The following is a 72,089-nucleotide window of genomic DNA, read 5'->3' as shown; positions in this document are numbered from 1 at the left end:
GGGATTTATCCCAGTTTACCTTGAGTCCCGAGCAGCTAGTGAAATTTGAAAGAATGGTCAGCGTCTCTCGGAGGGATTGAGCAGGGTCATTCAAGAAAAGAATGAGATCATCTGCATATAAAGCAACTTTCTCATGTATGGATCCCACCTGTATGCCCCTAACCCCATCCGCCTGTCTTAGGACCGACGCAAGTGGTTCCATCACCAAGGCAAATAGAGCCGGTGACAGCAGACAGCCCTGCCTCGTACCTCTTCGAACCGAAAAGGGTGCTGACAGAGCACCGTTAAGTTTTATTTGCGCTGTCTGGTCCTTATACAAAAGATCAATCCACCTACGTAATTCTTCTCCAAAACCCATAACCTCTAGAACCGAGGACATAAAATCAAACGCCTTTTCAATGTCTAGCGCAACCATTACCCTCGTGAAGGACTCAGTGGAAGGTAGCTGAAGATGTGTAAACACTACGTAAATTTATATCTGTTGATTTCCCTGGCATGAAACCAGTCTGGTCTATATTAATCAGGGATGGTAGAATCATCCGCAGTCTGGTCGCTAATATTTTTGTCAAGATCTTGACGTCATAGTTTAGCAAGGAGATCGGCCTATAGGAAGTACAGAGGGATATGTCTTTGCCGGGCTTAGGGATGAGGACTATGTGTGCCTGGTACATAGAGGGGGGCAAGGACATATGTCTTTTACTTTCAGAGAAGACCTTCAACAGTTTTGGTGCAATCAATGAGGCGTACATTCTGTACCACTTACCAGGTAGGCCATCCGATTCCGGTGTTTTGCCACTGGGGAACGAACAAATCGCTGCCTCTATCTCCTCCGTGGTAAAATCTTTGTCTAAAAATTCAAGATCCTCCTGCGATAGAGTGGGTAGGTGTAGGGAATGTAAAAACTCCCTACACCGGTCCTCAGGCCAGCCAGGGACTGCTTCCTATAATTTTTCATAGAAGGATCTGAATTCATCCAAAATTTGCTCAGGAGTAGAGATCACCTGACCATCCGAACCACAGATTTCTGACACCACCGTCTGCATTTTAGAGTCCGCTACTAAATTCGCTAGGAGTTTGCTATTTTTGTCTCCGGACTCAAAGATCCTCCCCGCTAGAGAGTTTAAATCCAGATGTGTGGCCGAAGCAAGATGTAGAGACAATGCTCTTCTTGCTTCAGCTAGCTGGCTGAAGTGATCCAGAGTCGGGGAGTCAGAAAAAGCCTCTGCTGCCTTAGCCTCTTCCTCCTCAAGTGCCTGGACTTGGCAGGACATCTCAGAACGGACTGCTTTGATAGCTGAAATGTATTCTCCCCTGGTGTTGACCTTAAATGCGTCCCAGACTACCTGTGCTGAGGTTGAGTCCTCATTGATCTCCCAGTATTGTTGTAGAGGAGAGACTTCCTCCCCCACCCTCGAGTCCCACAGCCATTTGGGTGCTAAACGCCAACAGTCTCGACTCCTGGTGTCAGACAACCCCAAGGTGATCTCCCGGGGCGCATGATCAGAGAGGCCCACAGGTAAATACGAGGCCCCCCTCACCGCTGCCAGGGCACATGTGTTGCCAAAGACCAGATCGATCCTGGAGCCTGATTTATGAGTGGTGGAGTGAAAGGAGTAAGCCCTAGTGGATTGGTGCTTCCATCTCCAGATCTCAGTGTAATTAAGTGTTTGTGCCCATTGAAGTAGGTAGGGTGAAAACACCCTATTTGGGTTGGACGAGTCCAGGGACAGGTCCAAAATGGAATTAAAGTCTCCAGCTATGTATAGTCTGGAGAATTATAATGTAGCTAAATGCCCATATAACTTGTAAAGGATCCGTTAGTTGAAAGGAGGAGGAACATCTACATTTACTAAAGCATAGACCACTGCTCTGATCTCCAGCAAGAGGATTATGAATCGGCCCTCCTGATCAGTTTGTAGATGGAGAACCTTATATGGAAGGGATTTGTTCAATAAGATGGCCACTCCCCTGGCATAACTGGAGTACATCGCATGAAATGATTGCCGTACCCAGGGTCTACGTAGCGCCAGGATCTTATTCCCCAGGAGATGGGTCTCCTGCAGGAACAAGATATGGGGTCTGTGACTTTTTAGATATTTAAACATTAATGCCCTTTTTACCTTGTCATTAAGACCCAGTACATTCCATGTTATCAATTTTAACTCCATGTAGGCAATAACAATTTATGATACAGTATTATGATAACAAAGTGCGAGGGATCGACCCCCTTGTTACCAAGGGAGAATGCAAAGAGGAAAACAAATTTGACACTGGGCATGGTAAGCATTGACAGAACACATGATGTATAAGCATCAGACAGTGGATATAGAGCATACAAAAAAAAAGAAAAAACAAAAAACAAAACAGTAACCTGTAAACTCCCTACTGACCATGAAGTACCCCTAACAGAGAAAAAAAAAAAGAAAACCAGAACTATGGTCAGTTTGATACCCAAAACCTGAAATCAAAACTCTTAGAACTTCAGACTTCTGTGAAAGTTTCCAGAGTGCGGCAATTCAGTGCCGCTGATGCCTCTTCAATTGGCGTAAAGAAAAACTGTGGGGGGGGTTAGATAATCCAGTGGGTTGTGTCCAACAAGGTAGCTCCGGGGTAGAAGAATGTAGAAGAACTGCATGTCCAGCCCTGAACTAGAAAAATATATTAAAGGTATATTAAACATACCAGCTCCCTGGGTTAGATTGGTCTCCCATCCAAAATAACGGGCAAGTCCTGTGTGGGGGGCTCAGGAGTCAACTAGCAACAACTTTAGGTGATAAAACCCAAGGGGCTATACAACAGACTGATGACCTGACAAAACAACTCCCCAGGCCCGGATCCGAAAGGGAGATAGAATCTTTATGAAAACTATCAGGGAGCAACTTGTAGTGAGGGATAACATCTGGTGCTCACCTCAGGCCATTTAGCCAGTCATCTGCATCAGCAGGAGAGTCAAAGAACCTGACCGAGCCATTGTGAGGGCCACGGAGACGGCTGGGATACAGCATGCTGTATTTAATGTCGTTTTCGCGTAGGCGCTTACGGACATCGTTGAAGGACTTCCTCTTGCGCTGCAGGTCAGCTGAGAAATCCGGAAACAATAGGACTGATGAGTTGCCGTACAGGAGTGAAGGATGTTTGCGAGCTGCTGAAAGGATCCTGTCGCGGTCCCTGAAGTTGAGGAAGCGAACCAAAAAGGGTCGGGGTTTCGCACCAGGGATAATGCGTCCCGTGGGGACAAGGTGGGCACGCTCAACGACATAGGTTGGGGAGATATCCACGAGGCCCAGCAATTTTTTGAAGAATTCTACCGCAAACTCTGCCGGTCGGACACCCTCCTCCCCCTCCGGGAGACCCAGGACTCGAACATTGTTGCGTCTCGCCCTGTTTTCTGCGTCATCGGCTTTAGCGACAAGCAATTGTACTGTGTGCTGCAAGTCCACTATGGTTTTGGAGTGTGTAGCTGTAAGATCTTCAGTGGCAGAGATTCTGGTTTCTGATTCAGTCAGCCTACCCCTGATCTTATCCAGGTCGTTTCTAATGAGATTACATTATTCAGCCAGGCGGTCTATTCTCACCAGCATGGAGGTTTTGCTTTGTTCAATGGTAGCCAGGATCACTGCAGTGCTGTCCTGGGAGGGTGCGTCAGAGAGAGCCGCACTTGGGGAAGCCGCAGGCTCTATGGCTAATTCGGTCAGCAGGACCTGCAGCCTCCCTATGAGAGAAGAGTCAGGCTGTGTAGTTGGTGCAGGAGCCGGGCGGCCTGGTGTGGATGAGTTTTTGGGCCTTTGCTTAGGGCCCATGAATCTGGGGACAAGGGGCTGATAGTATGGAGCAGAGGAATAGTCAGCAATAAGATAGGAGAGGGAGGGGGCCCTTCACAGCCACACAACAGCCAGTCAGTCACTGATATAGTGGTCACCACAGGGGTACTCACCAGGGCAGCGATGCAGCAAAGGCCTCAGGATCCCGGTCTCGACAGAGGGCAGTACTCAGGGCCCAGAGTAGCGGTCAGGAGGGTACTAGGGGTAGGCCGCAGGTATTTAGTCCCAGAAAATCACAGCCCGGAGAGGTGGGTAGTAGTCGCCAGCAGCCCCCCGTAAAACTTGCATATGGTGACAACCCATTGAGGAGGGCCAGCCGAGGGCACTATGCAGGAGAGGCCCAGGCAGCCGGGATGAAGGCAGAGGGGTGATAAGGATACTAGGCCCCAGGTCTCCTCAGTCAGCCCACATAGGCAGTCTCTACTGGCTGACTGAGCCTTTTTTCAGCAAGATGGTGGAGGGATGGTGGGGTGAGTGAGCACAGCAGTGTCCACGCTCCCGATTCCAAATCAGGCCGGCCGCTGCGCTGCTCCGCCGCCTGGCGGTGTAGGAAAGCGCGGTGGGCTTGAGGCTTCACTAGGCTGCACTAGGCTGCGGCCACGACGGGCGATTACAACGACCCCACGGATCATCGGCCTCCGCCAGGCACCCAGAGGGGTAAGCTGGATGATGAGGGGGTCCCCTACCTTTCCACCAGGCCAGGAACAGCTCCCTCCAGCCAGATGAAATACAGGGAGATGGCGGCAGCTGCGGTCGTGGAGGATCGGTGGTTCCCGGAGAGATCACAGGCCCGATCTGTGCAATATAGGGACAGGGAGCAGCAGATGGTGTAGGAGAAACCCACAGGCAGGTTTTCTTGCTGTTTTCCGTGATGCTGTTTTCCGTGATGTCCATGACGACATCACGGAGCTGGTGGATGTTAGAGACCTTGCGCTCCTCCACCTTCTGTTTGAGAATGCCCCACAGATGCTCAATAGGGTTTAGGTCTGGAGACATGTTTTGCCAGTCCATCACCTTTACCCTCAGCTGCAAAGCCGGGAATAAAAAAAAAAAGCCAATGGATGACTGCCGGTACCTGCTGATCGGCGAGGAGGAAGACAGGACAGAGCTCTGCATATGTAAACAATACAGAGCTCTGTCCTGTCAGTGGGGATGTGGCAGTTTTTGTTTCCCTGCAAAGCAGGGAATAAAAAGAGTTACATCCCTTATTAAAAGCACCTCACAGTACACACATAAACACTGGTTAGGCACACATTAAACCGTTTGATCGCCCTAGATGTTAACCCCTTCCCAGCCAGTGTCATTAGTACAGTGACAGCACATATTTTTTTAGCACTGATCAGTGTATTAGTGTCACTGGTTCCCACAAAGTGTCGGTTAGTGTCAGACTGTCCACCATACTATCACAGTCTCGCTATAGGTCACGGATCACCGCTATTACTAGTATTAAAATAAATAAATGAATACAACTTTCAGTATGTATACAATAATATGTAGACGCTATAACGTTTGTATAAACCAATCAATATAAGCCTATTGGGATTTTTATTTTACCAAAAACATGTAGCAGAATATATATTGGCCTGAATGTATGAAGAAATGTGATTTAATATTTTTTTTTATTGGATAAGTTTTATGGCAGAAAGTAAAAATATTATTTGTTTTTAAAATTTTTCGGTCTTCGCTTTGTTCATTTAGAGCGATAAAAAAATAAACCCAGAGGTGATCAAATACCACCAAAATAAAGCTGTATTTGTGGGGAAAAAATGATATAATATAAAAATGCTAGGTAAGCTATATCCTTTTTTTTACAATTATAGCCGGAAAGCTTTTTTATTTATTTTTTTCTCTATCATTATGTCTACAACTTACAGTAGAGCGAAGTTAATTTTAATAAAGCTGTAGATGTAATTTTTAGTAGTATAAATACTTTGATTAATAAAGAGAAATTCTAAAATCATTAAACAGACATTCAACCACGGCTTTTATATTAGAAAATGCCTTTAATAAACTACAGCTTATTACCATATACTTAAACAGTAAATAACATGTTTCATGAATTCACTCTATATTTGTATATAAATTGTGATTGTGTCAGAAAATATTTGTTAAACGACATACCTAGTACATGAGGTGTAAAAAAAAAATGTAAATTCATAAAACCTAAACATTTGATTACATCAAATCTCTTATAAATTGTTTAAAAAATGTGTTTACATGAATTTTACTGGTAAAGAAAGCATTATTTACATAAAGGTCTGTAAAGCTGTGATAATATTGGGGAGATTATTACTTATGCATATCCTTAGTGAGTATTCATCCTCAATAAAGCAAGTATGAATTATTAAGGGTGATTCAGATTGGCTGGGAGAAACACTCTGAATACTCCAGAAATGTTTGGTGATAATGCCAGAAAACCAATGCCTTGATGTTGCATGGAATGATAGGAATTGTTGCTGTCCATTGACTGATGAAACCAAATGAACCGTCTGCTTTTTGATCAAATTGTATTCTGCTACGGAAGTCATTTCTTTATCAACAAGGGATTAGGTACCTGCCAAGATAGATGTCTCTTCAGTAGGTACCTTCTAATTATATGAGACAATTTGACCAATCCAACCAAGGTTTTCTTGATTAACAATTAGCTCCATTTAAAGCACTTAGAGTAAAAAAAGTATATGTGTAAAAAAAAAAACAATCACTGTATTCCTCAGAAATGTAAAAAATACTTCTGCTCTCTTGACTGCTCTTTGATAAACTGCCATACGTTAACATTTTATAGTCCGTAAAATTAAATTAAGGAGGTGGTTGCCTCCACAGGACTAACATTCTGCGGTTTTGCTTCATTAGCAGCTATAGATTGTATGTCTTTACTTTCTTGTATGTCTTTACTTTCTGTGACCTTTTCAAGCTCTGCTTCCACCTCAAACCTTTTCTTGGGTTCTGGAGTGTCTTCAGACCATCTTCCAACTCTGCGAACACCCTTTGCTACTTTTGGAGCATTGCGACATGGATTGTGGTCATAGATAACAAGTTTTAACCCCCGCATGTGCTTTAGACTTGGGAAAAATTGAATACCATTTCTGTCCACATCAATGATTTCCAGGAAAGGCATTTGCAAAAAAACTGGTGGAAATTCAGCAAGGAGAGTTCCTGACATCCAGATACTTTTCAGTTCTCTTAAATTTCCTAGTTCCTTGGGGATGTTGCGGATTGGGTTGCAACCAGCGTGAAGTGTCTTGAGGTGAGGCAGCTCACAGATGACAACAGGCAAATGTGTGAAATAATTGGCCTCAATCCAAAGAGTATGCAAGCTGTTAAGACAACTTAGTTCATTTGGAAGGTCCTTAATATGGTTGTTTCCCAGGTATAATATAGACAGCTGCTTGAGGCTGCATACAACTAGTGGAAGAACTTTAAAGTTGTTAAAGTCCAAGGCTAGAATCTGGAGGTTCTGCAGCAGTTCCAGCTCTGGAGGAAGGTTAGCTAGGTTGTTGTCACTTAGGTACAGCTTGACAAGTTCTGTGAATGCACATACTCTTAGAGGAAATCTCCTAATTTGCATACTGCTCAAGTCCACCATCTTATCTATGGGCATTTCTTCTAGTTCCCCATGGAGGTATTTTTGGCAGCTGTTTGATGGGATAAAGGCAATAATTCCTCTTACCGTGTTGCCCATCTTCCATGTATTTCACAGAAACTTCATGCTCTGAGCCTTCTCTCTCTGTCCCTGAACTATGTTTTGTGAAGGCTGTTAAGAGTGGCATTTCAGTCGTTCCATTACAATACATTGTTTACATGGTAACTGCGATTAATCTCAAGAGTTGTGAAATGTTACTGATAACTGAAGGAGCATCTGGTGATGGGATGGACAGACGTGACTTAAAATAAAATACCTTCCCTTATGTCTGTTTAACTCCTACAAAAGGAAAACTAAACTATTTTCCCGAATCCAAAGAATATACAGTTTCTGGCAAGCATTCATGTGAACAAAAAAAGGAACATGATGTGGTATGCACATTGTAATTTATGAAGATATGTACACTCAGATAATGCACATTAGAAAAGGCAGGATTCATTTTAGCTAAACATTCCAACTTTTAACAGGCCGAAAAAAATCAGATTTAATCTGAAGCTGTTTAAAGTACCTGTCATGAATTAAAAATAACTCACTCAGCTAATGGTTAGATAATTGAATTAAATTGCACACAACCAAACCTACTGATACACATGGGGTTATTCACCAAGAAACCCAAGTGCTCTTGAAGATACATGCATAGAATGCTGCATGTATTTTTTTTTTTTATTCCCATCTATTAACCACTTCAAAGGATTGAGTTATACGTGTCACATTTTCCATCTGTTTTAGTTTTGAATAGTTTACGAGAAATAGGGTGTTTACAATTTAACCCCATGCTTCCCATTGCCTATACTGACTCTGCAAAAGAAGAACCCAACTAAGCCCTATTTTCATCTACACTTGTGCCAAAATATAACCCCTGTAAGATGTCCATCACACGCCTGCTGATTCAGAACTAGAAGTGATTGTGATCAAGCTGATTGCAGAGCTAAAGGTCACATGCAGCAGGGCTGTATCTGACCTTCGAAGATAGACCATTACTTCCACACAGAGAACAGGGACAATTGTGTACAGCATGTTGGCAGGGGACAAACTTTTTTACTCTGGCTGTAGCTGCTTTCTAAAATCCCAGTCACACTTGCAAATGGGGCCATTTTCAATTATCTGTGGGAGACTCGGTGGGGATCCATGTGAATATGTGCAGGCAGGAAGCTCCTTTAAAAGCAATGGGAGCCTGACAGCGCTCGCAGCTACTTACAGCCATTTGTATTTAAAGTGTCACTAAACACACAACAGTAAAATCAGTCTGTATTTGCAGTCAAGCAGGCTTGTTATACTCACTGTGGCATCTAAGGGGTTAAGCGTGTGCATTGTGTAAAAAGGCTGTTTGATCCTGTCTTCTCTGATCCTCCCCTTGTTCCACAGTCCCCAATCCATCTGCTGCTAGTGCAGAGCCTTTGGAGTCACTCTGCACATGCTCAGTTTGATGTGTATTCATAGAGAGTTTTTTTTTTTCTTAGGAGGGTGCATGTGATCGGCACAGGGCCAATCAGCACTGTCCACACAGAGGGTTCGGCGTCATGCAGACTCATAAGACAGTCAGAGGAAAATGAAAACTCCTCCTACAAGCTTTAACCACTTAAGGACTGGAAGGATTTTCCCCCTTAAACCCTTTTATGCCTAAGCCTATTTCTGACATTCTTGCTTACAAGTTAAAATCCGTATATTTTGCTAGAAAATTACTTAGAACCCCCAAACATTATATAACATTTTTTAGCAGAGAATCTAGAGAATAAAATAGCAATCGTTGCAATATTTTATGTCACACTGTATTTTGCGCAGCGGTCTTTCAAACACAATTTTTGGGGAAAAAATACATTTTCATGAATTAAAAAAAAGCTAAACAGTAAAGTTAGCCCAATTTTTTTGTATAATGTGAAAGATGATGTTAGGCCGAGTAAATATATACCTAACATGTAATGCTTTAATATTGCGAACACTCGTGGAATGGCAACAAACTACGGTACCTAAAAATCTCCATAGGCGGCGCTTTAAAAAAATTAACAGTTACCAGGTTAGAGTTACAGAGGAGGTCTAGTACTAGAATTATTGCTCCTGCTCTGACGATCGCGGCGATACCCCACATGTGTGATTTGAACATCGTTTACATATGCGGGTGCGACTTACGTGTGCGTTTTCTTTGCTGCGCGAGCTTGCAGGGACAGGGGCGCTTTTTTTTTCTTCTTGTTTATTTTTATTTTTTTAAATTGTCTCTTTAAAAAAAAAAAAAATTCTGATCACTTTTATTGCTGACACATGGAATGTAAACATCCATTGTGACAGTAATAGGTGGTGACAGGTACTCTTTATGGAGAGATCAGCGATAATTTCCGGCTTCATTCCAGTCTCACTCTAGCCGGCGGACGTGCTAGATCATGGCTCGGGTCTCCCAGTGGGACGGGAGGCCCGGGAAGAGCGTCAGAAGGCGGCAGGAGGGGGGGACGTCCCCTCCCGCTCCTTTGGGATAACAGCCGGGTAGCTTTTAGTCACATCGGTTGATATCCCTGAAGAGCTGTCCGCCCGCTCTAAAAAACGGTACCGGGGTGATGCCTATAGCTGCAGGCATCATTCCGGTATAACCCCTGAAAGCAGAGGCCCCATATGTGCGTACAGTCGGCGCTAAGGGTTAATGACCAGGCCATTTTATGCGATGCGGCACTGCGTCGCTTTAACTGACAATTGTGTGGTCGTGCGACTTTGTACCCAAACAAAATTTATGTCCTTTTTTCCCACAAAAAGAGCTTTCTTTAGTGGTATTTGATCACCTCTGCGGTTTTTTTTTTTTTTTTTTGCGCGATATACAAAAAAAGACCGACAATTTTGAAAAAGAAAAACACTATTTTTTACTTAAAGGGGTTGTAAACCCTCGTGTTTTTTCACCTTAATGCATTCTTCGCCGCTGTATTCTCCCTCTGTTCTTCTTCCGATGTTGACTTGATGCGATCTCCTGGTGTAATGCTGGGTCCGTCGTGTGCAATGACTTATATTGGCACCCGCCGACGTCATCCAGAGGCCCCACCCCTTGTGACATCATAAGAAGGCGGGGCCTATGACAGATTACCATTCTGACTGGGAAGAAGATTGAGATCTTGTGTTCCTGCTAAGCAAGAATAACGATCTGTCTTCATCCAGTCAGAGCAACCCCCACACAGTTAGAAAGCACTCCCTAGGAGCACACTTAACCCTTTGATCGCCCCTGATGTTAACCCCTTCCCTACCAGTGTCATTAAGTGGTTGTATACCCGCACTGAAATAAAAAAAAAAAACCTGTAAGGCAAAGGCATAATGAGCTAGTATTCAGCGCATACTAGCTCATTATGAAATACCCACCCCAGAATAAGGCCTCGGCATCTGATCCCGGTCCACGCCGAGGGAGCTGACATGTTCCCTCTGCATTTCTTCCGGATTCGCGTCTCCGTTGCTGTGAGTGGCCAAAGCTGCGATTACGTCACTCCCGCGCGGGAGTCTTCTTCCCGGCAAGGTCCGGCAGTGTCAGCCGGACCTTCAGCCGCGCCTTCACAGCGCATGTGCTGCTGACGTCAGCGGCTGCATGCAAAGTGAATATCTCCTAAACTGTACAGGTTTAGGAGATATTCATTTTACCTACAGGAAAGCCTTATTATAGGCTTACCTGTAGGTAAAAATAACAAAAAAGGGTATACAACCGCTTCAGTACGGTAACAGTGCATATTTTTAGCACTGATCACTGTATTGGTGTCACTGGTCCCCAAAAAAGTGTCAAAAGTATCAGGTGTCCGAGTTGTCCGCTGCAATGTCGCAGTCCCACTAAAAATCGCTGATCGCCGCCATTACTTGTAAAAAATAAATAAATAAAAATATCCCATCGTTTGTAGATGCTATAACTTTTGCGCAAACCAATCAATATACGCTTATTGGGATTTTTTGGATATGTTTTATAACATATAACATATAAAACATATAATTTTTTTAAACTGTTGCTCTTTTTTTGTTTATAACGCAAAAAATAAAAACTGCAGAGGTGATCAAATGCCACCAAAAGAAAGCTCTATTTGTGGGAAAAGAAGGACATCAATTTTATTTGGGTACAACGTCACCCGACCGCACAATTGTCAGTTAAAATAACGCAGTGCCGTTTCGCAAAAAATGGCCTGGTCATTACGGGGGTAAAACCTTCCTGAGGCTGAAGAGAACCTGTACTGAGGAAATATGTACAACCTTGTTGGTGGCCATTGCTGGCATCTTCTTGTAAAATTGCTAGTTGTTTATTTTCCATGCTGATTCACATGCTTCAATACTTTTTTTCCAGGAACAAGTTTGCTAATCATATGATCTGTATTCACCTGGGTCAGTGACTCAGATTGAAACTGAGATTTACGACACCCTACTACCTCTTATCTTGTAATATAAAACTTAGGGAGAGATGAAAATGAGGTCTCTTAAGTCGCTAGTGAGTGGTTACAAAAGATCATCCAAAGGAGCCACATTTCGGAGAACCGTGAGTGGTTTAAAAGTTTTTACTGTTTGTTCAAGGGCAGCGTTTAACCTACTCTCTGCAGTCAAAGCTTTGACAATGACAAAAGAAGCCATATGATTAATCATTATCAGAAATCAGCTGTTGTGAAGGTCATCATGCCCTTTTGCAGCATTTTGAATAAAAAAGATTTCAAAATGACTGCACTATATAAGTACCTGTAATAAATAAATAATAATAAATAAATAAAATATTACAAAGTAGATCGAAAGTTAAAACAATGAACTCTAAATAAGTACTTGTTACACCTAGGCTCCATGCACACTGGCTTAAAAAAACGTTGCTTCTACAGGAGTTTTGCGTTCTGCCTGTAGAAGCAGATCAATGTTATCCTATGAGTCCATACACATTAGGATGATTACAGGCATATTTTAGGCTCAAAGTTTAGAGGTAGGAAAAAAAAAAACCCTTCTGGTTTTCGTTTCTGATTGTAGTTTTTTTTGGTAGAAAAAAACGCAAAACTCTCCCAAAACTTGCGTAAATTCTGTACAAAAAATGCTGTATATGAGCGTTTTTTACTGCCAGGAGAACTGTCGTTTTTTTTAAGCCCAGTGTACATGGAGTCTAAATGTTGCCAGAATTTCATTATTTAATCTTGTAATGTGCAAAATGTTGTGCAGAAAGAGGGGCACCAAACATAGGTGTGCGCAGCCTATTGCATTAGGGTGTGCACCCCAAAGTTCAAACACACATGCGCGGTAGAGCAGTGGATGGTGTCAGTAGAGCAGTGGATGGTGTCAGTACAGCAGTGCATGGTGTCAGTAGAGCAGTGCATGGTGTCAGTAGAGCAGTGCATGGTGTCAGTAGGCATGAGATTGGTGTCAGTAGTTTTTTGTTTTTATTATTTTATTTTGTTATTAAAAAAAAAAAAAATTAAATAATTGGAACCCCCATGGCAGATGAGGCTACAGAGATTCCCCAGTCCCTTTCTCTGTAGCCTGAGCTGCCATGGGGGTTCAGCAGGGGTATCTGCATTGCACAGGGTGATTAGAGTGCACGCCTATGGCACCAAATATATTACAGTTACCAAGCCCACCTTCAATGTAATCTCTTGCTTCTTTCTTGCACCAAAATATTTATTTTCTATAAATGAGACTTCTGTTCTAGACCCCATTGGGTGGTGCACGGTTACTTTTGTATTTACTCTCTTACATTCATCTGCAGATCACAGGATGTGGTTGATCTGCAGATGATGTCAGTTAAAGCTACCTGAACATTTTTCTTTTATTTATTTATTTATTTCAGGTACTTATATAGCGCTGTCAATTTACGCAGCGCTTTACATATACATTGTACATTCACATCAGTCCCTACCCTCAAGGAGCTTACAATCTAAGGTCCCTAACTCACATTCATACATACTAGGGACAATTTAGACAGGATCCAATTAACCTACCAGCATGTTTTTTGGAGTGTGGGAGGAAACCGGAGTACCCGGAGGAAACCCACGCAGGCACAGGGAGAACATGCAAACTCCAGGCAGGTAGTGTCGTGGTTGGGATTCGAACCAACGACCCTTCTTACTGCTAGGCGCTTTTTCTTTTTTCTTTTGAATACATCTTGTTCTATTTAACCATTTGTTTAAACCTTAGTTAACTCTAATCATCCCTTTTTTTTCATTTATGAATAACTTTGCAAAATGTTATATTGTAATTGTAACTTTACTGTCAGTATAAACAGGACAAATTATAGAATAACACGTATACTTTTTAGCAGTACAGTAACGCTCTTTTTGTTTTAAAATTTGCACTGAATACATGAGAAAAAGGGGCATTTTACATTTTTTTGACCTCTAGATTGCATAAAAAATAAGATACATTTTAATAGACAATTTCACCAAAAAAAGCTTTGTTTGTCCTGAAAAAAAAATCAAAAACAATATATACAGTATATATTAAATTGTTATTTTAAGTAATGTTATTAGGTTATTGCTGAATCAACAGATCCATAGCAGAAATGTAAATAGTGCTCTGGTCCATAAGGGGTGAGAGCTGAAATGGTTGGGAAGCCCATGCTATGTAAAGGCAGTGCTTGGTACCACTCATCAGTTGTTGTTGTTTTTTTTGACAAAGAAGCTCATGTTGGGCCAGCGGTGGGTAATGCGTGCTAAGAATAGGAATCTGACTACGTTCTCTCTTACATAATGGCTGTGGTTTATCAGTGTGTGCTGTAGTGAAGTTCACACACTCCCATAAATAGATTTTACTGCTAACCCAACTATCAATAGGTTGCCAAAGGAATGTGTTGATCCTATATACTGTATATACTGTATTTCATGCTGTCCTGAAACCTGCCACAAAGCACACCCCACCGGAGGACCTGACTTTACTGCTAGTAAGTTATACAACAAGGTCTTATCCATCTCCCAGCCTGTGATTGGACAATAAGGACTCTTCCAGATGGACATATAAAGGAACATATAGCTATTTAGCGTGAATTACGTCTGTGTTTGTGGCACCTGGAAGCCATAGCTGTTGCTTAATTCTGGCCACTGACATCCATTACAGAATACTCTGTATGTGTCTATACACACATAAACGTGTGTAATTCCACACGCACACACACATACACACACACACACAGGCACAGACACACACACACACACAGATACTTTCAGACACACACACACAAACACACAGACACACAAACAGACACAGACATACACATACAGACACACACACACACACACACACACACACACACAAAGACACACACACACACACACACAGACACATACAGACACACACACACAGACACATACAGACACATACACACAGACACACAAATGCATTCGGACACACAGACACGCACACACACACACACACACACACACACACACACACACACACACACACACACACACACATACAGACACACACACACACAGATACATTCAGACACACACACAGACACACACACATACAGACACAAACACACAGACAGACAGACACACACACAGATACATTCAGACACAGAAACACAGACACACACACAGACACATACACACACACTATTTTTTGACTGCTTGGAGTTCAGCTCTAACACATGTTTATGCAGCTCTGTAATTATTAATACATCATTAAATTTATTTTTTAAATGCAAGTCGTTTAAGTACCTGAATTTGATCTGGTATCATAGTTGTGCAGTCTCTGTACAGCAGAGCTGGAGTGTGAGAGAAGGAACAAGGAGCTAATTAGAAACATAATGACTGGAAGATAAAGCAGAGTGACAGAGAGATGAGCTCATCACTGTGCTGCTTCTCATTTCACTGTCCAGCCACAGGCTTGGGACGGGTCCAGGATGGCCTGGCCTCAAAAGAAGTGGGTTGAATGATGTTGGCCATCAGACTAAGGACATCTAACGGCAGAAAAAAACACTCTGAAGGAAATCTCTAGATTGAAGGTGAATGTTGCAGAAAAAAATAATTGTGTTATATTTTAATGGGCTATTCCTTTGTATATTGTTTTTTGGCTGGAGTTCTGCTTTATTTGACCTCACTTACTAGGCTCAGCTGTTCCCCACACATGTCTTTATAAATGTTAAAACTTATGGTAGGTGGCAGAATTGCCAGACTACCTGCCTGTAAAGTTCTTAAAAGAAATTGAGTCAGTGCAATATCTAATTGTAAACTCTGTAGTCTTAAGGCACCATATAAGTGATGTTTAAAAGTTTTTTTAATCAGTTATTACTATCAGTGTCTTTAATGCAAGCATCTCACAGTCCATCAACCAGGTTGCTGTTTCAGTGTGGTAAGGTCACAATCAAGCTGGTGCAGTTTATAAAAAAACTATTCAAATTCTCATTTATACTGGCAGAAGGTATATCTTTTTACATGCTTTTTAGATTTTACATTTTCTTAGTAGTTTAATTTCCTCAAACTAATATTCTTATTTATCAAATAATGTTTTTTAATTTTTTACATGAAAATACGCATTGTTCTAAGTGCCTTCGAAATATTAGGAATGTTACTATCACTTCTGTGAATAATTACCAGGTCTCTGTCCTTCAGTAATCAAGTGACCTGGGTACAGTGTGACCTTAACAGATATAAAAACTGAGGGACAAATGTCTGCATGTCCAGTTAGGAGCAATGAAGCTGATAATTGTACTTACACTTTTTATCCATATAAGCACAGCACTACACAGGTAAGAAAATTAATGTTTTTTTCTCTACAAGATATGATTTCCAGATTTTTTTTTTAGAATTCATCATTATTATTTGTAAAAGACATTCGGCTCAGTTTACAAATCTTTAACACCAAGTCACCCTGTTTTCAGTCACTTACCCATGACTTTCAGATTTCATTGGACTATCACGATTTTGAAAATAGGGATACTTATCCAGGTTTCTTAGCTTTGTGAATTGAGCCTATTGTGGATTTGACTTTGTTTTCCTATGTTGTATTATTACATGTGTTTGTCATCACATGACATGCTTTACTATCATTGGGTGTATTGTGTTTCAATGGAATTTGTTTTATACAACTTATTTTGTTACTTTTGAATTTTCCAGATCCTATTCAGATGTATTTTTTTTTTTTGCTTTGTTCCTGTATTGCTGTAAATGGGAACATTGTAAATGCATTACAAATACATGGCTTTTGTGATGATTCCTTTGGTATGTGTTTGAGCTTTTACTCTAATGACCATGTACAAATCAGACAAGCTTTATTGGTATGTATTAACCTCTTGCCATGGCAAGCAGAGCAGATGGACCACAACATCCACATGCTCCTTATATGCCTCCATGGTGCACAACTTTTCACTGCACGCTACCAAGATTCTGACCAAGCTGTCACTGACAGCTCCTGGTCATCGCTTATGATCAACAGTTATTGGGAGGGGTCCTGATCATGTGACCCCTTTAACAACTAATCACATTGTTTCAATGATCAGGAACTCCACCTCTGCTTCCTGCCATTTAGAACCCCTTTAAGGGCGAGCAGGAGGTGACAGCAAGGTGTTAAAGCTGTTCTCCAGGCACCAACTTTTCCCCTCCTTACATCCCACACCCTTAAAGTAAAACTACAGGCAAAACTTTTTTTTAGTCTTGGACAGAGTGGAGAAGGATTAGAACACCTAGTAGGTTTTTATTGCTGTCCGTGCTCTTGTTAAAGAGATTCCCCCTCTCAATTTGTCCTGTTTACCATTATTGAAAGTGAAAGTAAACGAAAACCCCACATTTTGAGTTCTCCCTAGAAAAATAAATAGGGGGGAAGTCTTCCAATAGGGACACTAGTTCAAATGACTTGGGAGGGCCTCAATGGGTTCCCTTATTTTGCAGGGATTTCCTCTCACTTCCTGTTTGGCTATGGGACAGCAAGTGAAGGGAAATCTCCACAATGGGACACAGATGACGAAAAAAAAAATCTGTCAGGAGTTATAAACCTCCCTTAAAATGATAAAAAAAAAAGTTTTGCCTATAGTTATACTTCAACAAATCAGCATAAATTGGCATATTAGCTAAATAAACAAAACTAATCGACGTGACACGTTGAGTTTTCTATCCCCAGGACTGCAGAGTGGGGTGGTCATTTATTAGATGCCATGTCGCTACCTGGATGACATGGACATTTCCTATCATCTGTTCATTGTGTGGGCCTTCAGCAAGGCATAGGATGTGGGTTAGGTTTGCCTGGAGATGGGCTTTAACTGCTGATCATATTGATCAAACTCAAAAACAGCACAGTCGCACTGTAAACACTTGTCAGGCACATTGAAAATGCATTTAACCACTTCAAAACTGGGCACTTTCACCCCCTTCCTGCTCAGGCCAATTTTCAGCTCTCAGCACTGTCGCACTTTAAATGACAATTGCACGGTCGTGCAACGCTGTACTCATATGACATTTTAATTTTTTTTTGAGACAGATGGAGCTTTCTTTTGGTGGCATTTAATCATCACTTTTTTTGCTAAACAAACGAAAAAAGACAGAAAATTTTGAAAACAAAAAGTTTTACTTAGTTTCTGTTATAAAATTTAGCAAATGAGAAATTTTTCTTCTTCACTTATGTGCGCTAATGAGGCTGCAGTGATGGGCACTGATAGGCTGGCCTGATGGGCACTGGTGGGCACTGGGTTGGGAAGTAGTTAAAATGCAATCCATTTTTGTTTTAATACACCTGTAACATGCGTTCTTACCGGTGCCTCCTGCTTAGTTCTGTTTCTGATACTCATAGACACGTAAGCCCTAATGCAGTCAGTACCGTTTAATTTTGTTCTCTTGCTATAAGTTACTGCACTTTGCTATAGCTCCCTGCCTTCTTAACCACTTCCACTCTTTCACTTGTATACTCCTAATGGACCAGAGCAATTTGTACATTTCCACTATAGTATTGTAAACTCAGCGATATCTTTGTTGTTGCTTAAAGTGTTAGTTCACCTTTACAGAAAAATGGTCAACTAGCTCGCAACCCTGGAGGTAAGTATAGTTTTTTAAATGTTAAGCTTTTTTTGTAAAATGTGGGAAGAGGAACAAGGCATGCTAGATATGTACTTCCGTAAATTTTTTTGGGAACATATAGGGTCCATAACTTGTTAAATTACCTCACATATGTTATCAGTAAATACATTTCTTAGAAAAAAGAACATGATATTAATCTTAAGGTATTGGATGTTATTTTAGAGAATCTACAACCTCTTTGCATTTATGATATTATTACTACTACAACGCAATTCCAAAAAGGTTGGGATGCTGTGTAAAATCTACACAAGAACAGAATCCAATGATTTTCACAATAGAAAATAGAAAACATATTAAATGTTTAAACTGAGAAATCGTATCATTTTAAGAAAAAACTAAAGTAATTTAAAAAATTGATGGCAGCAACATGTCTTAAAAATATGGGACAGGGCAACAAAAGGCTGACAAAGTAAGTGTTACTAACTAGGAATTATTGGAAGAACATTTTGCATCTAATTAGGTTAACTGGCAACAGGTCAGTAACATGACTGGGTATAAATAGAGCATCTTAGAGAGTCAGAGTGTCTCATATGTAAAGATGGGCAGAGGCTGACCAATCTGTGAAAAGCTGTGTCTAAATATTGATGAATTTCAGAATAATTTTCCTCAACATAAAATTGCAAAGACTTGAAATATATCATCATATACAGTACATAATGTTATCAAAAGATTATAAGACTCTGGAGAAATCTCTGTGCGCAAGGGACAATGCCAAAATGCATAATTGGATGCCTGTGATCTTTGCACCCTCAGACGGCACTGCATTAAAACAGCATGATTCTGCATGGGCTCAGGAATACTTCCAAAAATCACTGTCTGTGAACAGAGTTCATCGTGCAATCCAAAAATGCAAGGTAAAGCTGTAATATGCAAAGAAGGAGCCAAATCTGAACATGATAAAGAATCATTGCTGTCTTCTCTGAGCCAAAGGTCATTTAAAATGGTCTGTCACAAAGTGGAAAACTGTCCTGGTTGGAGGAATCAAAATTTGAAATTCTTTTTGGCAACTGTGGGCACCACATCCTACTAAAGATGAGAGGGACCTTCCATCTTGTTATCAGCACTCAGTTCAAAAGTCTGCATCTCTGATGGTATGGGGTGCATTAATGTATGTAAATGAATGAGCAGCTTGCACATCTGGAAAGGCACCATCAATGCTGAAAGATATATCCAGGTTTTAGAGTAGCATATGCTTCCATCCAGATTACGGCTTTTTCAGGAAATGCCTAATTTTTTTTAGCAAGACAATGCTAAACTGTATACTGCATCTATGACAACAGCATGGCTTTGTAGTAGAAGAGTCCGGGTGCTGAACTGGCCTGCCTGCAGTCCAGAACTTTCACCAATTGAAAATTTTTTGAGCAGCATGAAATTAAAAATACGACGAAGAAGACCTCCAGACTGTTGAGCAGTTAGAATCCTATATCAGGCAAGAATGGGATAACATTCCTTTCCCAAACTCCAGCAATTGGTAACCTCAGTTTCTGGACATTTATGCCCCGTACACACGGTCGGATTTTCCGATGGAAAGCGTGTCGATCGGAGCGTGTTGTCGGACATTCCGACCGTGTGTGGGCTCCATCGGACATTTTCCATTGGATTTTCCGACACACAAAGTTTGAGAGCAGGCTATAAAATTTTCCGACAACAAAATCCGATCGCGTCAATTCCGACCGTGTGTGGCCTGTTCCGACGCACAAAGTGCCACGCATGCTCAGAAGAAATTCCGAGACGGAACAGCTCGGTCTGGTAAACTTAGTGTTCGCAATGGATACAACACTTTCGTCACGGTGCAATGTTAAAAATGGTTTAATACAGCGCACTCTCTTCTTCTTTATAATGTGAGAAGAATGAAGTAGTTTTGCTTCTCATATTCACACAGACTTCTCACAAACTTCTTTCTTTATTATTTATCGGGATTCCCTTAATATATTTTGATTTGTCACATCTGACAAAAATATATATATATATTTTTTTTTTAAAGGCAGATTTTTTTTTTAATTTTAGGTTTGTATTTTTTCCAAGGCTGATCTTTGTTTTATTTTATTTTTAGTTTTACTCCAGAATATTTTTGTGTGTGTTTTGTGTGTCAAGTTACCACAACACCATTATTATCTTGTATTATTTAATCTCAAGGAGATTGTTTGGTGTTGGTGTCCCTTGTTAATTTCACATTGTAGTTTTGAAATGTACCTGCCTCCTCACCAACAAACTGTCCTTTTTGAAGGAAAACACACATAGGCAAGTATAATTGAAACCAAAAATCCTTTATTAAGGGCTCAGAACCAAACAAAGAGGGAGGCAACGCTGGATAAACAGCAGAAATTAGCGAAGCCTTGTACAACCAGGGCAGACATCAATTCTTGAACATCAAAATTGGTGGCCTGAAGAGTCCATATGTAAGGGAGTGCAGTCTGGTCCAGAAGTCCCAGAGATCCGGAAAGCAGCAGATGACATCTGTGTCCCCAGGCTGTGGTACCACAAGAGGATGCATCTTTTGCCAGACCAGACTGGATCCAGGGTCATCACTTTCTGGTCTTCCTTCCACGCTTCCTTCCTGGCTGTGGCTCTGCTGTTGGAGATGTGGCAGGAGGAGGAGTATGACCTGGAGGAGGAGGACTAGTAGGACCTGGAGGAGGAGGAGGAGGAGGAGGAGGAGGAGGAGGACCTGGAGGAGGAGGAGGAGGACCATGTGTGAGGTCACAAATGTGGGTATCAGATGTTATTTGGCCCCTCAACCCCTTATTGAGAGCTTCCAACATTAATGACTCACACATGAGTTGTTGGCCCTCCTCCATCCGCTGCATTTTACAGGCAATTATGCCAGCAAAGTCCTCCTCCACAGTGTGTGGTTCTCCCAGGGCCTCTGTAGCCTTCCAAAAGAGGCCTATGGCAACCTCCTCTAGGGTACTCCTCTTCCTGCAACTTTCTCTTTGCAGGTGTAGGGGAGGGACCTGCATATCAAGCAGCCTGCTCGGCCCGGCCACCTCCTGACTGAGACTTCCCTGTGTATGAAAAAGGGACATGGTTGTAATGTTTTGCATCATCAATAACAATCATAAATTAGTACTCCAAACTAACATCTAGTTAACATCATTGATTGGACAAGCAGAAATATTTAGAAGAATGCTATACCTGGCTCAAGCTGGGCTCCTCCACATGTTGCTGCCTGGAAGGCCCAGGTTGGGCGTCAGAAGCCTCAGCTGGGGGGGAAGGAAGCGTGGAAGGAATACTGGAGAGTGATGACCTGGGTTCAGTCTGGCCTGACAGAAAATGCAGCCTGTCATAGTACCACATCCTGGGGACATAGATGTCATCTGCTGCTCCGGATCTCTAGGAATCCTGGACTTTCTTGCGCTCCCTTAGATATGTGCTCCTCAGGCCACCAATTAGGATCTTCAAATAGGTGATGTCTGCCGTGGGGATCACCTGCTTCACAATTTCCAACAATTGATCCAGCACTGCCTTCCTCTTTGTTTGGTTCTTATAATGTGGGTGGTTGATCTCCCACAGACAAGGCAGCTCCCTGAACATGTCAGTGAAGATTGCCATAAAGTCGGTATCGTTCAAGATATCCATTTTCACTGCAAGGCATAACACAAGACAAACCCTAATGTCAGGCAAAACTCTCCTAATCTAGTTACAATATAGGCCTCAATCTAGAAGCAGTATAGGCCCAAGTTTGACTCTTACCTTCGTTATCACGATTGGCGCCTCCGATACTCCTTCCTCCGCTCACAGATCGTACGTACTACGCACGCATGTTACGCTTTATACACACTGAGCATGCGTGTAACTCCGCCTGCCCCTGACGTTCTTTCTAGTCTATTCCCCGCCCCTTTTCGTTCGGCGCAGTGGGTGAAGAGCACATGGCGGAGTCAGAGCAGGTGCGTGCTAATTATAGCAACGAGGAGGAGGAGGAGGAAAGCCCAGATCCGGAAACATCCCGATCCAGAAGGAGACGATTTAAGGCCTCAAATATGTCCTTTGGGGAGATGTTGGAGATGGTCGACATCCTGAAGAAGGCCGACTATGATGGAAAGTATGGACCTTACCCCAACCCCAATATCAGAAAGGCCAAGATCATGGCGAAAGTGGTCAAAAGTCTGCACCGGAATTTCGGGGTACGACGATCGAAAGATCAGCTCAGGAAGTGGTGGTCGGACCTGAAATTAAGAGAGCCCGAGCAGTACAGAACGATCCAGAGAGTGCTGCAAAAAAGTAAGTAGTTGTGCTGTGTTCCTATTCTTTTTGTCTTTATTACGTTCGTGCTGCTCCATGTGCTTTTCTTAAGTGTTGTACAGTTTAAAATGGCAACTTTCATGTTCATGGGCCCATTATTCGTTCGTATCAAACATTTTTCTTTCGGCCTATAAAACACCATTGTTTAGGCCATATGCATTTGCCCACATTTTTTAGGGCCTACTTGTCTGAAAAATATTTGGTTGTGTAGATGGGTTTGTGACTAGAATGAAATGCAAACTAGATTCTGTGTAAGGAGAGGACACTCAGCAGCTGTTTTCACATCTGGACGCTGGAGCACTAGTGTGGGACACCAGAACACCCTTTTAATTAGGGGGCCCACACAGGTGCTCCAGTGTATACTATAGGGGGGTCTCCATCTGTGAAGCTTGTACAAGACAGGTAAAGTCTTGAAGCTTGACAACGGACAATAAAAATGCTATATGCTACTCTGCCAAAATAGACAATTGTACCCCACTTCCAAGCAATGTTTCATATTTATAGATCTGCCATCAAATATCTGTGTGCTAAGTATACCATTTTTGTTTTACATAGGGGAGAAAAGACTCGGAGGACACCCCTCATCCGAGGAGACCACAGACCCCCCACCTCTGGAAGAAGGGGAAATACCCCCAACCCAAGAAGAGCAGGAGGAGGAAGAAGACGTGGTGGAAATTGGCACCACAACAGGTGAGTGTCTGCGACCACAGACTCGGGTAAGAGATGGATGCCGGCATATTTATAATACCTTTTTTTTTGGTTTTCTCTCTTTTTAGGTGATCATGATGTTGTGGACCCAGGGCATTTCACCTCTGAAAGTGCACAGATCCTGATTGGGGAGATCATGGGGTGTAATTTAGCTTTGGAAAACATCAAGAAAAACATCAATGATGTTATTCAAAAAAATAATAACATCATTGATGTTTTGGGTAGAGTTTAAAACCCCTCCAAATCCCTTTGTTTTTTTGTGTGCTACAATGTTAAAAATGGTCAAAAGTCTGCACCGGAATTTCGGGGTACGACGATCGAAAGATCAGCTCAGGAAGTGGTGGTCGGACCTGAAATTAAGAGAGCCCGAGCAGTACAGAACGATCCAGAGAGTGCTGCAAAAAAGTAAGTAGTTGTGCTGTATTCCTATTCTTTTTGTCTTTATTACGTTCGTGCTGCTCCATGTGCTTTTCTTAAGTGTTGTACAGTTTAAAATGGCAACTTTCATGTTCATGGGCCCATTATTCGTTCGTATCAAACATTTTTCTTTCGGCCTATAAAACACCATTGTTTAGGCCATATGCATTTGCCCACATTTTTTAGGGCCTACTTGTCTGAAAAATATTTGGTTGTGTAGATGGGTTTGTGACTAGAATGAAATGCAAACTAGATTCTGTGTAAGGAGAGGACACTCAGCAGCTGTTTTCACATCTGGACGCTGGAGCACTAGTGTGGGACACCAGAACACCCTTTTAATTAGGGGGCCCACACAGGTGCTCCAGTGTATACTATAGGGGGGTCTCCATCTGTGAAGCTTGTACAAGACAGGTAAAGTCTTGAAGCTTGACAACGGACAATAAAAATGCTATATGCTACTCTGCCAAAATAGACAATTGTACCCCACTTCCAAGCAATGTTTCATATTTATAGATCTGCCATCAAATATCTGTGTGCTAAGTATACCATTTTTGTTTTACATAGGGGAGAAAAGACTCGGAGGACACCCCTCATCCGAGGAGACCACAGACCCCCCACCTCTGGAAGAAGGGGAAATACCCCCAACCCAAGAAGAGCAGGAGGAGGAAGAAGACGTGGTGGAAATTGGCACCACAACAGGTGAGTGTCTGCGACCACAGACTCGGGTAAGAGATGGATGCCGGCATATTTATAATACCTTTTTTTTTGGTTTTCTCTCTTTTTAGGTGATCATGATGTTGTGGACCCAGGGCATTTCACCTCTGAAAGTGCACAGATCCTGATTGGGGAGATCATGGGGTGTAATTTAGCTTTGGAAAACATCAAGAAAAACATCAATGATGTTATTCAAAAAAATAATAACATCATTGATGTTTTGGGTAGAGTTTAAAACCCCTCCAAATCCCTTTGTTTTTTTGTGTGCTACAATGTTAAAAATGTTTTAGCGATTTTTAGAAAAGCCAAATTTTGAGGATGCATACAGTGTGCCAACATGTGCTATCTGCCATCACGGGAGCTCAATGGACGCGTTTTAGGGGTGCAACCCCTTCCTCAATAATAAACTAGCTAAGAGGAAGGGGTTGCTCCCCCAAAACACATCCCTTGATCCCCCGTGATGGCAGCTAGCACATGTTGACATTCGTAAATTGGTGTGCATCTTCAAAATTTGGCTTTTCCTGGGGTGACTTCACCCCATCTGAACGCAATATCAAATACAGTTCCTAAATACTCATGTCTGATATTGCCTTCAAGTTTTACCATATGTGAACTTTGTAAGTTCAAGATTTGTGTCTTTCTTGTTGGTTTTACACATGCCTGTTTTATCCTAAATGGACATTTCTATTTTTGATAATGCCACCCCAAAAATTGTTATACAACAAACATGTTGGTTTGTTTTAAAAACCTTTTCTAAATGCACATGTGATTGTGCAGGTATTAAAAAGATTGTTAATCAAGAATGTGTGAATTATTGTCTCAACGCTACAACACTTTTGTGGTGATGTAATTGCTGCTTTCTGTGAAAATGGGGGTTATTTCCTAAGGGCAAATCCTCTTTGCACTACAAGTGCAGTTTCAGTGCAGTTTCAAGTGCACTTGTAGTGCAAAGTGTCTACGCCTTTAGTAAATAACACCCAACAGTGCTTTGTATAAGGTTACACAATCACGCCATTTTCAGGACTCACATTGCTGTCAGGGTCAGCTAAAACAAACACAAGCAGTAAATGTCACCAAAGATTTGCTTTTTTTTTTTATTTGATAAAGGCTTCACAAATTGTCTGGCATATTGATGGCCCTCCTACCCGCAAAGAACTCAAGGTATCTTAACCGGACATCACGGGCACTCAGGGAGGGCAAGCCAGGACGGCCACTTTCAAGCACCGTCAGGGTTGTTTCATTTATAATTCCGGCCTCAGGCCCAACTGAGCCAGCATAGTTGGCCGAATGTTGCCGTAAAAAGTTATGTAGAACACAGCACGCCAGGATTATATGATTCAGTTTATACTCTGCCATATGGATGGGTGTAAGAAATAGGCGAAACCGGCTAGCCATGATTCCAAATGTGTTCTCCACCACTCTTCTGGCTCTGGCCAGCTGGTAATTAAAAACCCTCTGTTCCGGGGTGAGGGTCCTCATCGGGAATGGCCTCATAAGATGGTCCCCCAGCGCAAATGCTTCATCCGCAACGAAGACGAATGGGAGTCCTTCCACATTCTCTTCTGGAGGTGGCAAGTCCAAGCTGCCATTCTGGAGACGCCTGTAAAACTCCGTCTGGGCGATGACTCCACCATCGGACATCCGGCCATTCTTCCCCACGTCCACATACAGGAAGTCATAATTAGCCGACACCACCGCCAACATCACAATACTATTGAACCCCTTGTAATTATAATAGTACGACCCCGAGTTGGGTGGTGGGACGATGTGGACGTGTTTCCCATCAATTGCCCCTCCGCAGTTAGGAAAGTCCCACCGCTGGGCAAAGTGGGAGGCCACAGTCTGCCGTTCCTGTGGCGTGGAAGGAAACTGTTGAGGAAAACAAAAAAAACTTAGTATTTGCACATAAACATGGAAAGCAGATTAGACACAAACATTCTTGGCCAACATCCAGATAACATTTATTAAGGGGATTTTTACAACACCAAAGTAAAGGTACACCTATCATATTCCCCCTCCCACCCCCTCTCATGGGCCATTTCTAACATTATAGGGGGGGGTAATCTTGGACAGGTAACCCTCTTCACTTCATTGAGAGATGAATGCCTAAATAATGGGTTACTTAGTTACACTATTGGCAGCCCACTGGACAGGTAAGAAGTGTCATAATACAAAGATATAAATACACACTGTACACATTTGAGCACATTTGGACATTCTGCTATTACCTATCAAGATAATATAGGATACAAAAACTTGAAACAGTACCATTTGAAAGTATACAGGCAGGCCCTTGCACTACATGCTTTGGGGAATTCATCCATACATCTGACCACAAAAGAGATGGGTATAGTGTGTATGGGTTTGGCAAAGTCAGCAGATAGATGATTGAGGATAGATAGAGAATTGGGATCAGCTGACTTAGCAGTTGGAGGGAGGGAGGGTTAATAAAAATGATTTGGGGACACTACAAAAAAAGCCTCTAGCACTCTGCCTGAATTTAAAGCACAAATCACATTTATAAACATTTTGGGGGGTGTTTGGGGTAAAACACTACCATGGAGCTGATAAAATACATTGTTAAATGACTACATGAGGTGAATATAGGGGCAGGAGAGCATGCTGGAGAGGTAAGTGAAGGCAAATATGTATGAAGGACAAAACAAAAACCATAAAATTCAAGCATGCATGAGGACAAAGGGGACATTCACAGCATATTCCAATCATGGTAATTAGGGTATGAGGAAAGAAATACAATATATTAGCAAACATTAAATACAATAAAATGTGATATTAAAGGATAACAATCTTACCTTCATATACTCCTTTTGCAGGACCTGCATGATGGCAGAACAGGTCTCTGGGATAATGATACCCAGAGCCTGGGGGGAGATGCCTGTCGAGAACTTCAAGTTCTGCAGGCTTCTCCCCGTCGCCAAGTACCGCAGGGTAGCGACGAGCCTCTGCTCCGGAGTGATGGCTTGCCTCATGTAGGTATCCTGCCTGCTGATATAGGGGGTCAGCGAAGCCAACAAACAGTGAAATACGGGGTCCGTCATCCTGAGAAAGTTCCTGAAATCATCAGGATTATTCTCACGGATCTCACAGAGCAAAGGCATATGAGAGAACTGGTCACGCTGAAGCAAACAATTCTTGGCTAGAAAACGGTCGGGTGGTCAGAACGAAGTAACAGAACGCACTGAAGAACAGCAAGGCCTGTGAAGAGCGACCTGAAAAACAGCAACGAGCGGACAAGATCGCACAGAAAACTCCGATATGAAATGACTGCATGCACTGAAGAGCAGATACAAACCCACAAGCACAAACTGAACCGCAGAAAACGATCTGAAAGCCACGAGTCTGAAAAAGCGCGAATCGTCTCTCACCAAACTTTTACTAACATGAGATTAGCAAAAGAAGCCCAAAGGGTGCCGCGCTTAGTTCTGAACTGGCCTTTTCTAGTCTCGTCGTACGTGGTTGACGTCACCGCGTTGTTGGCGATCGGAAATTCCGACAACTTTGTGCGACCGTGTGTATGCAAAACAAGTTTGAGCCAACATCCGTCAGAAAAAATCCTAGGATTTTGTTGTCGGAATGTCCGATCAATGTCCGACCGTGTGTACGGGGCATTACAGTGTAGTTGAAAGAAGAGGGGATGCTGCACCATGGTAAACATAGCCCTGTCCCAACTTTTTTGAGATGTATTGCTGTCATCAATTTGAAAATTACCTTAATTTATTCTTAAAATGGTAAATTTTCTCAGTTTAAATATTTGATATGTTTTCTATTTTCTATTGTGAATAAAATATGGGTTTATGAGATTTGCAAATCATTGCATTCCGTTTATTTTTATTTTTTTTTATTTTTTGTAGTGCAATGTTTTTTATACCACAAACATTATTACGTTTTCAAGGATAAACATAGGTGTTAAGTATACAATCTTAACAGAACACTCAAGAAGATGTCAAATGTAGCTCATACCCCTGCAGGGAAAGGCAATACAGTAAGTGGATAAATCAATATATAGGGACCATAGTAACCTAATAAACGGTATTAAACACCCCCCCCCCTACTTCTTCACTATTACTACCGTTTCTGATATAGAATTTTTTCAACCATGGGTTTCTTCAGTTGGATGGAATATCTACAGGCTATCAGAACTAGTACGATGCATATTCTTAACTTGTAGCTCTAATCAAATTAGTGAAATTGAGAAGGGGAATACTGTATCTTATAGAGAAACTTGGAGGCCTTAAGTAGCATTTAAATGATGGTGTAGGAGCCTAAAATATCTAATGTTATAATGAAGGAGATAGGTAGATGAATACCAATTCTGTTTTTATGTAGATTATATACAACGTCCCAACTTTTTTGGAATTGGGGTTGTATTACTAATATTATTATTGTTGTTTGCTTTATTTTTCAGGATCCCCCTTGTAAAAGTCCATTCAATCCGGCACCAGCTCCGGCAAAAGAATGAACTAGAGGAATTTTGGTTAAATCACCAACCTCATGTCTTCGCCCAGAAGTACAAGGGGTGCTTTCCTGAACAAGTTTCCCTGACAGCTTGGCCTACATCAGAGTATCTGTTTGATTATATGAATGTGAGTGTGTTCATGATTCAGTATTGGTTTAATAAATTAAATAATTTTGGTTTACCTTTAGGGCACAACATTTATAGGGTTGGACAATGCAAAGCACACATTTCAATTATGGGTGCAGATTGGATGCCCAGTAACTTCTTTCATTGAGTCCTTCAGCCCCTTCCTCATTGTGGAGTCTCCCCCTTTATGCAGCAGCAGGTGGATGTTCACTCCCCTTGCATTCTCCACATTTCACTATCATTAACACAAATCCAGCATTGTACCTGGCATAACAATGAACTCAGCTATTCAGGACTGCCATATAGTGTGCCGGACAGACAAACAAAAAGTCGGTGATTCCATCTGCGATTGTCTAAAATGGTAGATTGCCCCTTTAATGGAGGAAAATAGTTAGCTTTGCTACTTTCATTTTAGTGGCTGACCATGTGTTGAAGAAAGATGGTGGGAGATCGCTGTGTATGCAGAGATTCTTAAAACAAAACCTGCAAACCTAAAAGAAAGTTGCTAGGTCTAGGACACTGACTTTGAATAAATATGGAGCCGTTGATGTCAGAATCCCAGACCTGCATGCTTTTTCCTGGTCAGTGACTGACTAAGTAATAAAACTAGGAATAAATATGACAGCCAAGGAACAAGTGGCACTTTAAAATTATGAAGAAAGCCACAGCAATTCTAGTAACTGAATTTTTATTTGGTAAAAGTACTCTGTCCTAACATGGCACAGTAATAATAATATTAATATTATTATTAATAATAATAAATGTAGCGATGCCTGTAAGGAATCTGGATTGGACAATGGTTTCTGCCAAGCTGGTCCAGGTCCTGCGTTGCTTCTTCACCAGATAGGATATGCACATATCTTTTGGATGAGACTCCGCCATACTGTGTCTCCATCACTCCCGATGTGAGGCCCACCCTTTACACAGTACTCACATATTCCTGGCTGGAGGCCTGTTTTCCGGAGTAAAGAATGTCCACTTGAGATGCTTTTTCAACTGTTTACTGTGAAACAACTTGTATAGCTCACTGGCATAGTGACATATCTTCCTCTGTACAGTGCATAACACTACAATTCCTTACACCGCATAGCACATTAGTTGCAGAAGTACATCTTATTAAAGAGCAGTCACCTTCCTAAGCATGCCATCATAAGTCAGAATTACTGCTGGGCCCAAGCCCAGGAAGCTTCCACACCCCATTCTACAGAACTGCAAGATGTAGATGGGGGGGGGGGGGGGGTTCCCCTAACATAGGTGCTCATCTTGAGCCTCCGGACATTCATACCCCATAGGGGCCTCTCTCTCTAGCACAGATCACAGATCTACATGTTGTTGGTCAGGGGTGACCTTCTCCCATGCATCCTTTCTGGCTAAGGCCAAACACAAAGCTGTTCATAGAGGGCACAGACTCCACCCACTAACATTGCCAGAGGAGCGGTATCTCTAAAAGGGGCACTACACCTGCTAACATATAGTACATTATATTGTAAATGAGAAAATTGGATATTACCAAGGGGGTCCAGAGCCATATGAATCGACAAAACCATATACTGTAAGTCCTGATATCCTGAAAGCAGAAAACCAGGGTAAAATTGCAGCTATGTATTCATTTATAAAAATGTCATGTTAATTCCTTAAAGTGGAGCTCCACCCAAAAGGGGAAGTTCCTCTTTAAGCACTCCTCCCACCCTACTATGCCACATTTGGCATATATTGTTTTTTGGGGGAGCAGGTACCTAGTTATGACAGGTATCTGCTTCCACTTCCGCTCAGACCACCTAGGCGATCCGAGCAGAAATTCTCCTCTCCCCCTCCCTCCCTGCAATCTTCTGAGTTCCAAAAGAGTGCCCGACCATTTGGAAGGTGCAGCGCGACTCGAGCATGCGCAGTGCGCACCCAGCTATGAAGCCGCAAGCTGTAATGCCAGCGCTGGCGAGAGGAGAGGGAGAGAATTGAGGGTTCGGGCAGCCACATCTCTGGATCCTGGGATAGGTGAGTGTGTTTATTAAAAGTTAGCAACTTCACTTTTTGAAGCTGCTGACTTTTTATAAACACGAAAATGACTAGAACTCCACTTTCATTTGTCTTAAAGCAGATTTTAACACACACTTTAAAAAATAAAAACTACTTACCTGGTGTTGAGTTTTGTATATTTCAGATACTCATCCACCCACCCTGTGGATCCAACGTTGTCCAGCTGAGACACTCTTCTCTGCTGGCAGCGCTCAGTCCCGCGTCACAATGTTTTGGTGTGACGCCATTGAGAGGCTGCCAGCTGTTCTGGGTTCAGCCAACACGCCTCCCAATGATGCGCTTTAGGCCCGCCCCCTCCTCCTTTACAGAATGAGGGGCTTTGCCTCCTGTAATACAGTATATGACGTGCATATCCCAGGAGTCAAAGGGAGGACAGTGCACGTCATTCCCCTAGGCAAATGGCATGAAGGGGAGGGGGGGGGGGTCGGGCCAGCCAATAAAAAATAAAATTAAAAAGAGAGTGCTATTCGTACATGTATGTAAATGTATTTGAGGGTGAGGATCTGCTTTAACATCAGTATGGTCCAATCCTATTGTTCAGCAACAAAGGGGGGTGGGGGGCATCACCTGGAGCCACAAGATCTGATGCACTTATGGATGCTAGCAAAGAATATGCTGACAGGAGGAGAGAGGAGAGAGGTTATCTCAATACAGCTCTTTTATTGTCAGGTCACAGGCTGCGGGCACAGAGGTGACCAAGCTGTATTGCTTAAATGAACTAGTGATAAGTCCGGTCACCATCCTGGCTATGCTGTGTGGAAGGGCTGTGTAAATCTCAGGAACTAATAGGCACAAAAACAAATCCATAAGCAGTTAAAACAGCTCTCATATGTACTTCACCTATATATTTAGCTGTTTGTCTGGCATTCAAATTCAATATTTTATTGTGGCAGTACAGCATTCTTTGCAATATATTAATATTCACATTAACAAAGACTGGGAATAGATACACGCAGTATGAGTGACAATTATGTACATAGGCGGAGGCAGACAAACAGAGTCAGATACTGATGAAGACAGACTGACAAAGACTGTGCTAATGTAATTAACTAGAAAAACTATTCTTTTCAGCACCATTATCTATGGAAATGGTTTGAATGGTGGCATCTGTTCGTAGAGTAGAGTGTTTTGTTCCTGTATCACGGACATATTAGCTTTATACTATCCCAATGGTAACATGTATTTCCGTGAGAAAATCTTATGTAAGTTTAACAGGCTGAAAGACACAATAAATGATGTCTTTGTTCATATAAATACATTGTGAAAGACCCTTTTTAAACAGGAATCATTCAACATAAATATGTAATATTTAAAGTGAATGAGGTACATTATGATGGAAACCAGACTACACAGGAATAAATACTTCTTTCTGCTATGAGTGGCTGTAATTTCTCAAAATTTATTTGATACCTGTCCTTCCATAAAAAAAGATACAATTTTATCTTAGAGAGGATGACTTCTATATTCTGCCACTTTAACTGGCTAAGTCCCATAGCTAAAATAAATTATACAGTGCAAAGTTTAAACTGATCATACGGTAATCAGAGTTATAATTATCAGGTATAAACATGCAGATTTATTGTGATTTATTTATTGTGCAGATATTAAATAACATTCCACTGTGACAACATGGCATATTTCTACTCTGTGAGCCTGCACTGCCGCTTATCACAGGGGAGCCAGGACCCCAGGCATTCGGCCTGCTATCTTGAAGTAAACCTGGACAGGAGGGGCGGCGTGGGATGCATTTGCTAGAACCGATCGACTGTATTTCCCTCCTGCAGCCGCTGAAAGCCAGTATCAGTGGCTGCAGGAGGAAAATACAACCAATGGCGATTGGTTCAGAAAAAAGGCCACCCCTTCTCTCCTCTTTCTGCTGCACTGCTGGCTCCCTCCTCTCACCTTTCCCACGGACTGCTGCAGTATGTGTCAGGATGGAGAGCAAAGAAAGGGGCCGAGAAATATGTTATTTACCGGCCCCTTCCTTTTCTAAATGAACAGTGTGAGTGATTGGTACTGATTACTCACTCTGTTTATTAATAACTGAAGCATAGTAAACTGTGTTGTTCTGTGCTGGGACCAATCCTATTTAATTTGTTCATAAACGATCTGGAGGATGGGGTAAACAGTTCAATCTCTGTATTTGCAGACAATACTAAGCTAAGCAGGGCAATAACTTCTCCGCATGATGTGGAAACCTTGCAAAAAGATCTGAACAAATTAATGGGGTGGGCAACTACATGTCAAATGAGGTTCAATGTAGAAAAATGTAAAATGTAAAAGAATGCATTTAGGTGGCAAAAATATTAATGCAAAAATATGAATGCAATTTATACACTGGGGGGAGAACCTCTGGGGGAATCTAGGATGGATCTTCTAGTAGATCATAGGCTCAGCAATGGAATGAAATGCCAAGCTGCTGCTAACAAAGCAAACAGAATATTGGCATGCATTAAAAAGGGGATTAATTCCAGAGATAAAACAATAATTCTCCTGCTCTACAAGACTCTGGTCCGGCCGCACCTAGAGTATGCTGTCCAGTTCTGGGCACCAGTCCTCAGGAAGGATGTACTGGAAATGGAGCGAGTACAAAGAAGGGCAACAAAGCTAATAAAGGGTCTGGATTATATTAGTTATGAGGAAAGGATGCAAGCACTGAACTTATTCTCTCTGGAGAAGAGAGAGGGGATATGATTTTAATATACAAATATCATACTGGTGACCCCACAATAGGGATAAAACTTTTTCGTTGAAGGGAGTTTAACAAGACTCGTGGCCACTCACTAAAATTAGAAGAAAAGAGGTTTAACCTTAAACTACGTAGAGGATTCTTACTGTAAGAGCGGCAAGGATGTGGAATTCCCTTCCACAGGCGGTGGTCTCAGCGGGGGCATTAATAGTTTCAAGAAACTATTGGATAAGCACCTGAACGGCCGCAACATACAGGGGTATACAATGTAATACTGACATATAATCACACACATAGGTTGGACTTGATGGACTGATGTCTTTTTTCGACCTCACCTACTATATAACTATGTAAGTTTGTGAATGAACAGGAAACTGCTCAGAACAGAGCACTTCCCATTCATTTAGCTCAGGCTGCAGAGAAAGAAATTGAAAAACCTCCATCCTCCATTCCTTTCTTTGTCTTAAAAGTGAGACATCAAGGTTTTATTAAGACCGCTAATATTTTATTAAATCCCCCCCCCCAAAAAAAAAAAATTAAAAAAACTATAATAAAAAAAATTGTAAAAATTGTAAAAAATTAATAAAAAATATAATAAAAATAAAAAACTACTGACACTGTCTACTGCCCCACTGACACCGTCCTCTGCCCTACTGACAAAATCCACTGCCCCACTGACACCATCCACTGCTCTTGTGACTGACACAATCCACTGCCTTACTGATGGCAACCTCTGCCCTACTGACACTGCCCACTGCCCTACTGACACCGCCCACTGCCCTACTGACAAAATCCACTGCCCTACTAACACCATCCACTGCCCTACTGACACCAACCATTGCTCCAGTGACTGACATCGTCCACTGCCTTACTGATGGCAACCTCTGCCCTACTGACACCATCCACTGCCCTACTGACACTGTCCACTGCCCTACTGGCACCATCTTCTCCCCTACTGACCCCTTCCACTGCTCTACTGACCCCTTCCACTGCTCCACTGACACCATCCACTGCTATACTGACACCTTCCACTGCTATACTGATACCATCCACTGATGCCATCCACCGTCCACACTGTCAACGTATAAGTTAGGCCAAGTTCATATTTTTACAGTGATATTTGTTTTAGTAATCTTAGTATATTTTATGGGTACAAGAATGCTTTTGTTTTATATAGCTATGCCCATTTAAGCCCTTCCAACTTTTAATGCAATTTGGTACGCCATGTACACCACATTGCTGCTCTGATTGGGACATTCAAAGGTGTCCCAGGTCTTTTACAATCCTATAGTGTATAATACAAAAAAATAAAAATTGGTGTGTGTCACTAAAGTGTTCAGGATTGGCTTGAAGAAAAGGTCACAACCATAGTCACAATGCTAGAAGAAAGCAGCAGCGCTTTATGTGGAGATTTCAAGCTTCACCCCCACAGCGGATTGGGAGGGGCATTGCCAGGAAGAAAAAAGAGCACACAAAAGCAGGCCTTAATAAAGACCAGCTTCTTGACTCACTTCTTCTTTCCTGGTGGTGCTCTCCTAATCCGCTACAGAAGTGAGGCTTGAAATCACTATTACCAAAACTTTTATTATTATTGCCATCCTATGACTTATCTATATATTTATTACACTTCCCTCTCTGGGCAAGGAGCTGGGAGTGTATGGATGGAAAACTTCTCTCTAGGGTGGTGGTGGGGGGACTGAATCTTTGCCCCAGGTGAAAGAATGTCTAGCTTCGACACTGGCCAATAGACGTACATAGCGCACCTCAGCCCTGCCCTCCCCCCCCAGGATTTGATTGAGAACAGCAGAAGCCAATGGCAAGGAACAGAGACCAGCTCCACTGCATACAGGCACAGCGCCAGATCGAGATAGGAGATAGGTAAGTGTTTAGTGAGGTGAAGGGGCAATACAGCTATTGGGAGATTTTAGAACCACCTTAAGGCTGAACTCCGAGCATACAAACTCTACACCTGCACTGCAAGGGTTAAATGCTTGTTTAGTCTAGAGATGCAGGGATAGTGATACGTACTTTGTTGGTGGCTCAGGCAGGTTTCCGCAATCTCCACAACCAGTCCCCCAATGCAGCCTTTTTCTTTTAAGCCAAGGTCAAATACTTGCCTCCTCACAGAGCTAATAGGTCTGCATTGCATGTGATAAGGCCAAGAGACGTCCACAACCAGGAACTTGAAAACAGCACTGGAGCCTGCTGGAGCCAGGGATAAGGTAAGTAATGTACCTTATCCAAGCAACCCTAGAAAAAACAGCATTTAACTCCTACAGTGAAGGAGGGCCTCACTGCAACGGTAGAGTTCTGGACTGACCTTGGAGGCAAACTGTTCTTTCCCTACAATGCCCTCAAAGACAAAGTGTGGAGTTAGGACCATAGGAAAGAGGAACTCCTTATGCAGCTCGATAACCATGAGAATAGGCATCCCGCTCTAACATTAGGAATCACAGGGCTCTCTGAGGCCACTGAAATGAAATATTTATGCCCCACACTCACTAATATCTTTTAAAAAGTTTTGGGGGGACACTGTGGACTTTCCTATTAAAATAGATAGAGCCCATAGGACCCTCGTTCCTAAAAGCGATGACACTGATGACCATGTAATAACTTCTGTTAACTGCACAGATACTCTGATAAGGAAGCCATCATGCAAAGCCATCATTGCACATTCTTTTAAAGGACATTTAGAAAGACTGAAAATTAATGTTATGCCCAGGATACTTTATTTTCAAATGCTCCCCATAGAGATACCAAGTTATTTCTTCCACCAGATTTGTAGTTTCATCCAGGCCTTTGTGTAAAGAAATAGTGATTTAAATTCCTTTGTGTGGAGAAACCAGAAAGCCAGAATTTACTTCTCTGTACTGAGAGTAACTGTGTTTGCCAGATCTCCAGCTTTACTATAATGCAATAACATAGTTGTGTATAGTGTACTGGAATTTGGTAATTATGAATAAACAGTGGGTCTTCTTCGAAGAGATGATGGCAGGATGTAACCTGGTTCATACATCCTGGCTAGTCCATACACACTTCCTTACTCACACACAATGCTGAGAGTGCATAATAGAATAAACAATAAGTATTCCCAAAAGCAGACTCATCCTCTATGGTTCTGCTGGGTAGGTTTTTGTGGTTTGGAGCTGGGGAGGATTTGATGTTTTTTGGAAAACAGAGGCTGATGGATTGGTCCTCTGTGGCAAATAGTCAGTTAATGGTAAGCTGAAACCAACTGAGGGCCAAGTGGGGCTTGCTCTCAATAGATACATGGAGATATTCCCAGTTGCAACATTTCTTTCAGGGTCTGGGTGACGTTTGTAAGACCTTAGGCATGCTGTCAGAATTTGAACTATTGTTTTTACAGAGGGATCTGGACAATAAACCCCTATTGTTCTCTTACAAAATGCTTCTTTACTTAGAGTCACAAAAAGACTCCTATTTTATTTTCTCAGTATTACCTGTAGCACCCTCTAGTGTGCTACTAGAATAATGCAGGCAAAATACAGAGGAAGGAAGTTGTCCCCTTTTGTTGTTCTTTGATTCAAGTTGGGCATCCCATAAATCCCTTCACCCTATCCAAGTTGTTACCCCTAATAAAACATCAAAACAAAGCCAAGGGACTGACTTCTTGTGTTTGGATGTAAGCAGAGAATGCATGTTGCCTGGCTGCGCAGGAATAGGGGAGCCAGTTACCAGCAGCCCCTGTGGGGGTAGTGCTACATACCCTTACTGAGATCCAAAAAGCCAAAGTTGGTACCCTCTATTAGTTCTAAACTGCAAGAGACTTTCTATATGACTAAATCAAACACCCAACCTCAGAAACCATGAGCAGACAAAAATAATCAATCACTGTTCCATTAACTACAATGGAACCAAAACTAAATTTGCCTAGCAGCCTAACTAGAGGAGGGAGCTACACAACCATTTAGGAAGTAGTTACAGCATGTGTTATTAACTGAAGTTAAATTGGTTGCAAACCCTTACAATCCACTTTTTACTACAGGTAAGCCCATAATAAGGCTTACCTGCAGCTACCTTGGATATTTCCTAAACCTACTCGGTTTAGGAGATATCCCCTGTATCAGCATGTGCCGACATAATCGGCACATGCGCACTGAAGCAACGGCTCGTTCATGCTGTTGCTTCAGCTGACGTGCCGTCCCCTGTGGCTCCCACGCGCATGCGTGGGAGTGACGTCAATGTGGCTCCGGCCAATCACAGCGCCGGAGCCCGCAATACCCGGAAATAACTCTGGGAGCAATGTCCAGTGTACGGGGACTGCTGGGGGGGCTTTGATCTAAGATGAGTATTTCATAATGAGCTAGTATGCTATGCATACTAGCTCATTATGCCTTTGTCTTGCAGGTTTTTTTTTTTTTTTTTTTGTGGAGTGGGTTTACAACCACTTTAATAATTGTTTTAGGTAAGAGATTTCATATTGTGAATGTTGTTTCAGCATAGCTCCCAACTGTCCCTGATTTTGAGGGACTGTGCCTCTTTCGGATCAATGTCCCTCTGTCACTCTTTCCTCCTCATTGGTCCCTCATTTTGGTCTGATCTATATAGTTGTATATAAAATGCACTAGTTAACTTTCAAAAAGTGTTTCCCAGTTCTAAACCTTTCATCCAGATTATAAAATGTATACAAACACGCCAATAAATACTATAGTGTAATGGCAATAAATTCTATCACAGTAATACTAGCAGCAGTAATATTATGGCACCAAAAATTTAACACATTTTGGTGGTGAAAACCTGTGCCTAAATATCTTTCTTTAGAAAAAAATGCTTGAAGCAGCCCTTAGCACACCATTTTAAGTGCTGGTGAGTAACACATAGCTAATTTAATGTCAAATGTCTGACACAATCCCCCGTCACCTCGTATATCAATCTGTGTACTTGTTAGGAAGTCCCAGACATCTCAGGGCAGCCTTAGTAGCATTGCAAACCTCTGTCTGGTAAACCAAAAAACACTGGAATGTGACACTGACATGTTTCCATAAATACTCAACTGAAGCTATTGTGCAAGAAAATCTATGGGTTTGCAAGAGATTACACTGGCTGGTAGAAAGTAACCAGCGCAAATATGTAAACTGGAAGATTATTTGGGTGATTAAATTGTAAATTTTTGGGGGATAAAATGAAGACTGGATGGTTGTGATGAGCTGATTGTAAAATCGATAGAACGTTTATTTGTGTTTGCTGCTGTTTGATATTTAGGGCTAAAGAAAACACCCTGTGAATATAAAGTAGAAAGACTAACAAATACACTTGACTACGTTTTGAAATGCGACATAGGATGCACTATTAAAGGGAAATGTAATTGTTTTGGGAAAGTTTAAACATTCTTTACATTTATACTTGTTAAACTAATGTTTTCTATCAGTTTTTTTTTTGTGGTTTATAAAAAGAACTTTGATTTACAAATAAACATTTAATGCAGAATACACCGTTGACACATAGATCATAGAGCATTATGGATTTTCTAAAGAGAAAGCACAGCAGAAACTTTTTGCATGTTTCTCTCTATTTGAAATATTGGTTGAAGCTGAATAAAAACAACAGAAAAAGGGAGGAAAGATAGGAATGCACCACTTTTTTGACCCGATCTATTGTGTGCATGTCAACACCAGGTTTCTTTAGGCATAGCAGATATGGAATGACAGGCAAATATATGAAAAAGAGGCTAGAACTCCCCCTGTTGGTTGCATATGAAACACAAAACATTAAAGTGGTTGTTAAGCCACTCTAACCTGTATACACCATCAGCACTGCCTCCTATTGCAGTGTCCCTCTCTGTGTTTGATTTATAAAAAAAATACGGCAAATACCTAATTTCACTGCCGAGATTGCAATCACATGACTGGCCAGCTTTCTCCTTTCTTCCTCTGAGAGATGCAGTGGGCGGGGCTGAGATTCCCTTGCTGATGTCAGTCTGGGGGGGAGGAGGAGAGAGCTGGCTGGTCATGTGATTGCAATCCGGCTCTTAAATTAGGTATTTACAGCATTTATATTTATAAATCATTCACAGAGGGAGACACTGCAATAGGTGGCAGTGCTGATGGTGTATACAGGTTAGTGTTATGAGAGCAGCAGGAGGGGGGACTGGCGGCTCACATACAGACAGAGAGGGGAGGGTGGAGGAGGATACGGGAGCAGAGAGGAGAGCAGATAGCAGGCTGCTGATGACTGAGGCACGTAAACTGACCACAGTGTCAGGGCTCAGCAGCCATGATACACCATGGTCAGTCTACAGAGGGGTGGGGAGAAACTGGCAGCATTTTTTGGGGGGGGATTAACAAACGCTTATTTATACAATTTTTGTAATTAAATGGCAACTTGGGTGGACAGGTATTCTGAAAAGACATTTATAAATACCTGGCACGTGCCCAATGGCTCTGCTCTAAATTTATTTCTATCGATCCTCCAGGCTGCAGCAAAGGAAGTCTGCAATTCAAGGTGGAGGGTTTGGCAGTTTTAAAGTATTACTGACCACCAATAATGTCGGACTGATTTGGGAGAATTTAAAGTGCCAAACCAGTAGTTAATGAATACCACCAAAAGGAATCTCTGTCTAAAAAAAAGTAATATTTAGCTGGGTACAGTGTTGCATGACGGAGTAATTATCAGTCAAACTATCACAGCACTGAAAAAGAAGGGGGTGTAAAATGCAGTTACTGAAGTAGTTACATTTTTTTATTATTATCTTATTATTTCTTTTTAGTCCTGGCATAATAAATAAGATGACATAAAAGAAAAAGAGAAAATATACACAAAACCACAATACATTACCACCAAAAAGAATTTCTGTTTAAAAAAAAAAAAAAAAAAAGTAATTTTTAGCTGGGTATAGCATTGCATGAATAATTATTGGTCAAACTATCACATCATTGAAAACAAAAACAAAAATCCTGAAAAAGAAGGGGATATAAAATGCAGTTAATTTGTTAAGTTAAGTTACCAGTTAAGTGGTTAATTTTTTGTATTATTGTATTCATTTTTTTTAGTCCTGATCACAATAAATAAGATGACTTAAGAGAAAAAGAAATAACAAAATATATGCAAAACCACAATACATTACCCTTATTATAGCAATACATTAAATAAAATACATCAATATAAATACTGAATGTTTTAAAATCAATGTATATATAAATATTTCTCTAAACATGTGAAAATATCCAGCTAGCAGAAATTGTATCAGTACTGATGAATGTGGTTTTGTTTATTTTAGGAGTAGTTATATTTCTTTATACAGTTGCTATACATAAAGAGACAATGTAATATAATAATGCAGTAGATTTCTCATTCCAGGCTCAGTACTATGGAAAAATCAGCATTGGAACTCCCCCTCAAGACTTTAGTGTTGTCTTTGACACAGGGTCTTCCAATTTTTGGGTCCCTTCCTCTTACTGTACCAGTGAAGCATGCAGTAAGTCTTCCATGATCTTCTTTACTGTACTTTCGCACTTGTTAGTTTCTTTTTGCTCCAACATTTAAAACCTTCTTTAAAGCCCAACCTAGGGCACAATGAAACTGTAACCGTGCAATGCCCCCTCCCCACACTGCAGGGGTTAAATGCATGTTAAGTCCAGGGGTTTGCAAAAGAGGAGAGTGCCAGATCCTGCTGGAGTGGGGAGAAAGTAACAGAGCCTCTTTTGCAACCCCCTAGACCTAACAAGCATTTAACTGTTGCAGTATGGGAGATGGAAAGGGACCCATCACAAGGGTTTTTTTTTTTGTTAGCTGTGCCCGCGGTTGGGCTTTAAGAGAAACTACACTCATTGAAGGTAGTAGAACATGCTGCATTTTTCATGTACTGGAATGCAGTAAAATGCATAAAAACTGAAAAACGGAATGCACCGCAAAGCATCAAAAATGCACCGACCCCGGTACAGTGAAAAAAAACAAGAAAAAAGAAAAAAGCATCTGGAATGTATCCGTAAATGCATAAAAACGCAACAAAAATGTACTGGAACGCGCATGCAGAAAGGCTTCTGGAATGGATCTGGAGTGTGTTTTTATGGTGTAAACCGGCTTTCAATGAGTGCTCCACTTGTTCACATCTTCTGTTCACATCTATGCGGGTGGTTGCGGGTGCAGGAATTGCAGGTGTTTGTGGTTGTGGGACTGCAACCACCCTCAGTTAAAATGCGTTGCTGTTTTGAAAACGTGCAGGGCTTCCATTCATTCTGAATGGCACCCCCACACATCTAACAAATCAGCGCAGTGCAGGAACCGTAGGGAAATTGCATGATGCAAATGCACCATGCTATTTTCCTACAGCCATGTTTTAAAAAAAGGTGCATGCACCTTTTTTTCTGCAGGAAACACAGATGCAGCAGCCCATTCACACAAATGGGTTGCCTTGCCCTCGAAAACGCGGCCTGAAAAAGCACAGAGATGTGAATCGGTCATAAGAGATTGTCTTGAAATTTTTTTGAAAGATTTCAGCTAAAAAATAAGTTGTGCCATTTTGTAGCTGAACAAACCAATCAATCATTGTTATTATTATTATACAAGATTTATATAGCGCCAACAGTTTGCGCAGCATTTTACAAAATAAAGGAAAACAGTACAGTTACAATACAATTATGTACAAGAGGAACCAGAGGGCCATGTTTGTTAGTGTTTACAATCTAAGAATAACACAAAATGATGTTTTATACAAAAAGCTGTCAGTTACTAAATTCTTTTTTATTAAAAAATTAAATTGATACCAGCAAGTTTTCTGTTGGTACCATGAACAACTATTTGCAACATCTGATCAGTTAAATGATTCGATTAGTTGATGCATGTGTGATCAGTGTTGAAAAATAGACCTAGCCATTCCATGTATCTTAAAGCAATATTAAACCCAAAAGCAAACATTTATTATATTGCAGCATACCAATTCTTAGATGTGATGGATGCATTTGTTTTTGGGCTTTCTTTCCTTTATTTCCTCTTCTGACCTGGCCAGTAAATCTGTTGTGATTCGAAAGAACAAGCTGTTCTGCAGTTGTATTAGTTAGAGGGACGAGACAAACCTTTTTTTTTTTTTTTTTAAATCAAATGTTTTTTATTGAAAATGTTTTCCATCTTATACAACAATACAAAAAAATACATCTTGCCCCTACCTCCCCTTCCCCCTCCCCCCCCTCCCCCTCCCCAAAATCCTCATACCTCCCACACTCTTTTACACACATCACTTGTTACCACCTTTCGTTCGTCCCACCCCCCTCCCCATCCATACCCATCTCCATATGACTGGGATTACTCCGCCTTTAACCATAATTTCCACAATCACTCATATTCCTTTATATTTCCCCTCTTGCTATATGTAAATTTTTCCTTCCATATCATATCTTTTATGACATTCATCCATCATCGGGGGGGCTATTGCTTGCCACTTGTGTGCAATCAGCTTTCTTGCTTGAAACAGGCATCTGATTATTGCGGTCTTTATGTCTCCCATGAATCTATTCCTTTCTATATGTCCCAAAAAACATGTCTAATGCCGCGTACACACGAGCAGACTTTACGGCATACTTGGTCCTGTGGACCAGAGTCCGTCGGACAATTCGATCATGTGTGGGCTCCAGCTGACTTTTTTTCCCAAAAGTTCGATGGACCTAGAAATTAAACATGTTTCAAATCTTTTCAACGGACACAAGTCTGGTGGAAAAAGTCCGCTCGTCTGTATGCTAGTCCGACGCACAAAAACCGACGCTAGGGCAGCTGTTGGCTACTGGCTATGAACTTCCTTGTTTTAGTCCGGTCGTACGTCATCACGTACGAATCCGTCGGACTTTGGTTGATCGTGTGTAGACAAGTCCGTTCATTAAGAAAGTCCATCGTAAAGTCAGTCGTAAAGTCCGCTGGACAAAGTCTGCGTAAAGTCCGGTCGTGTGTACGCGGCATTAGCCTCTATGACTAGAGATGTCCCAAAAAATAATTTATTTTATTAACTATTTCCCTCCAATATCTATGTAATTTGGGGCATCTCCAGATCATATGCACCAAATCTCCCTTTATGTCTCCACATCTTGGGCATTTTGTGTCTGGTCTTCTTCTGAACATAAACATTTTCAGGGGCGTATAATTTGATCTATGTACCAGAAATAAGTGGGATACAATCTTTGAGGGTGATAATGAGACCATTGGCCCCAATTCCAGTATTCAACTCCATTGCTTCTCAGTTATTTGTCAAATGTTTTCTTCTCATTTTCCCCTATTCGGAAGCTCTGCTTCTGCCCTGCTTATATATCCATACATGTCAGAGATCAGCCCCTTAGAGGTCCTAGTGTTGACCACCTTTCGGAGAGAGGGCATCTCACTTCACTCTAATGCCCTCTCCCCGAACTGTGCATCCAAGGCGTGTCTGACCTGTAGGTACCTGTAAAAGGACCAGTTCGGGACAGCATATTCCTCCCTTATTTCTTGAAATGATTTCAATGTACTTGTTTTATACAGCTGTGCCAGGCAATGGATACCACTTCATTCCTATTCCTCGATTTTTCCCATTACCTTAAATTCCTTTAAGTTTTCATTGTCCCACAAAGGAGAAAATTCAGAAAACCCATTGTAACCCAATAGGGCCTTGACAGTTTCCCAGCTTTTTACCATCAATTGCACTGTGGGACACCCGGAGCGAAAAGAGTCCGCCTCAACTGCCTCCACTACTGTGTCATGACTAGTATCTGCCGGCATCAATTCCCTTCCTCCCCACTACTGTCAAGTTACTTTCTCTCATATGCTGCATTTGTGCCGCCAAAAAATAATTTCTTGGGTGTGATAATGCTAACCCTCCTTCCTCTCTCGGTAGCTGCAACGTTCGCAAACTAATTCTGGCCGAACTGTTTTTCCAGATCAGCTCTCTAGAGATACTATCAATTTTATTAAACCAATGCTTTGGAACCCAAACTGGGGAATTATGCAACAAATACAAGATATTTGGCATCCAAACCATTTTGATTAAATTACCATGTCCAACCACCGAGAGGGGGAGTTGGCTCCAAACCCGGCATTTCTGTTTTAATTCAGTCATGAGTGGGACTATATTACTAGATATGTATTGTTTTGGATCTCTTGTAATGTAAATTCCCAAATACTTCATTTGGTCTACTACCCTTATTTGAGATATCTGTTGCGGCAAGGGCTCTCTGAGAGGGTCTTTTGGCAGAAGTGCAGATTTTTCCCAGCTGATTACTAGCCCGGAGAGTTGCCAGAAGTCTCTAACTATATTCATTGCTGCTCGCAGGGAGGTCTGCGTATCTCCCAGAAACAGCAACACATCGCCTGCATATAACGCGACCTTCTCTTCTCCTATTGCCCTCCTAAATCCCTGTAGGCCCGGGGAGGATCTTATGGCAATGGCCAGTTGCTCCATTGCTAGGGCACAGAGCAGGGGCGATAGTGGACACCCCTGTCTCGTCACCCTCACCAACTGGAACCACTTAGAACATGCTCCATTTATTCTCAGTGTGGCCCTGGGTGCCTTATATAATATTCTAATCCATTTAATGAAGTTGGGGCCAAATTGAAATTCCGCCAATACCTGCCAGAGGCAATGCCATTCAAAGCTATCAAAAGACCTGTCGTATATTCGTGTTTGTAGCTCTATCCGGTATAAATCTGGATTGGTCCAAATGTAGTTTTTAGATTATTCTTTAACTGTGCCGCTAACACCTTTGCTAGGATCTTTACGTCTGAACATAATAGGGATATAAATGGCCTATACGAAGTTACTTCAAGCTGGTTTTTCCCCTCTTTTGGCAATGTAATAATTGTTGCTTCTGTCAGGGATGAGGGTAGTTTACCCTCCCCGGCCGCCAAATTAAGTACCCCCAATCATTTTGGAAGCAATATGCTTCCATACCATTTGTATACTTCTATTGGCAAGCCGTCTGGTCCTGGCGCTTTCTGATTTGCCATGGCTGCTGTTGCATTTTGTAGCTTTTCCAATGTTATTGGGGCCTTCAGTCCCTCTCTGTCCTCTTTTGAGAGTGACGGGATTCTCAACCTTCTAAAAAAAAATCCCACATGTCGCCTTCTACATTTACCTGCGATGTACTATACAGGTTTTCGTAATAATTTCTAAATGCGTTCACTATTTCCACCGAATTGGCCGGTATGATAGATGAGGGTGCATTTGCCTTAACTATTAGGGCCAGGATATGTCCCACTCGTTCTGCCTCCCCAAAAAAGCTTTGTTTTTTAAATAACCGCTTGTTTTCTACTTTCGTCAAGACCAGTTTCTTATATTCTTCCTGTTCCTCTGACCAGTCCCTATACCTGTCTGGCGTTGGGTCCTCCACATTCCGTGCTTCTGCTACTCTCACTCTCTCTGCAGGGTGATAACTTTTGCCCTTGTTTGGGGTTCTCCATTAATCCCAGCCAAAAGGGATTTATTTTCCAGTCACTCCTTCTATAACTGCTCCCCATTTTTACTGAGAAAACGGTTGAGTGGTCGGAAAGGCCTCTCGGTTTATAATTTACCTCATCTATCATATGCAGAGCCTCTTCATTATATAACACAAGATCAATTCTGGATAATGTGGAGTGTGTTATGGAGAAACAAGATTATTGTCTTATCTCCGGATTCCACTTCCTTCAAATATCCACCAGCTCTGTCTCCCCACAAAATTGGAAGAGCGGGTTGCTGAGTATAATGACGGGTGGAGCTCCAGGTGGGAACCTGTCCAATCTCTTATGCATGGTCATATTAAAATCTCCCGCCACTATAACAGATACATCTGGTTTGTCCATAATAAACTTCATTAGTTCATTCAGAATCTCTACACCAAATTGCCGGGGAAATATAAACATTGGCCAATACACACACCCGGTCCTCCACCAAGCAAAAAAGAAAAACATATCATCCATACTCATCTATCTTACTCTGCCTATAGGAGAATGCCACCCCTGAGTCTACCAAAATACTCATCCCCTAGAATAGGAGGTGTGAACAGAATGGTATTGAACCCAATAGTTCCTGCGCTTCAAAGTGCAAATTGTGCCTTTTTCGAGGTGTGTCTCCTGCAAGCAGAGTATTTTAACCTTGTTCATATCAACCATAGAAAAAATTGCTAGTCTTTTAGAGGGGTTCCTCATTTCCCAGTACATTTCAAGAACATATCTTTAACCTTCTAAGTTGCCTCAAAGACTTTTCTCTCCTCTCAATAGTAACTGTCATTTTCCTCTCTCTTTCCACTTCCCTATTAAAAAATAATCCCACCCCATATCCCTCCTCTTTCTATCCTAAAGTAATTTTCCCTATTTTTTTGTGTTCAAGTGTAATATCAAAAAGTCATAACTTGGTGGATCCTCCCCTTCCTGTGTTGAATCTGTAAATAAGCAACTTCCACTCACTCTCCCACCCCCTTATTACTCTCAATCATCCACTTACATACCCCAAACCCCCCCATCCATTTCCCCTCTTCCTCCCCTTCTTTGGGCCTAAACCGAGGGCTTCTAAAGTGACCGTGTTCTCTAATCAAGGTGGTATATACAAATTCCTTTGTGATCCATTTCTCTTGTGTGATACTCCCCGAAAAAAAGGAGAGAAAACCAAGTGCTAAAAAAACAGATAATTATCCCCCAACACAAAAAATACACCCTTAGCAAACCCCTCCACTCCCCCGTTTCACTCATTAGTATATATAAAAAAAATAAAATTTACAAAAAGGGACCCTCTCAAAAAAAAAGGAGGAAAAAAAAATAAAAAAAATAAAAAAGAGGTTCTATTGGCTTATTAATCTTATTATGCTTCCTCGCCCTTCTGTAGTCTCCCCTCGTTGGTATCCAACCACAATGTCACTTCTGCAGGTGTGTTGAAAAACTTGGTTTCCCCCAGAGCTGTTATCCGCAATCTTGCCGGGTATAGCATCGCATAACTAATTTTAAGTTGTTGCAGCCTGCGTTTACTTTCTGTAAACGTCTGGGTATATAGAAATCCTAGCACTGTTAGACAATATATTTTTCATCTCTCTTGCTTTTTGAAGAATGGTAACTTTGTCCTTATAATATAAAAGTTTAATAAGGAAGGGCCTTGGCTGACCTCCTGGTGGCGGTGCCCTAAAAGGAACTCTGTGTGCCCGCTCAATTGCAAAAAATATTGACAGACTCTTTGCCAAAAATCCCTTTAAGCCAGTCCTCCATATATTCTGTGGGGTTAGAGCCTTCACATTGCTTGGGGAGACCCACAACCCTTAAGTTCTTCCTGCGCAGTCTATTTTCCATGTCATCCATTTTATATATATACATATTCAGCTGTTCCCTTATTGATTTTATCTCTTGTTTCATTGGGTTTAAATCATCTTCTACCAAACTTAGTCTCCCCTCTAGAGCGGATGTCCGCTCGCAAACCTCTTGTACATCATGCCTTAAAAATTGGTCAGACATTGGTCAGACATTGGTAAGTTGGTCAGACATTTCAGATAATGAGTACATACAGTTGTTGATTGCTTGGAGGATGTCTTTCAGAGATGGCTCTCTCTCTGCTAGGATTCTAGCTCCTGAGACTGGCGCCGGCATCTCTCCCTGTGTCATTTTGCCTGCTGCATGCTCACTCTCCTGGCAGCTGCTGCTGCTACTTGACCCAGGCTCTTCCTCCCCACAGAGGGGCTGGTCTGGGAGTGGGATTGTTGTGCCCCCCCAGCCTTCCACCCTTCATGGGTGTCTGACCCGGTGTATGGGTGAACTGCTCCAGCTTGGCTGCTGTCTGGTTCACTTTTTCCTTTGACACACGCTGAAATTGTGTGCCAGCGATGTCCTGCATGGCCATCTCCTCTGCTCCCCCTCTTAATGGTCATGGCGGTGGATGTGCCCAGCGTGTTCAGACACCCTCCCTGCCGAGACTCACTCGTCTGTCTCCGCAGCTCTATCATGGATGCTAGCTGTTGTCCCTCATGGGGAGTGCGCCGCCGGAACCCCCTAGAAGGCCCGCCATTCTTCTCCACGGGACACGAGGCACAGAATCAGGCTCGCTCCACTGACCAACCGATCAGTCAGCCGTTCCACCTCTCAGAGCTTCCTCCTCTCCCCAACACATCGCATCACAGGATGTCTAGTGTGGGATTGGATATGAGGTCCGGGCTGCTGTGGCCTCTTACCTCAACATCCAGTCACGCCCCCGAAACAAACCTTTAACTACTGGCAGGGGAGCTTACAATAGTCAGCTTTTATTTATTACTGTAAAGCCTTTATCCCAAAAGGAATAAAACTATTGCTGTAACTTCTTATATAGTAGTAGCTGGATTTTGGCTTCAATTTGTTAATGTATTTCATTCTGCTAGTACATCTAACACTCCCCTCCCCCCAGACAGACAATGCTGCTGTCCAATCATGGCCCTTCATCCAGAGTGGAGGCATTCTAATACAGAAGCTGTGTTACTGTGTTTTGAGGTGTTATCACCAGTTGAAAGCAGAGGTGAAAAAAGGCAAAATAAAAAAAGGAAACAAAAGCAGCCACCACAATGAATGATTGGTAAGCAATATATTACATTTTTGGTTTTGGATTTAATACCGCTAATGGGAATTCCAAGTGCAATGCAATTTAAATTACAACTTTTCTCCAGTCTAAGTTGATTTCAAATGAAAACAAAACTGTCATGAGAGAACTAAGAGGGATACCATTGGTGATTTCCTTCTAAAATTGCTAGTTGCCTGGCCTTTATGGTAACCCTCTAGCATCAATACTCATGAAGCAAAATTGGAGATTATATTATTCTGCTGCTTTTCCTGAGACAGACGCTTCGCAACAAGGAACTGCAACTTTCAAAAACCTACCCTAAACAATACTACATACATGGTATTTTGGGTAATGTAATAACTTTGTCCACTGTTCATTTTGTTTGCTTTTTTTTTAAGTCACCTTTTTGTCTACCATAACTATATTTTGCTAATAAAACCTCCATCATGTCATTAATAAATGTACCTTATTTTTCTTCTTATTTATTCATTTACTAAGTAATGGTGTTATTAGCAGTTTCATATACAATGCTGTGAAAAAGTAATTTCCCCCTAAACCTAATAACTGGTTGTACCACCCAATTTTGGCCCACTCTTTGGCGAATTGTTTTAATTCAGCCACATTGGAGGGTTTTCCAGCATGAACGGCCTGTATAAGGTCACGATTCAGCATCTCAATTGAATTTAACCAAAAAGAACACAAAGGCTCATCTCACATTTACCAAAAAGCATCTTGATTATCCCCAAGACTTTTAGGCAAATATTCTGTATACTGATGAGACAAAAATGTAACTTTTTGGAAGGTGTGCGTCCCATTACATCTGCCATAAAACTAATACAGCATTTCATAACAAGAACATCATACCAACAGTCAGACATGGTGGTGGTAGCATGATGGTCTAGGGCTGCTTTGCAACTTCAGGACCTGGACAACTTATCATAATTGAATGTAAATACACTCTCATCCTTTCTAAACTACTGCCATAGTGGTTATCTATAAGGATATACATGCCTCCTGCATGTAACCTTACCTGTGATATGTCTCCCCTCTGTCTGTTATGAGACCTGAAAAACTGCAGATTTTGTGGGTGGGTCTGTTGTCCGAAGCTCGGTGGGTGGAGTTGTGATGTCAGTAGACTACCCGCCAACCTCTACACTCCCCTTGTCAATATGCATTTTCTCCTATGTATTTCTTACACTGAACTTCTGCTATGATCACTAACATCCAGTCAAAACCCAAAAAAGTCACCACATGACTTCAGCATGTCCAATCATGCTGAGGTGTGGAGCAGCCAATCCTGGGAGAGCTGCAGAAGAAAGGAGGAGGGGATCTGAAGCATACAGAATGCCTCTCTCAGGCTCGTGCATGAGATATGTAAATCATCTGTCACTTACAGCAAGGAGGAAGAACTGACTACTATTTCTCTGTGTGTCAGTTTTTATCTCACCGGAAAAAGATAAGAGGATTGCTCAGAGCTGGATTAACCATTTGTGGCAAGACTGGACACAGATGACATGAAATCCTATACTGTACAAGGTTTTCGGGTTTACATCCACTTTAAGTCCAGGCTTTGACTAGGCCACTCCAAAACCTAAATTTTGCTTTGTTTGAACCATTTGGAGGTGGACTTGCTGTTGTGTTTCAGATCATTATCCTGCTGCAAAGCCCTAGTGCACTTTAGCTTGAGGTCACAAACTGATGGCCGGACATTCTCCTTTAAGATTTTCTGGTAGCGCTCAGAATTCATGGTTCCATCAATTATGGTAAGTTGTCCAGGTCCTGAAGCTGCAAAGCAGCCCCAGACCATCACGCTACCACCACCATGTCTGACTGTTAGTATAATGTTCTTGAAATGCTGTTTTAGTTTTATTCCAGATGTAACAGGACGCACACCTTCCAAAAAATTAGATTTTTGTCTCATCAGTATAAAGAATATTTGCCTAAAAGTCTTGGGTATAATTAAGATGTTTTTTGGTAAATGTGAGATGAGCCTTTTTGTTCTTTTTGGTCAGCAGAGGCTTTGGCCTTGGAACTCTCCCATGGATGCCATTTTTGCCCAGTATCTTTCTTATTGTTGAATCATGAACACTTACCTGATGCAAGTGAGGCCTGCAATTCTTTAGATGTTGTTCTGGGTTCTTTTATGACCTCTTGGATGAGTCGTCGTTGTGCTCTTGGAGTAATTTTTGTAGGCCGGCCATTCCTGGGAAGGTTCACCACTGTTCCAAGTTATCTCCATTTGTGGATAATGGTCCTCTCCGTGGTTCACAGGAGTTCCAAAGCCTTAGAAATGGCTTTGAAACCCTTCCTAGACTGATACATGTTCATTACTTTGTTTCTAATTTGTGCTTAATTTTTTTTTAGATTGTGGCATGATATGTGGCTTTTTGTGATCTGTTAGCACCTTGTCAGACAGCTTCTATTTATGTGATTTCTTGATTCAACAGGTCTGGCAGCAATCAGGCCTAGGTGTGGCAAGTGAAATTTAACTCAGCTTTTCAAAAAATTGTGGTTAATCACAGTTGATTCATGATTCAGCATGGGAGGGTGGCAATTACTTTTTCACATAGGGCCAGGCAGGTTTAAACAGCTTTCCCTTAATAAATTAAATACTAATTTAAAAACTGCATCTTGGATTTATTCGGGTTATCTTTGTGTAATATTAAAATGTGTTTGATGATCTGAATCATTTAAGTGTGAGAAATATGCAAAAAAAAAAAAATCAGGAAGGGGCAAATACTTTTTCACAGCACTGTATTCCCTGTGTTATATAGCACCAACACATTACACAGTGCAAAAAGTTAAATAAAGTGACTTGTTTATTTCTAGCTGTCCATTCAACTTTCAAGTCCTTCCTGTCCAAATCCTATGTGTATAATGGAAAGACTTTTAGTGTTCACTATGGCACTGGGCAACTTCTTGCTGTGATGGGAAAAGACACACTGCAGGTAAGAGGCTTTGTCATAAGCAAGATAAGATGTGTAAGTTTGCTTAAGTATATGTGAACCCTTATCTTGTAAAACAACCCATTCAGTTTATAACAGAAATGAAAGACAAATAATTATTTTTTAATTTTTTTTAGTGATTACATAATCTTTGTTCTCACCTGCATAAGGGACTTTGAGAGCTAGGTGGAGAAACAGCACTACACTGATCTTCCCAGTGAATGGCTGTGCAGGTTGGTGTGCCAGCACAATTCTTGGCCATTGGAGGACAGTCACGCTGTTCTCGAAGCACAGTCAAAAAACTGACCATGTTGACATGAATGTGCTCTCCTACAGTTGTGCTCATAAGTTTACATACCCTGGCAGAATTTATGATTTCTTGGCCATTTTTCAGAGAATATGAATGATAACAAAAAAAACATTTGTTTCACTCATGGTTAGTGTTTGGCTGAAGCCATTTATTATCAATCAACAAAGTTTACTCTTTTTAAATCATAATGGCAACATAATCTACCCAAATGACCCTGATCAAAAGTTTACATACCCCGGTGATTTTGGCCTGATAACATGCACACAAGTTGACACAAAGGGGTTTGAATGGCTATTAAAGGTAACCATCCTCACCTGTGATCTGTTTGCTTGTAATTAGTGTGTGTGTATAAAAGGTCAATGAGTTTCTGGACTCCTGACAGACCCTTGCATCTTTCAGCCAGTGCTGCACTGATCTTTCTGGATTCTGAGTCATGGGGAAAGCAAAATAATTGTCAAAGGATCTGCGGGAAAAGGTAGTTGAACTGTATAAAACAGGAAAGGGATATAAAAAGATATCCAAGGGATTGAAAATGCCAATTAGCAGTGTTCAAACTCTAATCAAGAAGTGGAAAAAGAGGGGTTCTGTTGAAACCAAACCACGGTCAGGTAGACCAACTAAAATTTCAGCCACAACTGCTAGGAAAATTGTTTGGGATACAAAGAAAAACCCACAAATAACTGCAGGTGAAATACAAGACTCTCTGAAAACATGTGGTGTGGCTTTTTCAAGATGCACAATAAGGAGGCACTTGAAGAAAGATGGGCTGCATGGTCAAGTCACCAGAAGGCCATTACTACGCAAATGCCACAAAGTATCCCACTTACAATATGCCAGAGACAAGCCTCAAAACTTCTGGAACAAAGTCATTTGGAGTGATTAAACCAAAATTGAGCTTTTTGGCCACAACCATAAATGCTACATTTGGCGAGGAGTCAACAAGGCCTATGATGAAAGGTATGGAGGTGGATCGCTGATGTTTTGGGGATGTGTGAGCTACAAAGGCACAGGAAATTTGGTCAAAATTGTTGGCAAGATGAATGCAGTATGTTATCAAAAAATACTGGAGGAACATTTGCATTCATCAGCCAGGAAGCTGCGCATGGGACATACTTGGACATTCCAACATGACAATAATCCAAAACACAAGGCCAAGTCGACTTGTCATTGGCTACAGCAGAATAAAGTGAAGGTTCTGGAGTGGCCATCTCAGTCTACTGACCTCAGTATCATTGAGCCACTCTTGGGAGATCTCAAACGTGCAGTTCATGCAAGACAGCCCAAGAATTTACAGGAACTGGAGGCTTTTTGCTAAGAGGAATGGGCAGCTTTACCATCTGAGAAGATAAAGAGCCTCATCCACAAATACCACTAAAGACTTTACACTGTCATTGATGTTAAAGGGGGCAATAAAATAATAAAAAAGGAAGCAGTACAAAGAGAACAACAGAAAAACAATAGCGCGGAATCCAAGTTCAAATAAAAGCAACTGATTGATTGGCAAAAATTTAAAGGACATTTACAGTTAAAATCTGGTAGATCAGCGTGGGAAGCAGAGGGCACCAGGACAGACACATAACCAAGCTAAGTTGATGTTGCAGCAACTCCTGTTCTAATAGCTGGTGTTCTGCAGAAAACTCTGACTCGACAAAATCTTCAACCTTGTCACTTCCAGTTACTCTCCAGCAGCAATAATTGGAGATTTAGATGAGTTGGCTGTTTTCACGGAACACTGGCAGAGCATACACTACGATACACGATATAATGAGTGGACATTGTTAGTCTGCCCGCTAGTAACCAACAATATGGCCACCTCCAGGGCGGCGACACCTTTTTTCCTCCTGTCCTGTCAAAACAGCCAACTCGTCGTGTACCATAATGTATACGCTGCTGGTATTCTGTGAAGACAGCCAACTCGTGGAAAACTCCAATTATTGCTGCTGGAGAGTCACTAGAAGTGACATGGATGGAGATTTTGGCGAGTTGGAGTTTTCGGCAGAACACCGGCATACAGGGATGTTGCTGTGACAGCTGTCCAAAGAAGCACCAATGGACAGCGTCCTTCGAAAAGTTACTGCCCCCGATGCCCTTTACGTAGAGGTTAACACAAGGCAACAGCTAGCGGCTGAGGACGCTGTCCATTATCGCTTTTTTTTGACAGCTGTCGCAGCAAGATCTCTGTATGCCATCTATTAGATCGGGAGTTGCTGCTACTTCAGCTTAGCCTGGTTATGTGTCAGTCCTGGTGCCCTCTGCTTTCCATGCTGATCTACCAGATTTTAACTGTAAATGTATTATACATTTTTGGCAATAAATCAGTTGCTTTTTTTTCTAACTCTGATACCGTGCTCCTGTTTTTCTTTTGTTTGAGCTGCACTGGATCACCCCGGATCTCTTTGTGGAAGCTGCAGGATCCTATTACTCCATGAATCTTGGTTCCCTTGTGACCTGGATGGAACTTTTTGGTGCCATTGATTCTGGATACTGAAGCTGGGTGGTTTGTGTAGAGCGTATGGAACTAGAACAGGCTAAGGAAGTAAATACATAACTAACTAGTAAAATTAAAAAAACAAAACATAATTTTGGACAGCTCAGTCATTTGAAACGTCTTTCTGTCTTCTGATATGCATCATATACTATTCCAAGCATGTCGGGTATGCTGTGCAAATACCTTGAACAAATGGCTCCAGCTGAGCTCCAGCTGAGCTCAGTTCATGCTGTACAAAACAAGGGTCATGTCAGCTCAAACTGTTTGATTGTGTAACAGTATGAAGCCAATGCAGAAAACAATTAAATTATCCATAGCAGTGAAGAATTTCTATGATTTATTAATATAAGAAACTGGTTGTCAGGTAAAGCTGTTCTTCATTTTGGTCTAGTTTTTGTAAATCTGCCCTATAGTGGCTTCCCATTAAATTCTTTCTACATAATCAGTGTACTATATTTAATGTGTTGCTGCTAAAAGGTTATGGCTATTGATATGATTTTATTTGAAAGACTATCATAGTATTTCCAGTTATGTATGCAAGAATATTTACATCAGAATGATATAATTTGATAAAAACATTGTGCTGCTTAACCATGGTATTAAAAGGAAAACTGCGAAACAGCAGAACTGTGGGAGAGATGGTAAGCCTATTAGTACTACACAGTGCATGGCAAGAGGTTACCTTCAAAATTTGTTGTTCCTAGATTGAGAGTTCAGGTGAAAAGTCAAAGATCTTCTTTTTTTTCTCCTACAGATCAGCAACATGACCATAGTGGGGCAGGACTTTGGTGAATCAATCAGTGAACCCGGAAAAACATTTGTTTTTGCAAAGTTTGATGGGGTGTTGGGCCTTGGATATCCTACACTTGCTGCTGGAAATGCAAAGCCGGTATTTGACCGGATGATGGAGCTGCAGCAAGTGGATAAGTCGATATTTTCTTTTCATTTAAATAAGTTAGTTGGCATTTAAATTATGTAAAACTTTTTGAGATGATAGAAATACTATATGTGTTTGTTTATTTATTCTATCTTTATTTATTTCAGAGATGATGATTTTCAGTATGGGGGAGAGCTGATATTAGGGGGAATAGATAACACCCTTTACAAAGGTCCAATTCATTGGATTAACGTCACAAAAAAAAGTTACTGGCAAATAAGGATTGAAAAGTAAGTATTTTACAACTACTAAATGACAATTTTATAACTATCAGTTTATTTACGTAAGAGTGCATAATTGGGATCTAGGTTATACAGTGAAAGTCAAGACCGGGGCATCAAGGTGAGCAAATTTGCTATAGCTAAAAGCCAAGTGGTTTGATGTGCCAAATATAAACCCTAATAATATCCTAAAATAATATAAAAAAATACTGGGATTATTGATGCATTTATTATTTTACCATTTTTTTAATTATTATTACTATTTTTTTATGTCTGCAGATACTTGATTAATGTGTATAAAAAACACAAAAAGCAAAAATGTAGTATTTGGCAGCTTACCAGTCCTTACATGTGGTGGTTACCAGTGGCAGCCCGTCCATTAGGGGCGCCTGGGCACCGCTCCCTCTTTCCAGCTATATGCAGTGGATAGATTCATGCATAGCAAGAATATATCCATGGCCGCCCTCTATTCATGTGTCCGGAACCTTTCGGGTCACTGGGCATATGAATTACAGCGGTCAGTTTTTTTTTTTTTTTTGTTTGAAGAACCTGATTAGAGCCAAAGGCTCTAATAGGTTTCAAAATAAGGTGAACTTGGAACGCAGAGCATTGCGTCTGGAGCCCACCCAGGTGTGCTGCAACAGCAAATGAAAATTCACTGTTGCAACACTGATCCTCCTCCTGGCCAATCGGGAAGCAGGTATAAAACCTGTTTCCAGATTGGCCAAAATGTCAGGCGATCCTATTGGACGGGAGGAGCAGAGAGGAGACACCGCAAAAGCTGCTCCAGGAGAGGACACCGGAGCAGCTTTCCCCGAGCCCGCCAAGCTGGAAGATGGCCACATCTGACCGCTGCTCTCACGTCCAGGGTAAAGACAGCGGGTGGTGGCGGGAGGGGTGTGTGTGTTAGTGCCACGCGACGCGGGGGGGTAGGTGGCAGCCAACCTGGGGGGGTTGTTTGCCGCCCCCCCCCAAAAAAAAAAAACCCACCAGCCCCCACTGGTGGTTACATTTTTTTTTTTAAAGCTTTTTTCCTTTTTTTATCCACTTGGTGATCCTAGAGAAAATACTTGCTGTACTGTATCTATGATATAAGCATTTTCAGCCTATGCTTGTGATTTGGACTGCAGAACACTTTTCTCTCTCTTCTCTTCCATAACATAGAGGGGAAGTGTTCTGTAATTCAGGTTTCAGTGCAACCGAAACAGAGTTCACAGAAAGTTGCAAAATCACTGAAGGATCAACAGGTATTTTGTTTGCACTTTTGAACACCTATAACAAAATGCTATTATTTTTGTATTTAACAGAGAAAATGGTAGCAAATAAGGAAAGTTAATTGTTAGGGTACACTTTTAATTGTGTATTTAGCAGAGCAAATTGTAGCACATAAGTGATGTTCATTGTTAGAGTTTATACACTTTAAGGTTTATAGTACAAATAACAGGAGAACATTCATGTTTGTCAAAATGTAAACTAAGCAAGAGACAGAAAATATCTAATATATTATAAAATAAATCAAATCTGTTACTCCCAGGGCCATCTTAACTGCATCATGGGCCCCTGGGCAAAGTAATGCACTAGGGCCCCTACAAGCCTTCACCAGTTTACACACCTACTCTCAAGAATGAAAGTATAAATAGTTGATAGATTTGAATTTTTAGCACTATAAACAAAAAAAGAGCGACAATTATAAAAAAAAAAAAAAAAAAAACTATATTTTTTAAATTTCTGCTATAAAACACATCCAATAAAGAAATGTAAAAGATCTATTTAGGCCAATATGTATTCTGCTACATATTTTTGGTTAAAAAATCCCAACAAGCTTATATTGATTGTTTTGTGCAAAAGTTTTAGCGTCTACAAACTATGGGATACATTTATGGAATTTTTATTTATTTTTTTCTACTAGTAATGGCAGCGACCAGCGACGTATAGCGGGACTGCGATATTGCGGCGGACAAATCAGATACTAAGTGACACTTTATGGGGACCAGTGACACAAATACAATGATCAATGCTAAAAACATGCGCTGTCACTGTACTAATGACACTGGCAGGGAAGGAATTAACATCAGGGGTGATCAAAGGATTAACTGTGTGCCTTGTGAGTGCTTGCTAACTGTGTGCCTAGCCTGTGCTTGGTTACTGTGGGGGAGGCACTTTTACTAAGGGAAGGCATTGATCCATGTTCCTGGTTTGCAGAAACACAGGATTAATACCTTCCCTACTGACAGAACGGCAATCTGTCTTGTTTCAATAGGCAGACTGCCATTCTGCTTGTGTCCTGAATAATTGGTGGGTGCCAGCAGAAATAGAGTCCGCCGGACCCGCTGATTGGCTCCCGCTGTGTCCAACCCAGTTCCCACTGTGTCCAATTCCAGGTCTGGGGTGTATATACACGTATACACGTTTGGCAAGCGGTTGTAACACAGCAGCTGGAGAGAATTGCTGACAAGACAGCAGCTGGGGGTGTTCAAATGCTGGAGCCATGATGCTTTGCTTTGTGACTGCAGCAAGAATTATATCACCAGTTGCATTTGGCGGGCACTACTGCCTACCAAATCAAATAAAAGAGTCCGTGCTGCAACTTTCCCATAACCATGTGCAATGCACATAGTTGTGGTGGGAGTGATGCAGCATTTTGGGGCTTAAAACAGGTGGACACATCGCCTCCTCACTGCCTGTCTAATACCTTTGAAAAGCAACCCATGCACGGCAGTTTTTTACAGTTAGGGCCGGTAAACACTGCTGTGCTGTCTGACACCGGATGTGATTTGCACCACACTGCAAATCACATGCGATGTCTGTGCGATGCAAACTCAGCCATGCAGATTGTATGTCTAGATTTGCATCGCATTTGGACCATACTCGCACAGGACCCTTTTTTCAGTCTGCACCAGAACTGGAACGCATTGGGTAGTCACACCCATGCGATCTGATTCCTGTCTGAATTGACAGTTCGCACTGCGGTAGGCGAACTGATTTGGGGGTGTCATTAGCTTTCTGTTGACACTCCCAGCAGTTTGCATAGTGCAGTGTGAACTGCCTGCAAATTGTATGCGATGGGATTGTACGCACTGGATTCGCAGGGTTCCAGCAACCCTGCAGTGTGAACCGGCCCTAAGAGACTAAGCGCCGGTTCACACTTTTGCACTGTGAATTCTAAACAAATTCTGTGCAGATTCCGCACCACATCCAAATCACACCCTGTTCATGCGAACCGCTGCAGGTGTGTATGTTAAGTTAAGGATAACCTGAGATCGGTTCGCAAAACTCAGATTCTGGTGCAGCCAAAAAAAAAGGGCCCTGCACCACTTTGGTATGGATGCGGTGCGATTTGAGCCATACAGAATGAATGGCTCAAATTGCACTGTTGAAGAATCGCATGTGATCTGAACAGGAATGTGGTGCGATTCCTGTTCAAACTCGCATGCAGTTTCCCGCACCACATAGTGTGAACCTGCTCAGAGCAGCAGAGAAGGACATTTGTCAAGCTGAGGGGGGGGGGGGTGTTTGGAATGTGGACTTACCAATTTTACAGCCCCTTGTCTCCTCCAATTGTAGTTTTCATGCTGCAGCTGCACACACACCCCTATCTAGCACCATGCTGCATGTGTATGTACCCATCAGGGGGTGGGGTTGCTAGCCCGGGCACAGCAGGTAAATCAGGGATTGGTCAGTTTACAGGGGTCTTCAGCACACTAAGGTCCTGTGCTGTTCACTCTGAATCCTCCTGTGAAAATATGAGTGACAGTGCTGGATCGGCACAAGCAGCTACCAAGGCAGCACAGTTCACTGTGCACTTAACCCGCTGCCGTGGAGGCGGAGCTGCCGACATTCAGTTCACTCAGGGAAGAGTAAAGGAGAGGAGAGTTAGGAGAAGTGACAACCAGCCCGACAGAAGTAGAACAGAAGCGGCCGCCCGCAGCCTCCTGACTCCTGGGACTGGCGCTGATGGCTGTCACTTGTCCATGCAGAGACCAGAGACCAGTCCTTCCAGCTGACCTCCCCTTAGCTCTGCCGCTTCCTGCACAGTAATTTATTGTGACAGAACTGGCCCTAATGGGGCCCCATGTGCACCTGGGGCCCCCGGGCAGAGCCCAAGGGTGCCGCTCAGTAAGACAGCCTTGGTTACTCCTTCAGTGTGCATATGGAGTCCCTAATAAACATAAAGATCATCTTAGAGCAGATAGAGTGTATAATTGCAGAAAAATATGTTCTGCGACTTAAGGAGAAGCATGGTCAAAGTTATTTTTGCAGAACTAAGCGCAAACCTGTGACCCAGATTCAGCCAACAATGGGCTAAAGCCCGCTGTTGGCTGACATTACAGGCTCTGCAGGAATTCTGACAATAATGTCAGGATGCGCCCAGATGCCTGACTGCCAGCTAGCTCAGGCTCTCAGTGAGCCACTAAGAGTCTGAGCCAGCCGCTCCCACCCCTTGCACAGTCTGGCACTCCAGTAAATGCTGAAGGAGCAGAGCACAGAGCGGTGACTGACACTCATCACTCTGTACTCAGAGCAGACCTGAGAATTGAGCGATCAGCAGTCTTTGATCACTCAGTGCTCTGCATAGAGATGGCGGGGGGCTGTCTTGGTAAGTATGAATGTTTGTGTTTTTTCATTCCCGCACTTTTTTATTTCCCACTGTGTAGCCCTTTTACCATATATCCTTGCTGTGCAAATTGCATACTAGGCCCCTACACACCAACACACATACATTGGCTCCATATATGCAGAAAGACCACTCTCATTATGCCTCCTAACAAACAGACTGACACCCCATGTTCTATCTCATTGTGAAGAATAGCTTCCCCAAAAGCTCAAATTTCTACTCAACCATGACCATCACTTCTTCCCTATTATGTGCTTATAAAAACGTCAAGGCAAAGTATGAAGTCCAGGTTAGATACATATAGATTGAAGGCAACAATCTCTGAAACCCTAGAACAGACTATTGGAAACTGAAAAATCACAATTAATGTTTGGCCAAAGGTAAAAAAAAAAAAATGTGGGGAGATTATTTTTTAGACTTACATGACTTGCTATTTGACTATCTTACCATTTTTTTTTGTCATTCAGCATCAAAGTTAATGGAAAAGTACAATTTTGCCCCGAAGGTTGTGAGGCTATTGTTGATTCTGGAACATCCCTCATTACTGGGCCTACTGCTGACATAAAGAATTTGCAGAAACTAATCGGAGGTACACCCATGTTATTTAATGAGGTAATATTTTTTCACTTCCCTTTGATATTTGTTGTAAGGCTATGATGTCCTGCACACACTACAGCATCATAAGAAAAGGAAGTATAGTTTTCTAGAACAAGAATGCATAGATGCATCAGATACTGCCTGTACGGGCTGCCACAAAAGAATACGGGCATGAATTTTGCATATTATAAAATTGTTTATATTCGGGCCACTGTGCAGAAGCTTCCGTTTCTGAGTCATTAGCGCGAGGTACAGCATGTTCATTTCATCACACTATAATAAAGGTACTGTCTTTGGGGCCTGCAGTCCCAGCAGCCATGATCCTGAAGTCATTAGTCACTTCCACAATATATATTATAATTTGCTATATTTTTTGACCTTAAGAAAAAGGTATTATTTTTACTTCCATTTTACAGTACTCGGTAGGCTGCAAGAATTGGTCTAGTCTTCCAAGCGTGACCTTCACCATAGATCACAGAGACTACACTATAACTCCTGAGCAGTATGTGATTAAGGTAAGCATACAGGTGCATATTATCCAGTCTGTGCTGCAAGTGTAGATAATATGCACTGCTTAGGAAGTATGTAACATACTAACATGTTGTACTTTATCATAGGAGCAAACAGAAAAATCTGTAATGTGCCTGGCTGGGTTTCAACCCATGGATTTCACTACTAAATCTGGAACTCTCTGGATCCTGGGAGATATTTTTATGTCCAAGTTTTACAGTGTGTTTGACCGTGAGAATGATAGAATTGGACTGGCAAAATCCAGAAAAAAAAGGCACACGCAGCAGGACACAAAAACATCGGTATCAACCGTCTTTTGAATGTGCCATCTACATGTCCTGTGCATCTTCTCAAATAGAAAAAATAACACTGCTTGAATAACACTGCTTTATGGAGAGGGGAACCTTACTGTCAATATACACTCACCAGCCACTTTATTAGGTACACCTTGCTAGTACCGGGTTGGACCCCCTTTTGCCTTCAGAACTGCCTTAATTCTTCATGGCATAGATTCAACAAGGTTTTAGAAACATTTCTCAGAGATTTTGGTCCATATTGACATAAAAAGCATCCTGCAGTTGCTGCAGATTTTTCGGCTGCACATTCATGATGTGGATCTCCCATTGCACCACATCCCAAAGGTGCTCTATTAGATTGAGATCTGGTGACTGTGGAGGTCATTAGAGTACAGTGAACTCATTGGAGGGGATTTACTAAAACTGGTGCACTCAGAATCTGGTGCAGCTGTGCATTGTAGCCAATCGATTTCTTTTTTTCATACTCTTTTATTTTTATAAATGTTTACATATACATACACCGTCAATCAGGGGGCTCCTACAAACCATAAACATATGACAGTATTTACAATATCGTACAGGGTTTCAAGTTTAAATAGCTTTCCGTGCATTATTATAGGTCTTACATCTTTACTCCTCTTAATAAGAAAAGAGAGAAATAGAAAAAGACAACTAAAACCAGAAAAAAGAAATGTGCTACCAATACCTCCATTCCAGCCCCTCTATTACTACTATAAACCTTTATACCCCCCCTCCCTTACCCCTCCCCCCACCCTCTGCTATAATACAGTGTAGACATTCCTCTCCGTGCATCGTGTTCATTGTGTGTTGAACCAATATACTGTGTATATATATTTTTTTGTGTTTCTCTCTACTCTTTCTCTTACTCTCCGCCCCCCCGTCCTGTCTGTTTCCACCTCATTTTCCACCTACTCTTTAAGTGCGAACTCTATTACCCGGTTGCCCCCTTTATGGTGGGCACCCCATTTTCTTTAACCAAGGCTTCTACATCTTTAAGAATTTATCCAGGTTTCTCTGTCTAGTAAATACCACTTTTTCCCTCCATACAGTAGCATCCATCACTTTAACCCATTCTTCTAATGTGGGGGGCCTCACTGATTGCCAGTTCTGGGCTATTATCTTTCGTGCTTGAAATAAACATCTTATAACTGTCAATTTAATGTTTAAAGGCACGCTGTTTTCCTCTATTTTCCCCAGCAAACATATTGTGGCATCCACCTCCAACTTGAGCCCAAAAGTACTGTTGATATCCTCAAGTATCTCATTCCAGTACCTGAACAGCTTTGGGCACCTCCACATCATGTGGATCAAATCGCCTGTTCCTTGGCACCTTGGGCATTTGTCATCAACTCTATAGCCATACCGGAAAAGCTTCTTTGGAGTATAATAAACTCTATGTAAAAAAAATAGTTGCAACATTTTCTGTGAGGAGGGGACTGACACCTGGGGACTCAATTCCAATGTTCTTCTCCATTGTTCTTCAGTTATTTTTTCCCCCAAGTCCTCCTCTCATCTATTTTTATTTTTGGCCAGTCTTTCCCCAGTAATTGTTTTCCTACGTAATTGCTTATATATCTCGGAAATCAAACCCTTGGAAGATCCTGACTTGACTATTTGTTGTATAAGAGGGGCTTTGCACCATAACACTGTTTGTGTTTTGAAATGAGCATTCAGGGCATGTCTAATTTGAAGGTACCGGTAGAATGAGTGGTTTGGCATACCGTACTCGCCTCTCAACTCAGCAAATGACTTCAACATACTCCCTCCATAAAATTGAGCAAGTTTTTTGATACCACTAACCTCCCATTCTTTTATTTTACCCATGGGAATCAGATCTGGAAGGTATTTGTTATCCCAGACTGGGGCATACTCTGTTAACCCAGTATATCCCTTTATTGTTTTGGATGCCTGCCATACCTTAGTAATTTTAATGTAGGGCGCCCCGGAGAAAGAGAATCTGCTTCCAAGGCTTCAACCAGGTTACTGTGCAGGGCTCCCTGCAACATCATTCGTATATTTTTATTCCCATCCCCAGATATATTACAATCCCCTCAGATGCTGTAACTGGGCAGCTAAGAAATAACTACGCGGGTGTAAAACTGCCGCTCCTCCCTCTTTTGTTGGTAGCTGCAATATCTGTAAGCCTATTCGAGCCTGACCCTTCTTCCAAATTAATTCCCGAAACAATGTTTCAATTTTCTTGAACCATTCCATTCTGATCCAAACAGGGGAATTATGTAGTTTGTATAACAATTGGGGCATCCAGATCATTTTGATCAAATTGATTCTACCAGCTACTGACAGGGGGAGACGGCTCCAGATATCACACTTACGTCTAAATCTAAGCAGCAGGGGGGCAAAATTATCCTCAATGTACTGATTTGGGTCTTTTGTTAACCATAGTCCTAAATATTTCATCCTGTCCACCACCCTTAGTTGCCCAACCGGAGATGGTAAAAAGTATATTGGGTCTACAGGCATCAGAGCCGATTTCTCCCAGTTAATTACCAGGCCCGAAAAATGCCCAAAGTCCTCTATAATGTTCATAGCTGCCACCAGGGATGAATCTATATCTCCCAGGAAAAGCAGGATATCATCTGCATATAATGCAATCCTTTCTTTCCCCGGCTCTCTTTTAAATCCCTGCTATTTGCCCTGGCGATAGAGCCATTAGCAATTGTGATTAGATCTGCAAGGGGGATACAGGGATTTAAAAGCCAATCCATTTCTAACTTTAGCTTGTTCAATTAGGCTTTGGCAATAAAACCTGGAAGCTGATTGTTTTTTTGAAGAGTTGCACCATATTTTGCACTCTTGAGTTTTAGTAAATAGCCCCCATTGCCATGTTCAAGAAACCAGTTTTAGATGATTTGGGCTTTGTGACATGATGCATTAAACTGCTGCAAGTAGCCATCAGAAGATGGGTACACTGTAGTCAAAAAGAGATGGATATGGTGAGCAACAATACTCAGGTAGGCCATGGCATTTAAATGATGCTCAATTGGTACTAAGGGGCCCATCACCTCTTCATACCTTGGTTGTAATGAGTGGTTATTTGAGTTACTGCTGCCTTTCTATCATCTCAAACCAGTCTGCCCATTCTCCTTTGACTTCTGGCATCAACAAGGCATTTTCATCTACACAACTTCCGCTCACTGGATATTTTCTTTTTTTTGGACCATTCTCTGCAAACCCTAGAGATGGTTATGCGTGAAAATCCCAGTAGATCAGCAGTTTTTGAAACCAGCCCATCTGGCACCAACAACCATGCCACGTTCAAAGTCACTTAAATCCCCTTTCATCCCCATTCTAATGCAAGTCGTCTTCACCACGTCTAGATGCCTAAATGCATTGAGTTGCTACCATGTGATTGGCTGATTAGCGATTTGTGTTTCCTAGCAATTGATCAGGTGTACCTAATAAAGTGGCAGGTGAGTGTACATTCTAAACATACTGTAATTGCTTAATTGATTAGCTCATTGTGGTTCACTGTAATGCTTTCATATTTCACAAAAGAACTGTAAAATATGTACACATGATAAAGATCTAACTTCTTTAAAATTACAAAGGCATTTCATGATATATACATATTTAGACCCCTTTACACCTGTGTGTATTAGGTGCAGTGCACTAAAAAAAAGTTTTGCATGCTGCATCTTTCATGCGCTGTCATCTAAACCCTTGTTTTTTATAGAGTTAAATGGTAGCATGCTTAAAATGCAACAAGCCAAAAATCACAGATGTAAATCAGCTCTTAAAGTTTTTTTTTATTGCCAAACTAGTCTTAATAACATCATGCAAGGTGAGTTTACTTAGATTCCATTCACAGCGGAGCGTTTTGTGAATGTGTGCAAAATCGTGTGTTTATACACGCAATCATGAAATGTGTGAAAAATGCATGTCACGCTTGTGGTGCCATTCATTGTTAATGGCACTCCAAACGCAGCAAGAAGACTGGTAAGCAAGAAAGACACTTAAAGAAAAGGTTAAAAAAATGCACGAAGTGCAACACTCAAAAAGATACATTAGCTAACAGCCCTATGCGTGTGGCAAAAATAGCATACACAAATGCACAAAAACACAACATGATTTTGCGCACATACTTAAATTGCCTATGTGTGAATGCAGCCCTAGGAAGATTTATTTTGACAGATTACTGTGACATAATTTTTGTCTTTCTCAATCCAGTATTTTACTATTTCTGTTTATTTCAAATATTTCTTATTACATTTTTCAAGTTAATAAATATGCAACATAAAGGCAATCACATGTGGGTACATCATATAACATACTGTAAGCATCTAAAGTGGTGATCTGGTGTGAACCAGAGTAGGTCAAATTACGAGTGCGAAAAGGGGTGTTATGAAACTAGTGAGATAGAAATGGAGTAGTGTCAGCAGTTTAATAGCTGCAACTGAGTAGTAGCTTATAAGGGAAGAAGAATAATGTGCAATAAAAAACAAAAAAACAAAAAAGCAATGATGTTTGACCGAAGGGGTGTCATGTCATGGAACGATGCATAAAAGGCAATGGTGTTTCATTTAGAGGTAGAACTCAGATGGCTAGAAGGCTTGTTCCTAAGGTTGAACCAGGGGGACCATTGTTTGTGGAATTTCAGTAGGCTTCCCTGTTTATAGGCCATTATTTGTTGCAGAGCGTATGTGTCGGAGTTGTGGTTAATTACTTCACTAATATTCGGGGCAATATTGGATTTCCATTTACGCATTAGGATCAAGCGTGCTGCAAATAAAACCTGCATGACCATAGGGCGAAGGTCTGGTGGGAAGTGGTCAATTGATACACTTAGTATTGCCTGTTCAATGTTAGCTTTTACAATTATTCCTGTTAGAGTTGCAATGAGGCGAAAAATTGAGTTCCAAAATCTGCGTATTTGAGGGCAATACCATAGCATATGAGGTAGGGTCCCCCCTTGCCCACATCCTCTCCAACATTGATTGGAGCTGTGGAGCTTGCTTTTGGCCAGTATATAGGGGGTGTAATACCAGCAGAGTTTAAGTTTTTTTGCCCTTTTCCAATAAGTGGAGCATTTGGAGGTCATCAGAAATAATCGTTATAGCTTTGTGCCATTGTTGGTCAGAAATGGGATGGGTAAGATCTGTAGACAATTTTAGTAGTGGTTTGGAGACTGTAAAGGCGCAATTATTGTGTAAATGGTTGTAAAGCAGGGAAATTCCTTTTTTGGCAGGTAGTCGGTGAGGACCAAAATTGACATATCTTGAGGGGTAACTCTAGTGCTGAAATAGGAGAATGGCACAAAAAAGATGTTAGTTGGGCATATGTCAGGAATTCCCCCACTGGGAGGGCATATTGGGAGATTAGTGTGGCAAAAGGGACTGGTTTGTTGTTTTAAAATATGTCTGATATCTTATTAATACCACTTTTGTTCCAGGATGTAAGGATAACTGGAACGTGAAATTTGAGAATCTCTAAGGGCAAGGGGATTTTAATTAGCCAGTTAGCAATATTGCCATGGTTTAAAAAATATTTCCATGCTGTGATAGTAGCGGAAATGGAAGGATGGTCCATGCCTATGTTAAGTATGTGGGAGAACGAGTTAGCTAATAGTAGGTAGCTGAGGTTGCCCCTTCTGATAGTCTCCTGTTTTAAGGTGCACCATAGTTTAGTGGAGGACTGTTGGAACCAAAATCTTGCTTGGTCCAGTAAAGTCGCCATATAGTAATCATTTAAGTTGGGGGCCCCCATACCGCTCGCTCGCCTATGCTTCCTGAGAATGTTGTGGGTACATCTTGGCCTACCATTAGCCCAGATAAAATTGTATAATAGTTTCTGCATAGATTTGAAAAAGGATGATGGCACTGGAATGAGAAGGACTTTAAAAATGTACAACATCTTGGGGAGAATCGACATCTTAAAGGCTGCCAACCTGCCAGCCCAGGATAAGAAATGTGAGCTCAGTTTGTTGAGGTCCTTTTGCGTGTTGTCGATTAGGGGTACATAGTTATATTTGTATAGGTGGGATATTGGCGTCGTTAGTGATATTCCTAGATATGGAATATGGGAAGTGGGATTGTAGGGTGCTTTTGGTTGTTTCATCAGTGTGGATCCCCAAGATATTAGACTTTGTCTCATTCACTTTTTATATGAAAGTTGGTTAAATTGATTAAAAAGCTGATGAACATTAGGGAGGGAATGTAGTGGGTCAGTTAGGTTTATGATAAGGTCATCCGTGGGGCTCTCCATTGATAGCTATAACCTTAATTTGTGCATGGGATCCTTTTTTTCTCTGCTAATGGTTCCATTGCGAGAGCAAAAATAAGCGGAGATGGGGGGCGGCCCTGCATCGCCCCGTTGGAAATTTTAACATTTTTGGAGAAAAGGCCATCAGAATACACAAAAGCCGAAGGGACCGCCTACCTCCCAACTTTTGAACTTCAGAATGAGTGACACTTGAGGCAGAAAGTGAGCTGCAGTACGCCACTCCAAAATGTGAGCGTGGCCAAACTCTTAAAAGTGTGCAGAGCTTAAGAGACGTGGTTACACAAAACCCGGGCTTCCTTGTACCTATAAAATTAGCTTTGATTGCTTTGTCTGAGCCTACCTCAACCAGGTTCCTACCCGCCATATAGTCAAATTGTCACGGGGGCCACATACCTGATATGAGACCGAAGTAGTGAGGAGGCCTCCCTTGCACCTCGGGTCCTTGAAGCCTCTGGAGATTGAGACATAGACTTAGTGGATACAGAGTGGCACGGGTGTCAGGGGTGCGGAGCACCATGCAAGTAGGGGCGGTGCCAGGTGGGTGCTTGGTTGTGCTGAATCTCCCCAAAAAAAATCTTCAAGCACCCTCATAGCACCCCCAAAATTTCCACAGAGGTATTACAGTACAGTCACAGGATTTTAAACAAGTTATTTGTTACCTGCTGTGAATCCTGTCTGCAAGAGGCTAGGGACTCTTGTAAAGTGGAGGGATACAGCGGAATAAGCCGCTAATGATCAGTTAGACCCGGCAGGGGCTGGGTGGTGAGGAGCCTGCATCAGTGGCGGATTGATCCAGTGCTGGTCTCCTGCATTTACTGCCAAAAGAAGAATTTGGATGGAAGCAGCAGAGAGAGCCCAGCCCTGTGCAGTGCCCCAGGAAACCTGGAGGAAGCTGGTATTCTAAGGAGAGAGAGGAGGAGAGAGGCTGTGTTTACTTATATGGTGGGGGGAGGAGTGAGGGAGCAGAATGGAGCTGCTACACTCAGTGCATTGCAGTCTGCAGGGCTTACTGAGCCTGCCAGTGTCAGAGGACAGGAGGGGTGTGTGTGTGTCACATGGTGTGGTCCTCTGATCTATAGGAGCATGCTACATTACACTGATTGAGGGGCCTGATCTGGACTGAGCAGTGGACACTCTGAGGGAAATCCTCTGATATCAGCCCTCTCATTGGGCTTGGAGACACGTACTGCAATCATTAGAATGCCACGCAGATCAGGAGTGCCTGTGCCTGCTACTTACAGTGCCCAAATGATGATCAGGTATCCCCATAACAGTGCACCATTGGACTATGGGGTCACTGTTGTGCTGTGGGCACTGTGTATGGGGTCACCCTCCTTCTGTGGGCACTGTGTATGGGGTCACCCTCCTGCTGTGGACACTGTGTATGGGGTCACCCTCCTGCTGTGGGTACTGTGTATGGGTTCACCCTCCTGCTGTGGGTACTGTGTATGGGGTCACCCTCCTGCTGTGGGCACTGTGTAAGGGGTCACCGTCGTGCTGTGGGCACTGTGTATGGGGTCACCGTCGTGCTTTGGGCACTGTGTATGGGGTCACTGTCGTGCTGTGGGTACTGTGTATGGGGTCACCTTCCTGCTGTGGGCACTGTGTATGGGGTCACCCTCCTGCTGTGGGCACTGTGTATGGGGTCACCCGCCTGCTGTGGGCACTGTGTATGGGGTCACCCTCCTGCTGTGGGCACTGTGTATGGGGTCACCCTCCTGCTGTGAACACTGTGTATGGGGTCTCTGTCGTGCTGTGGGCACTGTGTATGGGGTCAGCGTTGTGCTGTGGGCACTGTCTAAGGGGTCGCCGTTGTGCTCTGGGTGCTCTAAAGGGGGCACTCTCCTGCTCTGGGCTGTATGCTGTGTACTGCTCACTGACCTCCACTGTATGCTGCTCACTGTTGTGCAGTGCTGGTTGTTCTGGCTGTCCCTAACATGTACTAGGGGTTGTCATTGCTGGCTCTTATACATGCTGGGGTTTATCATCGCTGGTTCTATTTGGGCTTGTTTTACTCTCACAACCAATTATGTGTGCCCGAAGGTACTATTTTATCTATACAATGGGAGAGACAATGGAAAAACACACACTTTTTGGCCCCACCCACTTTTGACCACGCCCACAAGAGGGTGACGCGTGCCGCATTAGCACCACCACTTATACTTTCAGCACCCACACAGCACCCCCCAAAAAAAATGTCTGCAGCCACCCCTGCTTGCAAGCCTTAGTCCGAGATCCTAGCCAAGGTCAAGTACAGTTTGGCAACGAAGTATAAAAGGTATAATGGTCAAGATCCAAGCCGGGGTCAGTTCCAATCTGGCAGCTGAGAACAAAAGGGACAAAGAAGTAGAATGGTCAAGGTACAGGTCGAGGTCAATGGCAAGTAGCAATCAAGAGTAGTCAAACAGGTTTCCAGGTCACAACAATTTTAGACAGATCACACACTAGCACAGGAACAAGAGGGGACTGAAGATAATCCAGCAATTTGGCAATGTCTGGGCTGGGCTTATATAGGGAAGTTTGAGGTCACTTCCTGTGCGCCTTCTGGGGATTTTCCCGCCTTTTTCCATCAGGTTGAGGTCACTTCCTGTGTGCCTCCTGGGCATTTTCCTGCCTTTTTCCATTAAGTCTTCTGCGCAGGTGCAGGTTGGCACACTGAGGCATCTTTGGCACATGCTCAGTTGGCACGGATTTCCTCTTGTGGCAACGCGCCATTGGTGCATGCATGCGTAGTAAGCCCTGGACTTTTACAGAGCCCCCCCAAAAGGGCGGCCTACGGACGCCCGTCCGGGATGAAGCTCACTGTAAGAACCACCGGAGAAGATCTGGAGCATGGATATGCGACTCGGGTTCCCAGAAATTCTCTTCAGGGCCGTAACCCCTCCACAGTACCAGAAATTGGCATCCACGGCCCCTTCTACGGCAGTCCAGGATGGCCTCCACCTCGTACTCCTCAATCCCTTTAATCATAGAGGGAGGCGGAGGACGGGACCCATGTTACCCAAAGGGGTTCGGGGCCATGGGCTTCAGGAGGTAGGCATGGAAGACAGGGTGGATCTGGTAAGTTGAGGGCAGTTTGAGTTTGTAGACAACAGGGTTGAATCGAAACAGGACAGGGAAGGGCCCAATGAACTTAGGGCCCAATTTCTTGGAGGGACAGGCCAACTTCAAATGTCTGGTAGACAGCCAAACCTTGTCTCCCGGTTGAAGATCCAGGTCCCCCCGCCACCTTCAATCATAGATGGTCTTGTAATCCAGCTGTGCCTTGGCCATGGTATCCTTTAGGAGCTGTCAGTTGTTGCGTAGAAACTCCACTCTGTTCCAGACACCCGGGCCCGAAGCGGAAGCGGGTAGGACAGGGGAAAAAGAAGGGTGGTACCCCTGGTTGTCATAGAACGGTGATTGCTTAGTGGTAGAATGTATTGCATTATTGTATGCAAATTCAGTGCAAGGAAGTAGAGACGCCCAAATGTCTTGGACAAAGGTGGAGAAACAACAAAGGTACTGTTCAAGAGTTTGGTTCGTGCGTTCCGTTTGGCCATTGGTCTGGGGGTGGTAGGCCGAAGAGTAGTGGTTCTCGATGTCTAGAACAAGACAGAGCTCCTTCC

At 42.2% G+C, this 72,089-nt stretch overlaps 2 protein-coding genes across 2 annotated transcripts; one reads left to right on the top strand and one right to left on the bottom strand.

Moving 5' to 3' along the window:
- Positions 1-5,951: 5,951 nt before the first annotated feature.
- LRRC10 (leucine rich repeat containing 10) lies at positions 5,952-7,545 on the bottom strand. Its single transcript, XM_073624028.1, has one exon. It carries the CDS (start codon positions 7,498-7,500, stop codon positions 6,613-6,615), a length of 888 nt encoding a protein of 295 aa, XP_073480129.1. The 5' UTR covers positions 7,501-7,545; the 3' UTR covers positions 5,952-6,612.
- Positions 7,546-16,014: 8,469 nt separating this feature from the next.
- LOC141132069 (cathepsin E-like) lies at positions 16,015-62,285 on the top strand. The gene is made up of 9 exons (XM_073620059.1): positions 16,015-16,120; positions 28,945-29,122; positions 41,162-41,279; positions 52,131-52,249; positions 55,799-55,998; positions 56,089-56,211; positions 61,285-61,429; positions 61,831-61,929; positions 62,032-62,285. The coding sequence occupies exons 1-9, from the start codon at positions 16,065-16,067 to the stop codon at positions 62,242-62,244; spliced, it is 1,251 nt and encodes a 416-aa protein (XP_073476160.1). The 5' UTR covers positions 16,015-16,064; the 3' UTR covers positions 62,245-62,285.
- The last annotated feature ends 9,804 nt before the right edge of the window (positions 62,286-72,089 follow it).

The sequence above is a fragment of the Aquarana catesbeiana genome, linkage group LG03 (assembly GCF_042186555.1).
Source record: "Aquarana catesbeiana isolate 2022-GZ linkage group LG03, ASM4218655v1, whole genome shotgun sequence".
NCBI lineage: Eukaryota > Metazoa > Chordata > Amphibia > Anura > Ranidae > Aquarana > Aquarana catesbeiana.
Note: the sequence above shows the minus strand (reverse complement) of the source record. Positions and strands in the feature narration are given on the sequence as shown.

What these genes read in the sequence shown, in the direction of transcription:
- LRRC10 (XM_073624028.1), bottom strand. Translation starts at nt 7,500, where the DNA reads ATGGGCAACACGGTAAGAGGAATTATTGCCTTTATCCCATCAAACAGC.
- LOC141132069 (XM_073620059.1), top strand. Translation starts at nt 16,065, where the DNA reads ATGAAGCTGATAATTGTACTTACACTTTTTATCCATATAAGCACAGCA. An exon ending in ATCTGTTTGATTATATGAAT is followed by an intron (nt 29,123 to 41,161) that starts GTGAGTGTGTTC and finishes TTCTCATTCCAG; the next exon opens with GCTCAGTACTATGGAAAAAT. An exon ending in TGGCAAATAAGGATTGAAAA is followed by an intron (nt 56,212 to 61,284) that starts GTAAGTATTTTA and finishes TTTGTCATTCAG; the next exon opens with CATCAAAGTTAATGGAAAAG.